Raw genomic sequence first — 72089 nt, 5'->3', positions numbered from 1 at the left:
GAGAGTTGAAGAGGTGGAAGCACCCACACCTCCGAGTAGAGAAGAAGAATTGGAAGATGATGCTACCTCCACAACTCAAGCTACATCAAATGGAGAATCGAGCATCATCCCTACAAGTAAAGGTATAGAAATTTCAATTGAAAATAATAAAAACCATATCATTTGCTTTGAGTGTAGGGATCATGGGCATTACAAGAGTAAATGTCCAAAATTGGCCAAGAAGAAGAGTCAAGTAGTATCCAAGGGCACGGAGAAGCCCAAAGAGACAATTCCCACTACAAAGAAGAGCAAGGAACACATTGTGTGTTTCTTGTGCAATCAAAGAGGACATTATAGAAGTCAATGTCCTAAAGGGAAGAAGACAATCAAAGTGATAAGAGGAAGCACAAATCAAGGGGGAGCTTCTAAAAGCAAACCCAAGGTAACCTTTAATAGTGCAATTCCTTTTAGTCATGATGAAATGCATGTTAGAAATAACACTCATCATTTTAATGCAAATTATCATGAAAGTAGGAAGCATGATAGTGTTAAGGGAAAATATATTCCTCCTCATGCTAGAACTACCACACGTAAGGTTAGGAAGGTAGACAATAATTTAGGCAATAACTCTAAGGATTATAGAAAAATGCCTAAATATAGAAATGCTCATAGGGGTCAAGAAAAATCCAAATCTATGGATTTAATGACGGAGAACCAAGTCTTGAGATCAAGACTTGATAACTTAGAAAGAACCCTAGCAAAAATGGAAAATATGCTTAAGGGTCAAAATGAGCTTAACCTAGGAAAGTCTAGACAAGAGTCATCCAATGGCTATAGAGGTTTGGGATACAAACCTAAAGCCAAGAAGGATGTAACTTCCTTTCATAGAGTTCCATATAGCTATGGGATCAACCCTAGGTTTAGAGGTCAAGTCAAAGATACTAGGGAAGGAATCCCTAAAGGGTCTTTTGGCAAGACCAATGTGACCAAGACTTCTAAGAAGTCTAACAAAGTCACAAATAAGGTCACAAGGGAGGCCATCCCTTAAGTTGATCTAGTAAAGGTGACTAAGGCTCCAAAAAAGCATAATAAAGTCACAAAGAAGGTTACAAGGAAAGCAATCCCTAGAGTTGACCTAGTAGAAGTGACTAAGGCTTATAAGAAGCCTAGAAAGGTCCTTAGGAAGGTATCTAGGGAAGTCATCCCTAGTGAGTACCTAGAGCATCCAAGGAGCATCAATAGGTTTTGGGTTCCTAGGAGCATATTCTCTACACCCTAGATGGGTTTAGAGAGTGTCAACTCCAATTGGAAGGGTACTTAATCCAACCTTATTAAAGTTGACACTTGAGAGCATTTTCAAGGTTATTGTTAACTTTTGATAATGAAAAGGATTGTAGGGTTACTCTTTGAAAGAGTAATATATGTGCCAAAATTTGGAGAATTGAACTTAATCTAACCTGGCACACTTAAGAAAAGTATAAGAAAAGTCAAGTTAGAATTTTGATACTTTCTTAAGGAATTAAGAGAAAACTCATGCTTTAATCAAATGAGATTAAAGCTTTGAAGAGCAAAAATGTGTCAAATTTTGAGGAATTGGACTTAAATTTAAATTGTCACAAATGCAAAAAGAAATACCAAGTTGAAAATTTGGTATTCTATTGAGGGGTTAAGGGACAATTTAAACCTTAATCAAATTAATTACTCGTTGGAAGAATAAGTTGTGCTAAACCTTGAGGAATCACATCAAAGGTAAGTTGGCACACTTGGAGAAAGGATAATAAATGTCCTGTTGACATATTAGTATGTTCTTAAGGAACTAAGAGCAAATCTAAATCTTAAGTCTCAACGTTTAATCCTTAAGAGGAGTAATCTGTGTCAAACAAAAAAAAAATTGAGGATTGAATTTTTAATCTCAATTGGCACAAATAGAAAAGGGTAAAAGAAATGTCAAGTTGGGTTTTGACATTTCTTCAAGAAATGGGCAATTTAGGATTAAATCTTAAGGTTTAGCATAGAATTAAGGATGCTTAGATAGTCTATCTAGATATATTTTATTTATGCTAAAATGACATGTTTAATTGTCTATCATATGTCATGACATCATGCGTTACATTCATTTTTATTATGAAAAATACAAAAATACCATGTCATGTCATACAGACATCATGTAGCTATAGCATACTTTTCTTTTGAAAATTACTTATTTTGATGTATGTCATTAATCATCATGCATTATGTCAATTTCTTTGTAATTAAGGACAAAAGATATTTATTATAAATGGAAGAGTTCCAACAAGTGGGAACATGTCAAGTGATATCCTAGATGGATAATCATGATTTTCACAATGCCTAGATAGAGATGCATGATCCCTTAGTTTAGGGCAAAACCAAATATACATCTCACAAAGAACCATAAGGTGACTTGTATGTGTTTTAGTACACATTAGATACAAGTGAGATGTTAGGATGGCGAACAAAACTCAAGATGTTGATTTAGTACATCTTGTTGAGTTTTAAGTTCATCAAAGCACATAGTTATGTGTCTTCCAATCATTAGAAAAGTTAATGTACAAGTCATGTGCATTGAGCCCAAAGAACATAGTTGGATATTGGTTTTGAAAATCTTTTAAAATATTTTTGGAAAACCTTGGTGAAGACTATCTTTTGATAGTGATCATCATTGAATAGTTAGACCCAAACTTGAAGAAAACACTAAAGTTTTTACAAGTTTTCAAATTTGTGTCAATCTTTGAAAATAAGAAGTATTTTCATAGAAAACTATTTTTCCTTGATAAAGTATATCCTAAATATTGTCTACATAAATTTTCATGATTTTTAGAATTTTATAGAATTTTTAGGGAGTTTCTGAATTTCACTGAAATTGAATTTCAGGAAATCAGAAACTCAATTGATCAGACAATCGATTGGGATGGGTTCGATCGATCAGCAAATTGATTGGAAGTCATTTCCCGCGAATAGAAGGGTATTGAATCGATCAGTCGATCGATTGACCCAAGCTGGATCGATCAGTGGATCGATTCAGAGGGTATGTCTGCGAGCAGTAGTTTGCGGAATCGATTAATGGATCGATTGAAGTGATTTCAATCGATTGAGTCCCAACTTCAATCGATTGGGAAGTCTGATTTTGGCCTGAAAAGCTTGATTTTAGCACTTCAAGTCACTTCGAGTCTCAATAATCATTCCAAACCCCTTGGAATACATTTGTAGATATTTAGGGGGAGTTTTCATGATGAAAACAAATATGGATTGGTTAAACGAAACCAAAGTGAAGTTTAGGATAAGGTTTAGTTTCAATTCTGAATTTTGGAACCTTAAAACTTCAAATTTTGATTTTCAAGGGTCATTAACCATTTCTAACCCTTTAGCATACACTTGTATCTATTTAGGGGGAGTTTTCATGTTGAAAGCAAGTATGGAGTATGGATTGGTTAAGGTAGACTTAGGTGAAGTTTAGGTTGAGGTTTAGCTTCTTTATTAAATTTTGAACCTCAAAACTTCGAGTTTTGGTTTTCCTAATTATTTAGGAACCCCAAGTCATTGTTGGTGCAATGATAGAAATTTGACTATATTTTTAGGGGGAGTTACTCTTTGAAAACATAAAAATCTTTTCAAAGACCTTAGAAGGGGGTTAAACCTTAATGATGAATTAATACTCAGGGTCGAATATTGGGGAGCAATGGAAGATTAGTTATCTTCATTGCTAGGATGATAAATGCTCTCAGGTGAGCATTGTGGAGTAGATTACTGCTCAAGGGGAGCATTGGGTTAATGAAGGGGATCAAACCTTCATTGGTTAAGTGGAACATGCTCTTGGATAAGCATTGAGAAGAAGATTACTGCTCAAGGGGGAGCATTGGATATAATGAATGGGAGGTTCATTGGAAAGTTGATACATGCTCTAGGATGAACAGTGTGAAGTGAAGTAGAGCTCAAGGGGGAGCTTTGGAGACAATGAAGAGTATGAGATCTTCATTGTGGGGTTGTTAACAACATATGAGGTTGTAAATAATGAAGAGTTAACTCTTATGGAGAAAAGTTTATTTTCTGATTTGATGTGTGACAAAGGGAGAGAATGGAAGGTTAAGTTAGGTCTTCATCCCAAGCAGAGGGAGTTTGCTCTCTAGGAAAGGGAGAGAATGAAGGAAACTTTTATTCATGCTTTGTCATGAGAGGATTAAGGCTATGGGATTTAGCCTTGGTATAGAGAAGAGATTTAAGGCTATGGGATTTAGCCTTGGTATAAAGAAAAGGTTAAGTCTATGGGATTTAGCCTTAGTATAAAGAAGAGGTTAAGGCTATGGGATTTATCCTAACTTAGAGGAATTGTCAAACATCAAAAAGGGGGAGATTGTTGGGATAATTTCCCTATGTTATGTTTGACCAGTTTGACTAAGCTTGAGTTGAGTCAAGCTTGGGGAGAATGGAATGTTAAGTTAGGTCTTCATCCCAAGCAGAGGGAGTTTGCTCTCTAGGAAAGGGAGAGAATGAAGGAAACTTTTATTCATGCTTTGTCATGAGAGGATTAAGGCTATGGGATTTAGCCTTGGTATAGAGAAGAGATTTAAGGCTATGGGATTTAGCCTTGGTATAAAGAAGAGGTTAAGTCTATAGGATTTAGCCTTAGTATAAAGAAGAGGTTAAGGCTATGGGATTTAGCCTAACTTAGAGGAATTATCAAACATCAAAAAGGGGGAGATTGTTGGGGCAATTTCCCTATGTCATGTTTGACCAGTTTGACTAAGCTTGAGTTGAGTCAAGTTTTAGTCGGGATTTGAGTTTTGATGTTTGACAATATATGGAGATTGTTAGGGCAATCATCCGTTTGACAATGTATGAAGATTGCTGGAGCAATCATCCTATTGTGGAGATTGTCAAGGGATTGACTAGGTTGATGAAAAGACAAGTCAAGTGGGTCAGTGTTGATCGAAGACTTAACCGGGTAAGTCCTAACTAGAGTTTAGGCAATGGAAAAGTCCTAACTGGAGTTTAGGCATCTGGGAAAGTCTTAACTGGAGGTTAGGCAAGAGAGAAATCTAGTAGGTCAAGGTTGACAGGAGACTTAACTGGGAAAGTCCTAATTGGAGATTAGGCAAAGGTAAGTCCAACAAGAAGGTTGACAAGAGTGAAAATCCAAGTAGGTCAGTGTTGACAAGACTTGGTGGTGAAAGTCCTGATAAGTGAGATCGGCAATTGGAAAGTCTTAGTATAGCTAGGCAAACGGAAAGTCCTGGTGAGGAGCCAGGCAATTGGAAAGTCCAAGTGTGATCTTGGCAAAGGTTGTAAGTCCAAGCATGTGGTCTTGGCAAGGTAAGTCCTAGTGTAACTTGGCGAGGAGAACCCGACAACTAGGATGAGGCCGATGAAAGCTCCAGAAGGCAAGGCGTGAAGGATGGGGAGATATTCGAGGGATGCAAGGCTGATGGAGGAGGCTAGAAGGCTAGTTTGAGGTTGGTCGGGAGTAGCCAAATGCAAGGCGTGTAAACCCAATAGGTCACGGTTGACCGAGAGTTGGGTTTGGAAAGCTGGACTTGAGTTTGAGTCAAGCCCAGGGTGTTCAATCGATCGGGTGATCGATTGAACAGGCTCCAATCGATCAGCTGATCGATTGGAGTGTGCTATGATTGTTGAAATGCTCCAATCGATCGGCCGATCGATTGGGGTTAGGAAGTCACGAGCACAGAAGCTCTCCCAATCGATCGGGCGATCGATTGGGAGCTGCTAATCGATCGGTCGATCGATTGGGCAGCAGAAGCTCTCGCGCGGACGTGAGAGCATAGAAAGGTTCTGAATCGATCGGTCGATCGATTCAGGCAATCTCAATCGATCGATCGATCGATTCAGGCAATCCCAATTGATCAGTCGATCGATTGGGAAGTGACCGTTACGCAGGTTGTAGGCGATGGACGGCTGGGATTACTCGGTGCTGACGTGGCAATCGATTGAGGTTGATTTGGATCGATTGGGAGCACTGTATATAGCTTGGGTGGAGCATTTTCTTCGCTAGTTCTTTGCGAGCTTCATCTGTAATTTTTCGTGCGATCTTCACCGAGCTTCTTCCGATCTTCACCGCCAATTCTTGAAGGCTCTTGGGGTGCATCTCCAAGGTTCAAGAGGCAACCTACATCAGCAAGATCAAGCAAGGAGAGGTTTTATTTTATACCCTTGTGTATTTTCTTCTTGTTTGAGTGATTCTTGTTGTGAGGTGTTTGTGTAAGGCTTCTCCACCTTCGGCTGCGACCGAGAAGGAGTGTTTCATAGTGGAGGTGTATGCTCGGTGTGTGGATCCTTGGATTAGTTACCTCTTCTTGAGGTGGATACCAAGTAAATCCTTGAGTTAGCGTTGGTTGTGTTTGTATTAGTATTCCGCTGTATATTATCAAGACGAAGCAACCAATGAAGTGACGAGACGCTATTCACCCCCCCTCTAGCGGGCACAAAGGTCCCAACATCTAATTCATGTTTAGTTTTATTTTCAGGGTTGGGGAGAATAAATAAATCTAGAGAGTGAACACATTCACCGAGGCGGTGTCAAGAGACATAGCCGTGTCTCTCCGGCCGAAGCCAGCACGGGGTGGACATGTGATTTCACATGGCCGTGTGAGTGCTCTTGAAGCCAGCACAGGGTGGCCATGTGAGTGCTCCTGAGACCAATCCGAGGTGACCGTGTGAAATCACATGGTTGTATGAGCGGTCCCGAGACCAACACGTGGTGGTCGTGTGATTTCACACAACCATGCAACCTAATAACGCACAGCCCAAGCCCATCTCACCCTCGGCTAGGGCACGACCATGTGTAAAAGCACACAGTCGTGTCCGCCGCCACACCCCTCCCCCTCCACATTCTCTTTATACTTCTTATTCCACAAGTCCTCCATTTTCTTTATTCAACTCTTACCATACACACTCCTCTCTCTCTCTCTCTCTCTCTCTCTCTCTCTCTCTAGAGTTCTCACCTCTCGTTGGACTTGGCTTCTTCTTCCTCCATGATGTTGAATCAGCTAGAGAAGGGATGTAGCTCAAAGGAAGATGGCAATCCCACAAGAAAGGGAAAGGAAAATATTGAAACTTTAGAAAAATCAAATGCACACTTCAAGGGTATATCTAACAACTTCGGTATTATCTTTGATAGTGATAATCAAAAACGTCGATATGATTAATTGTTGAAATGTTTCATCTTGTGTACTAAATATATGGACTATGAAACCTTAGATGTTCTAGGTTTCAAAAATGATATTGATTGGTTGTTTGGGAGAATAGGATGGAATAACTTTATGAGTATGAAATATCCAACATACCCTAGAATAATTTTGTAAATCTTAAGCTCCATTAATTGCTACAACTTTTAGAAAGAGGTGGTTTATTGAAACTTTTCCTACCCTTCCAGAGTTCCCTGATTATCCCCCTCCTCTACCATATTGATTTTATCAGGACGATAAAAAATTTAAGTCTGGAGAATGTTATACATATACTTTCCTTGCATTTTAGTTCATTTCTGTTGCATTTTGCTTGATTTCATGTTAGATCTCATTTTGATTGCTTTGCTTGTTTGTGGCATTGGAGAACATCAATCTTCGCCTTACTACTAACTTATCTGATAGTAAAATTATTAGCACGTTCATTTCTTAATTCATGTTATTATAAGAAATAGTACTAGTATGTCTAGTGAACTTCTTTTCTTTATCTCAGGTAGCATGCAGTGAGCATTGCGTTGTATTGAGGAAAATTTGAGTAGTGGCTTGTTTTAATGATCTCATTTTCACTTTGCTTAAATTTAAATAGTGAAAATTCTGAAAAAAATCATGATTCATAAAATTTGTTTAGTACTTAGGTTTCCATGATAATTTCTTAGACTATATCTTGGTTACTAGATGATACTTGAGTCATATAAGCTTGCTTAGAAAAAATAAAATATCCCTATATCGATGTGTGTGTGTGTGTGTGTGAAATTCAAGTGTTGCACAATGCAATTACTTTGAGAAAAAAATAGTTTCGCAAGTAGAAACTAGTAAATTACCCCTTCGAAACTAAGTTAGGTTACTGGAAAAATAAATGATATGTTTCTCTTGATATCGATTATACCTTTGAGACCTTAGGTAGAAGAAAAATGAACCAAGCTTATGACAGGTAATGTCTATCACTGGGAACACAAGGAATTCAAGTAGATGATGATTTAACTATGATTAGGGATTAAAACTTGAAGAGCTTAGGTCACCCATCGTACTGTGCATGAGAACTTACATTTTGGGAACACTTAGTTTACTATATGATAATGCTCACCAATGAAACTAGTTGATAGAGTTAGAATATCTCACTAGAGATTATGATGCACTATATTAACACATTAATCGAGATTACGGAATTTTATTTGAGGATAAGTAAAGGTTCAAGTTCAACGGTGTGATGTACGTAGATTTCATACACTTTTATCCACTTTAACGCATATTCACTTATTTTCTTTGAATATGTTCTATGCTATTACACTCCTCTTTATCATATTTTCAGTATAATTACCCTTTTTGTCATAAGTCTACTCATGCTTGTTTTGTTCTTGACAGGATGTATCTTTAGAATGAAAACGGAGTTAAGGAGTCCTTCGGACCAATCGTAGAAGAAGGATAGAGCTCGATTATGCCCCTGGCATGGCCATGCATCATCACCAGAGAGCAAGTAAACCACGGTCGTGCTCCTTCACCAGAGTTTATCCCAGAGCAAGTCGTGTGGTTTCACATGGTCGTGTCCTCTGAACAGAGCTCAGTAAAGTCTAAGCCATGTGGTTTAACATGGTTGTGTCTCTCGACCATAGACCAATCAAGCTTAGGTCGTGTGAAAGCACACTGTTATGTGCTTCTTCCAGAGTCACTTCAAGCACTAGTCATGCCAAAAGGCATGACCATGACACAACCCATGCCTGGAGTCATGCCCTTCTCTATATAATGGGTGTTCCTACCCCATTTCGAGAGGAGGAAGGTCTTCCCTTTGGGAAGACTAATTTTGGTCTAGATATGCTCATCATTCGCGCCTCTATTGACAATCCGAAGTTGATTTTATCCTCTCCTTCAACTCTGGAAGCATAGGATTGAATCCAAAGACTTCTCGTCATCTCAGCTAAGGTTTTCTCCCTCTTCTTCTTAGATTGGATGTCTAAGCTTACAATTTTTATGCCTTTGGATTTATCTTCTCTTGTTATGGAGTATATTCATTTATTCTATGATTAAAAAAGTAGTTGTGATGTCTACTTGATGCATACTCTTTGAATTTACCAATTTTCTATCCATATGACATGCTTATGCTTTATATCTATTTGGTTAAATGTGTGTGTGAAGTATTTGTGCTTAAATATCATGTTTGATAAATGATTGTATTGATTTGTTCGCCTCATAAAGGGGATGCTCTAGATCGTATGACCGGAGGGCTCTAGTGACAAGGGTATCCCTTTTACTAGACATCTAGAGTATCTCCTTGAAAGGGAGGATGATTATCTATAAGAAAGCATTGAATTAGGCTTAATGGGTTATTTCTAATAATATGTTAATAAGTGTCCTATGTAATCTAGCAATTGTATGATCGGAGGTCCTAGTGACAAGGGTATCCCTTTAACCAAACTTCCTAGGTTACCCCTTTTACTTAGTGGCATCAGATATCATTAGAGATAGCACTCTGACATGACCATCACGGAACCATATCGGTATTAAGTCAAACTTCCTACATGTACATAAAGATAGAGGATGGGTGATGGGAAATTCATAGTGCATTAATTAGTGTCACAACAAAATCGAACTCCTAGAATACTTCACTAGACCAATTTCCTCAACCAACTCTCTTTCCTAGCTCTCTCTTTTCTCTACTTCTCTCTCGACTTTAGTGCATAAATTCACAATATTCAATTGTTTAGCTAATTCACTTTCTAAGTTTCTAGTGCTTAAACCCAATCCTTGTAGGTTCAATATCTTTTATTACTAACGCTGTAACTATGTACTTGCGGTAATGTAATAGAAATCAAGCAGTGGAAAATTCTAGCAGAACTAGGCAGTGGAAGTCTTAGTTGGGAACCAGGAAGTGGAAATCCTAGTGGGGCTAAGCTGTGAAAGACATAGTTGGGAACTAGGTTAAGTCCAAGGTTGGTCAGTTGGGAGTTGAACACTTGACAAAATGAGAACTTTTGGATTAGTGAACTCCAAGAAAATGAATCTAGTATGTTAGGAAAACCAAGTACTAGGTTTTTCTTTTTTTCTTATTTTTCTTGTTGTTTTATAGGAAACAATAGCTCGATGAAGGCTCAGGTGAGATCAATTGGAACTAGTCCAAGTCATCAAACTCAAGATCCGGTCAACCAGAAGGAAGTTCGATTTATCAAAAAGTCTGCTTGACTGAAAGTCGACGTGATCAAGTCCAAACAAGTTGGGTATCAAATAAGTTTTGCTGAGCTCAAGGTGACATGGGAATGTCTGATAGACCATGAGATCAAAACTTATCTTGAAGAGGATCAAGTTTTTACTTAAGTTGATGGTGATCCAGGTCGACCAGAGGGAGGTCCAGCCAACCGGGGAAGTGTTAATCGAGTTGTATAAAAGGGGAGTTGAGGCAACATCTTCCACCAACTATTGCAAATATCCATCATCGTTCTAGTGCTCAAAGAGTATTCCAAACATCACTAGTGTAGTCCGAGAAGAGCCAAGAGGAGTGTCATGACACTTATGGTTTCTAGCAGTTCATATGGGATTTGTTTTCATACTTGTATTTTATTTATGTATCTATCTTTATATTTATGATTGTCCTTGAAAATTCTGTAAGAGATTTCTCTTCCTCTAGAAAAGTCTAGAAAGGAGAAAAACATTAGTGGATTCATGCTGAGAGTATACCTTGGATGTACTAATCTTGGGAATTGAGAACCATGTAAAAATTTTGTGTTTTCATTGTGTTTTATTTTATTGATCTTCTTTATTATTTCCACTACATTTCTTACTTACTCTAATAAAGAAAAAGTTGAAAAGATAGTTATGCTATTTACCCCACCCCACCCCCTCTAGCGTCAAAGTGATCCTACAATTTAGTATCAGAGCAAGAAGATCTTCACTGGACTAACCGCTTGAGGAGCAGACTAGAGGTATATTTTGTTTTAAATTTTCTTTTCTATTATTTATTTAACAAAAAGTGCTAAAAGAATATAAAGTATGAAGGAACTCAATTGGTGCATCCACGAGCCACCACCTTATGAGACGAAATATTTCAAAATCTGGAGGTCAGAAATGGAGAGTTTCATACTAAGTGGTGACTTCGAAGGTTGAGTGGCACTGAAAGAACCATCAACTAACTCAGAAGTGAATCAAAAGATAACCAAGTTAATTGTAAATATTTTACCTTACAATATTTTGTGCAGACTAGGCACTGTCAAAAATGTCCATGATCTTTGGACTCGATTGATCAAGCTGTCAAGATTGGTGTGGCGGGCAAGAGGGGGTTAATTACCTGCACAATAATAACAAGCAAACCTTTCTTGATCTTGTATAAAAAAGAATTGATAAATGCAAAAAATAAATAGGCTATCGATTTTTTACTTGGTTACAACCGGTAAGGTTGTTAATCTAAGACTCTAAAGCACTACTCAAATTCTCCTTTCGTCATAGGCGGAGAAGCCTCTTACAAGCATTGGAAGTACACACAGTCATAGAACACTTAAAGAAACTCGTATATAAGTTATTCTAGACTATTGAGATGAGGGCTATATTTATAGTCCTGTTCAGGGCACCTGGAAGGGTTCCAAGCCCTTAGAGGGGGATAAAATTTTATCTCCGTCACAACGGCTCACACCACATCAAGTTTGGATAAAAGTCCTGGTCCGAGCGCTCGGAGTCCGGCGAGTCCGAGCGCCCGAACTGGGTCCGGGTGCCCAGACCAAGAAAGTCAACATCCTTTTGACTTCTGGTCCCGGGCTTCCACTTCGATTCCGCTCTGGCTACACTCGCTTGGGTGATCTCGGTCATCTGGAATAGGGCTCACCCGAATCCAACTTCCGGCCTTCGAAAAATTTTTCGCTCTGGCTTCTAATCCCTCAGAAATACCGCACGCCTCCTTCTCATCCGGTCTCATACTCTTCCGCAGCACCTCGTCCCTCAGACGCACTGAGCATGTTGTCTCTCTTCCGTGTCATCCTTCTCGCTAGCTACGTCTTTTGCTCGACTTCATGTGCTTCTAAGTTCCTACACACTTAGACACAGGGGTTAAATACCAACAGGACCTAACATGATTTGGTTGATCACATCAAAAATACCTTGGGGTATCAACAATCTCCCCTTTTTGATATGAGCAAACCCAAGTTAAGTTAAAGTAAAAAAAAAGTAAAAAAAAATTGTAAGTAAAAAAATTTTAAAAATATGTACTAACTAACCTTCCCCTAGACTTAATCTTCACTACTTCCCCTTTTGATCACATTAAAAAAATGGAATACTTTTTAAAAAAATGACTTTGGAAAGGTAAATATAGAGTCTAAGGGAAAAATGAAAGGTTAAGCTTCAAAAATTCTAGTTTTACTAACAATTTTTTAAAAAAACTTTAAATGTTTAAAAAGTTTTAACCAGGGTAAAAATTTGAATTTTAGGGGGGAAAAATCACACAATGAAAACTTGCATTTTGATAACTAATTCATAGAAAATTTTCTAATAGAAATTTTGATAAGCAATTTAAAGCATTAGTTAAATGGTTCATAGTAAGTCAATTAAACATTCAATTTAGTAATTGACTTCTAGGCTATGGCGAGACACTAGACCTTCTTGGTTATTGGAGCATCAACCACTTTTAGACAAAGCCTCTTAAAGAATTTAAATATTTAATTTTATTTTTGAAAGCCCTAGATCTAGCAGGTCATGCATCAAAAGATAATTTTAATTTAAGCATGATTTTGGAATCCAAAACAGATTCCTTCCAACCGGATTTATCAAAAACTTTCTAGGAACATACTTCTGTGATATTTTTCTAATTTAGCCCTTATGGTATTTAAGATACCAATTTAGGTTTTTATAATTTTTCCAGGTATTTTTATTATCATATGCAAAGTTTCTTGATTTTTCAATTTGGCCTTTCAATTTTTCATTTTCATCTTTTAATTTATCATACATTTCTAGGGGCATGTTTTTGTTAGGATTGTTCTTAATTCCAAAACTTCCTTTTTCAAATTAATATTTTTTTGTTTTTAGTTTACATAGGGATCTGGTCATGGATTTAATACCTGAATATAACTGGTCAGGGGTAGTAAATATACCTCACTTACCATATTTGTTCTGAAGTTTGTTTCTTCCTCCTCGCTGCTAGTTTCCTCTAAGGATCCTCCCCCTCCATCTATGCTCTCCTCCTAGTGGCTTGTCATCAGTGCAAGTCCGACGTACTCCTCCAGATCTGACTCTGATGACAACTCGTCCCACGTCTCTTTCAAGGTTTTGTGCTTTGTTGTAGTTGGTCCCTTCTTGTTTTCCATCTTCAGCTTTGGGCAATCATCCTTAATGTGTCATTCTTCATTGCAGTTATAACATCTTACCTTCCTTGCTCTTCTTTTCTTTGTCTGCACTTGATTAAACTTAAAAATTTCTTGAATTTCCTTACTATGTATGTTGTTTCATCATCGTCGAAAGAGTTTTCGGCGTCTAATTCATCCTTCTTGGCTTTTAGAGCAATGTTATTTGATTTCTATATTTACTAAGAATCTATACAGCGAGACTTGTGAAGTTTAAAAGCTGAAAATAAGCTTTCAAGAGTACATACCTCAAGGTCCTTAGAGATGTAGTAAGCATCTACTAAGGCTGACCATTATTGAGTTCTCGAAAAGGAGTTAAGTGCGTACCTTACGGAGTCATGATTTGTTACATTTTCTCCGAGATTTGTTAAGTTGGGTGATCAGGTCTTTGATTTTTGCATGGAGTTGGGCTACCTTCTCTCCCTTATTCATTCAGAGGTTCGTCAGTTGGCTTCGGAGGATATCTCGCTTAGCCAGTTTTGATTCCGAGGTACCTTCGTGAAGCTCCAAGAATTTCTTCTAGAGATCTTTGGCGGAGTTGTAGTTTCTGATCCGGCTAACCTCCTGGGCGGAAGAATGCTGAGTAGATGGAACTCTACTTTTTTATTAGCCACGAAATCGGCTTGCTCCTTCTTCATCCATGTGTATTCTTCTTTCTCGGCTCCGTGCTGATCCGTAGGCGCTACAAAACTGTATTTTATACTTAAGAGAATTTTGAAGTCGGTTTTGAAGAATACCTCCATACGCTTCTTCCAGATTGCGAAGTCTCCCTCAAATTTTGGCGGGTAGATGTTAAATCTGGCCATTTCTTTTGCTTCGGATGGTTGTTAATCCTTCTGAAGTGAACTTGGCTCTGATACCAATTGTTAGGATCGATGCGGCTGGCAAGAAGGGGTTAATTAACAGCACAATAATAACAAACAACCCTTTCTCAATCTTTTGAAATAAATGGATACTTATATAAAAAAAATTGATAAATGCAAAAAGAAAGAGGCTATTGATTTTTTACTTGATTACAACCAGGAAGGTTGTTAATCCAAGACTCTGAAGCACTACTCAAATTCTCTTTTCGTCGTAGGCGGAGAAGCCTCTTACAAGCGTTGGAAGCACACACAGTCGTAGAACACTTAAAGAAACTTGTATATAAGTTGTTCTAGACTATGGGATCAGGGCTATATTTATAGCCCTATTCAGGACGCCTGGAAGGGTTCCAGACGGCTGGAGAGGGATAAAATTTTATCCCCATTGTAACAGCTCGTACCACGTCAAGTTTGGATAAAAGTCTTGGTTCGGACGCCCAGAAGAGTTCCGGGCGCCCGGACCCAAGAAAGTCAACATCCTGTTGACTTTTGGTCTCGGTCTTCCACTCTAATTCCGCTCCGGCTCCACTCGCTTGGGTGATCTCGGCCATCTAGAATAGGGCTCACCAAACGTAACTTCTGACCTTCGAGCAATCTTCCACTCCAACTTTTCGTCCCTCGGAAATGTCACGTGCCTCCTTCTCGTCTGCTCGCATATTCTTCCGCAGCACCTCGTCCCTCAGACGCACCGAGCCCGTCGGCTCTCTTCCGTACCGTCTTTCTCACTAGCTACGTCTTTTGCTTGACTTCCTGTGCTCCTAAGTTCCTACACACTTAGACACAGGGGTTAAATACTAGTAGGACTTAACCTGACTTGGTTGATTACATCAAAACTACCTTAAGGTACTAACACAAGCTTCATGAGGATCCGTTGAAACTTGAAGATCAAGTCGAACTCAAGTCCAAGTTATTTAGGGTCAAGGGGGAGAGTCTTGACAAAAATTCTAAAGGTAAAGATTTTAATGCAAAATTTAAATTCCACATAACATGATTTATGTGTAGAGAAAGGAAATTATAAAAATAAGTGTCATACTTGTAAGAATCATGTAGGATCAAACTCGATGCTATATGGTGGTTAAATAGCATTACGAATTTTACGAGCAGAAATTTCAAGAAAATAACTAAAAGAAAAGTAGCATAGTAGAAATAATATAACAGTTAACTTAGCACTAATGAAATTAACACAATGTAAGCATGCAATAACTTATGTAACAGATTATCAATCAGAGCAGAAATTTGACAAGCGGGGCAATAATAAAAATTGATTGTTATTTCTTAAATTCTCTTTTCCAAACCGTCTCTATAAAGGTGAAAAATCCTTACAAAAAAATAATCTAAAAATTAAGCATACAAATAAAATAAATATGGCAAAACAAGAAAAACAAAGAATTACTCTAGGTATTGCCGATCAGAAATGAAGCGGTTGCATTGTATCGCAACATAGAAAGAACTAGCACAAGAATAGAAAGAAATGAGAGAATGAGTTATTTCCAAGCTCTATCTCAAGGTCATTTAGCCCTCTTATATTGTTGATGAGACACCCTTGGACCTGAGGCTCTCTGATCGCCTGTCGAAGTGCTGACAAGGCTACAACATCTATCCGCTAGATAACATTGTCTGCATTCTTCTGACAACCTGAGGCCCTCCGATCTCTTGGAGAAGAGTCAACACTGATCTTGACCCAACTCACATAGATCGTTAGATAACATCATCTCCCAATCGCCTGGAAATAGCTCTGATCGCTCGTACGCTCTGATCGCTCGTACGCTCCGATCGCCCCAACCTAGCTACAGTTGCTTGGACTCTCTGACTTCACTCATCGAGAGTTATCACTAGCAAAGTAGTCCAAACTCTCCAACCTCATTTTTCTTCTTTTCAGAAGAATCACTCCACTTTAGGAACTTACTTACTAAGCATCTGGTCCTCCAGACCTATTTGGGCATCATCTGCTCAACATATGATCAGTCTACCAGTGCTTTCTCCTAATTCGATATCTAATCCTTTCTGAATTATTGAATCTATCTTGCCAGATGTCTGCTCATTGACCCATCTGGACTTCCAACCTAGTATCCTCGATCTGCCAAGATTTTTATTGCTTAGTATTTGGTCCAGCTGACCAACTAGGACTTTTCAAATATAATAACCTGCACTATTGATCAATCTATTAGATCACAACAGAACTTAACTTTGAACCTTTGAAAACATTAAAATAGGTTCTATTATGGTGCTTCCTGCACCAATAGGGGTGAGGTTTCATGGATTTGGATCTGCATTGGAGATAAACCTCCACTTCTTGGATGAACATTTGGATGGCATGATCATAATCAATGATCTAGAAGCTCCTAATCTAGATAAATGATCTAGATGACTCCACATCTCCATCAATGGCCTGAATCGCTTTCCTACAAAACAAAATGCACATTCTTAGATAAAATTCTAGAAAATATAAAAAATGATATCAAAATTCTAAATAGATTTTAACTCTTAAAACATTATATAAAGCAAGATTTATGCATATGAGAGTATAAAAATGCTAAGTAAAAGATCCAAAATAATGTGTCAAAATGCTAGTTATCAATCAAGTTGTGTCAAATGCTAGAATCTCCATTTTCACTCCATTCTTTGATTAACTTTGTCCAAAGAAACACGCTCATGTCTTGGGGCACGGCCAGAGCGTGTTCTTTATTGTAGCTTCTCATTCCAGTGCTTAATTACTTTAGTTTTGCTCAGGGGTATGCGTCCTATCAATAAAAATAAGTAAAGAGCAGTTCTTCAAACTAAAAGAGTAAACAAACAAAAGGAAGATGCAAGAATGTAAAATATGCTCATGAAATGCCATAGAATGTATAAAAAATAATACAAAAAATCACGTAAGAAACACACACATCAATATCCCTAAACTTAAATTTTTACTTGTCCTCAAACAAAACCTGCAATCTAAACTTATGTGTGTGATTGATGCATCATAATCCCTAGCGAAAAAGTCTAATTCTATCATGTAGTTTCACTAATGAACAAGATAGTTGAATTGTCTTAATGTGACCTGATTGAAAGTTCTCCATGCTTAGTACAAAGAGAGGCTCAACTTTTTCTAATTTCAACTTCCATTCATAAGCAAGTCATCATTTATCCATGTTTCTAATTCTTTTGTCCATAGGCACTTACTTGCTGCACAGAAGATTTGTTCCCCAAAAAGTGTTATGAACCGTCTACATAAGATCTTAAAAGATTACTCGATATCAAGAGAAACATAATAAGTATTTCCTCAATAATCTAACTTGATCTCAAATGGGCACCATATTAGTTTCCACATGATAATTAATTTTTATCCCATATTCCTTTTTCTCTCTTATTTTTTTTTTTGCAAGGTGCAATGCTTTGTACAACTGTCTTTTTCTCTATATTTTTTATGGCATTTTAATTTTTCCCAATGAGAACCATAATGTAGGTTTATTCAATAACTTTATGAATCATGACTATTTTCAAATGTATCACTATAAAAATCAAGTATAAGTGTAAAAAGATCCAAAAAACTAAGTCAATACCAAAACTTTTATAGCAAAAATCCTGCTAAGTCATTCTACGACTGATAGAAGAAAGTGATCTCTAACCATACTAACATAAAATCACACGAACATAAAAAATCCATCATGATAGAAATCATGTATAAGAAACATATAAATAATGCATGATGATATGTAAGCATGATATGATAATGCAATGAAATAAAAATTTATGATGCAAAAGAAACATACAAAACTAAGCTAAAGAATTAACAAAATATAGAAGTTGACTAACAAACAATGCCCCCCCCCCCCCCCCGCGCTCCTTCCCAAACTTAGACTTTTCATCATCCCAACAAAAATGAAAATACTAATACGACAGAGAAGGAGAAAATTTTGGAAACTCAGGGAGAGTACCTAAAAACTTGTGGTATCTACAGATGCTATCGATTTCTTGGTTTGTTATCCGCACAAAGCCTCGATGATCCTCCCTTCTTTCCCATTGTTGCTCTTGATCTTTGCAATAGTTAGTGGCTTGGCTGCAAAATTCGTCCACCCTCTAATAGTGTTCTCACACACGGGAATGCTCATCTGTCATGTGCTTTTGTTCCTCCAAGAGATGTCTATGGTCAACATTCTTAGTATAGATCGCATCGAGGGAGGTATGGAAATTAGAGAAATAGAACCCAATATGACCTGCAGAAGAATCATCACAAGCAAAAGAATGCATAGCAGATTTGGGATTAGTGTTCAATGGGGGCGAGGACTAGTAAGGTACTGAACAAGCCCAATTAGCATCATTCAGGATTGTGGTGCATTCGGGATTTGGCAATCTAAGGAGGAGTCTATTCTTTAAAACATAACCGTCCCTATATTTAACAATCAATTCCATTGCCAAATATGCATCAAGATCTATCCTTGAACTACTCGAGCCCATCTAGATTATAACCTAAGGTCACAGCTATGTGTGTAATCAATCCACTGAAAACTATAGTTCTTGATAAAACCTTTCCAATTTTCTCTAGGTGTCGAATGAAATAGGACCCTAAGTCAAATATGCATCGTGATGCTTCCCAATGGAAGAAAATGTAGACAAACTCTTGCTTTGTCCCTCAGAGATTAAGGGAACAGCCACAACCTAATAGGATTTGCAGATGCACCATTATATTTTAGGGTTTCACAAAATTTTAAAAATACCTCTAAATGAATATTCTAAAAAAACCTCTGTTGGTTTCTTCTTGTATGAAAGGTTTTATCAATCTCAGGATCTACATCTAACACAACTCCCGATTTATCAAACCTTAGCATACAAGAAAAACTTGTTCGTCTATAAAAGAGAAGACAAAAAATTACAGTAAAAAGAAAAAATGAAATCTAGATTAATCATATTGCCAATAAAACTAATATCAACTACACACTCCCTGGTAACAACGGCAAAAATTTGATGTGTGTTAATCAAAGGTGCATGGTCATCATTAAGTAGTAAAATTATCGTCCGTAGGGATCGTGGAACTGATTTCCAATTTACGTGCAACAAAAGGCTATCTAGACGAATCAAATTTGAGAGAGTTGTTGTGAAAGTAAGCAAGCTAATGAAACAAAATATAGTTGTGAATCCCTTTCTTACCTCAATATTAAATCATATTTGAAGGTGGTCTATCCTTTGGTACCAAATGCTCCCTTTCGAGAATATACTTGTGTATCTATCCTAACACAACCCATATTTCGTGGTAGTTGAACTAGGATAGACTCATTACGCTCCGTGATAGTCAATGATATCCTCAAGAGAGTTTGGACTATATTCGTGAACAAACCCTCAAGTCAAATTCTTATAGGTCCAATATAGGAGCACAGATCTCCTGGACCACTTTTTTGTGGTACAGGGGATGTGTCACTCGTATTTACGGTCGGATCATGGTTGTGATCCGGTCGCAAATTATTGCGATCCCTTCCTGGGTTCACCGTCCCCACCAGGTTATAGTTTTTGTTCGGAGCGGGCGGCCGGAGGCCACCCCAAGGCCTCCGGTGGTGAATAAGTGGTCAGCTTACTGGGCGCCGAGCGTGGGTTGTCCTCCGGGCGGCCTCCGGTCGCCCGCTCCGAACAAAAACTATAACCTAGTGGGGGCGGTGAACCCAAGAAGAGATTGCAACCATTTGCAGCCGGATCGCGGTCACGATCCGACCGCAAATACGAGTGGCACATCCCCTAGACCACTAAAAGTGGTCCAGGAGATCCTGCCTCCCAATATAAGAGTTTGCCTTTTGATTAGCATGTTAAGTACGCTGAGAATTGAATCAAGGATAAAACAAATCATGAAATAAAAGAGAATATTAACAAACTACAATTGTCAATTCAATGTCAAGTTACACCATAATCCTAGAATTAATGAGGTTACTCCATCACAATGGAGAAACAAGACAAAGACATCATTAAGCATTCTATAACTAAAAAAAAAAGATTAAAATGCAGAAAGAACTTAGTTTGTAGATGTCGATGACATCTTTGGATGATCTTCACGTGCTCCTTGGCTGGCGGAATCTCCAAGCTCCTTGGATCTCTTCGAAGGCACCTCTCTTTTGGGGTCTCCTATCATAAGAATCTTGCAATCCCGTGAACAGGTGCTCTTGATGCTTTTATAACCACCAAAAGTTACCAAAATACAACTTAATTTCCTAAATTTTCGAAGGGTGCAACCATCATGACCTAGCAATCCACAGCCGTGGTAGGCACCATAGGCTGGTCGTGGATCATGTTGGGAAGTCTCTCACCGAAATCTTGAATGGAACACGGTGATGGCAAATGCCAAGGTCTAGTCGTGTTCCTTGCTGAAAGCTCTAAGCGATGCTCCGAATCCAATTAGATGGCACACGATCATGGAAGGTGTCACGGTCAAGTCATGTATCATTCTAAAATGTTGCTTTAATAGCTTTTCGTCTCCAAATAAGCTCCAATGCCAAGAGCTTCACGTTCCTTCATCATAAATCACTAAGAGCAGTAACTTAAAAAAAATAGAAATCAATGCAGAAGTTAGAAATTAACCTAAATAATGCTTATATAACGAAGTAAATGCATGCTAAATAATAACGAAAACATAAGTATAATTTACCTGCATCAATAGGTATATTACCAAACATGTCATAGGTTCAATTTCTTCTATTGGAGCAATGCATAATAACGTTCATATCAAGTGGTCCAATATCGCCGGCCCTCAATTAGAATTGGCATTTTCTCCATCACAATTATTGGGAATAGACATCTATAATAATTAGTTTTGGATAATTTTTTAAAAATATATATATATGTATATTTAAATACAAATCACACATAAGAAACTCTAGGCAAATTATAATGGTTGATGTTGATGCTTTAATTAAAAGATTCGCTAAGCCCTATTTAGTCACTCCTAGAGCAACTATTCATGACCATTATGATAAAATATTTTACGAAGAAGATACATTAATTACATTTATATAGAAATTCACAAGAGGCATTTTTCCCTAGCACAGCGACTCTTTGCATGAAGAAGGTCAAGACACCCAATGGAGCATTTTACATCTATTGAGAATTGGCTCCAAGAACTATTAGAATAACTGCCTATATGATTATCAACTGAGCCCTCGGGGCGTAGCACAGACGATGGGCACATAACATATCTGACGTAATGATCAGGGGTTGATTCTCAGGAATTGACGACCTGAATTTACCCCACCATACACCTGACGCTTATGTACCTGCATGTACCTCCCTCCATATCCATGGAACTAACACTGAGGATTATTAATATAACGGATCTATATTTTATATAATTATCAACTGCATCAACTTATAAGGATGGTTCAATTTCTTCTAAAGCACACTATGAGAGGCTAGAAAATCTAATTATAGAATAAAAATTTAGGACAGAGATGGATGAATTCGAGATTTTTGAACTAGACATAGAGATAGAAACACCGGTATAGAGAAAATAAAATGATTCAAGGTGGTATATATAAATCATCTTATAAGCGATAAAAAAAATTTAATTACTTATGCGATTTAAAATTTTAATTTAGATATTTGTAGTTTGATTGAATGTTAAATTTACTTGGATAATGTGTACGGTAATTTTTTAAATTGAGAAATTATATATTTTAAATATTTTTAATCTATTTAAAATATGTTATTATTTTTGCAAAGTAACAAGTAGATGAAAATATAACATAAATTATAAGATAAATTTAATGATAAATTTAAAAGAAAATTATATATAAATGTATAAATAGATTCATAGACTAAAATTATATTGTATATATTATAAACAACTATATAATCCATCTGTAAAATTACAAATAAAATACTTCCATCTCAAAATCAGTAATGAAACTTTCAATAATAAATTTTTGAAATAGAATTCTCTATCGAGATCAAGTTTTTTCATCTCTGACATGTTTTATTGTAGTAAATTTAGCATTGCTCAACAACTCTTCCAGTTCTCATAACCAAACTATTGTCTCAGGGGGCCTTGTAGCATATTTTATAGTCTACAAAGAAGTCTCAAAAACATATTGTTCTTGCCTGCTTCAAAAGATTTCGTTGCTTCAAAATAACAATGGGATACAAGCCTAGCTTCTAACAACCAAAGAATAGCTGAGCTACCTAGTTATGCATGCTTCTAACAATCAAGAAACTATTGTAGCAAAACTGCAGCTAGCAGCAAGGCAATCTAACTTTCACAAACATTTATAGCCTGGCATGAGTTGAGCTGTCGTGTCGAAACAGAACTTTTCCAAGGCTAACACAGGTCAGGAGCAAACAAAGACAAATCAAATATTATATTAGGACATTAGCACAATGACAAAAGATAGAAATGTACTAATCATGATTCACCCGCCAAATGATAATTCCCAAATCTTGTTTTCTAATGTTACAACGTCACAATGTCACATTACAAAACAGAATGGCAACGGAATGAATGATTCAAATGGATTGGGGTTCCATTCCGGAGGCGGGCATTTTACTTGAACACTTATGTACAAGTCAAGCTTAAGCAGCAAAATCAGGGTGGAAGCTAATCTATCTGGGTGGATGTTTTAAATGTAAAATGTTGTCCCCACAATCACTGTATCTAAACCACAAATCCTTAATTATACCACCACCCTATTTTTTCAGTCAAATCAAATGAAAAGTGGCCTATTCATGGTCAGCTCAGCTGAATATCCTCATCAAGGGCCCCGATATAAGTAAGGTCTGTTCTCTGTACCCTTACAGAACCTTTGAGCCAGCTGCAGGCCTTGAGATTGCTATGATCTCCACTAGCATTACCTGTGTAAGTATTGCTGCTACCAATCAAGACTGAAGCACAACTTGTGCCATCTTCAAGTAAGGTCCAGGGATCAATATCCATTTCCATTTCTTGCAAGGCTGAATTCTTGTTTCTGCTAGAGAAATTATTAGATATGCGAGCTAGAATGCCTCTTTGGTAAAGACCAGAATTTGGCGTGCTGGGACTAAGGGATGTGACTGCAGCTGGAGACAAAATTGGAAGATGGCAAGGAATCGACAAAGGAAGAGATGGTGCTAGTATTGGCATGGCTGATTGAATACGTCGTCGAATTGCTGCTGGCATCTCCAAACGATCTAGCTCATTCTACAACAGTCGGAGTATGTATTATCAGGAATGACAAAATAATACCCCAGAACCAGTAAGACAACTTTCCAATTGTAAATGAACATTTGTACATTTAAATAGAAACTGGCAAAACATTCTGATACAGCACCATACACTATACAAACAAAAGGGATTTTATTTCTATAGGAAGAACAACAGGCCTAGATAACTAAGAAATAATAGCCAATTAAACAAAAGAGTTGCAGTGGCTAGATGAAAACACAAACACGAGAATCCTAAACAGCAACTGAGGTTGTAGCAATTTTCTGCACGGCTATTAGTATGGTACATGAAGCAAAGACAACAAAACACATACACATTCATTCCCATTAACATAAACATGCCTATTCTAACTCTGATATAAAACAAAGATATTGGAAGATCATGGACTAGAAAATCACAAATCTAGAGCTGAAACAGAAACAACTCTTTATTTTCTGGCTTCATAATCGCAAACACTACCTAAGATATCATTACAAATTAGGAATATTAGATATCAAGATTTTTAATTTTCAATATCTACTAATTAAATCTCAAAGGAAATATCATATATTTTTTATATATATCAATTTTCAACTATGTGCTTCATTGCTGAATAGCAGATCCCTAGTCTTTTTCTATTATATCGCTTAATGGCTAAAAAGCCATGCCTCTATATAAAAAATAAATAACTAGAGGAAAATATTGTGTTCCTAACCAGATTAGAGAAGAGTATAACACACCTGCATGAAAGAATCACTGAGGATGTGATTGATTGAGGCAACATCCAGGTGAAGCAAGCAGAAAAGGAGAAAAGGTGTTAGTGGTAAAAAGTTGGAGACAGTGGAGGTCTAGGATGAAGGAAAAGCCAATCACAAAAGTCACCGAGTCCAGCAAGAATAGATGTAGGCGCATGGATGAAAACAGATTGTGATAACAGAATAATGGATCTTGAAAACTAGCAAGACATGCTATAAGCAGGATGAAGGCAGATACTATGAAGAAGGCGGCATGCTGAAATGAGACCCTGTGACATCATAGGATATTGCAAGCCTGTAAACCCGACTACCGACATTGTGGGTATAGCAATGGCAATGGATGTCCAACAAAGGGTTTCATTGTAGGAATGGGCAACCTGAGTGCTAGATGTGTCTCCAAGAAGATGCAGATGGGCAGGATTACAGGACCACAGGAAAAGAAATGAGGAAGTACATAGTCCCGAGGATTACTGAACCGCGTAGATAGGTTGGTAAAAGCAATACTTTTGTTCATGGACTATAAATGCTTTTGCAAGCATTGCCTAAGATATGAGGAAGTGGACAGTGAAGGATGCGACCTCAATAATGTTGTCATCACCATCCAACTGATTATCCAAGGCCCCACCTAGAAAAAATCTTCTTGTTGACATTATTCAATGAGTGCAGAATGATAGTGGAAAGGAAGAGACCTAAGTAATCAAGAGTGACCAAAAAATTGGCCATGACTTCAATGGAAGTAATTATGACGTCTCCATAACATTCCAGAAAACCACAATTCTTCCATACGTTCATGCAACGAAGCATTCATGATCCTCAGTTTTGATTCAAAAATGTTACAACTTAGTTTGGAGAAGTATAGTTGTACAACATGTACAAATATAAGACAAAATGTTATCACTCCACCAGTTGAATCTATCCAACAGGTACTAGTATAAGACACCATGATAAAGACTCGACGAGTTGAATCTATCCAATAGGTTAAAAACAAGAAAAGGGAAATTCATGGTCCACAACATAGCTTCTAAGAATGACTTATTCCAATCAGAATCAAGAATGTTAATTCTATATTTAATTAATTTCTGACTACATTATCTCAGCTATTGTGATAATGCTAGGTTGTTTCCCGAAAAAAACGTATTATAGGGTCTGACTGTAACGTCTCGGTAAGAACCACTACATCTTCCGAACTCGAGTATAGTATTAAATATGTAAGAGTTCACGTTATAGGATAACGTATTGGCAAGGACCACTACATCTCCATAAGAACTTGAGTGTAGTGTTAAATAGTCAAAAGTTCTCACACCATAAGTTGGATAAAATAAATATTACAACAACAACCAAGCCTTATCCCACTAGGTGGGTCAGCTTGGATAAGAACAAATATTATAGAAAAATTAAAAGTCTAAATTTTGAAACATAGAACATACAAACTCTCATTAATAAACCAATAGATATAATAGATACGATAATTAAAAAAAGAATTAATATTTTATGTGTACAAAAGATAAAATGGATAAGCGAGAAGGTAAAGATGACAAAAAAAAAAAACTCGGGCTTTAAGTTATGATATATAGGAAAAAGTAAAATAAAAAATGGAATGTGTATTGTTGTAGATAGTTGGAGTTAGAAAGGGGGATAGAATTATAACTATCAAGATACTAGTGGCAAAAGAATAAATGTAATTAAATGAAAATGTCAAATCAAGATTTCGAGACGACCTAGATAAACTTCTACTTAAATTACCTAAGTTAAGGTAAGAATAGAAACGCTTTGTGCTTGTTCTTCATGGAATAAGTTGTTGGTTGACCACATTATCAACACGACTAACTGATCGATTATTCTCGATCTTGATCAATTTTATGTAATCTCATCAAATTCAATGTAGAACATATGTTGTCTGGTCGAGTATGTGCCAAAGTAGAAAACTTCTACCTAAAACCAAAATATATTTCTCTCGAACTCTCATCTCGCGTCTTTAAGTTGATCGTGCTTCATATCTCGAGACTTCTCAAAACAAACTTAAAGGTTGGAAGCTTGTCGAGGAAGTTTGGAGATATGAAGCGGGATCAACTTAAGGACGTGAGATGAGAGTTCGAGAGAAATATATTTTGGTTTTAGATAGAAGTTTTCTACTTTGGCACAGACTCGACCAGACAGCATGTGTTCTACATTGAAGTTGACGAGATTACATAAAATTGAACAAAATCGAGAATAATCAATTAGTTAGTCGTGTTGATAATGTGGCCTGACAATTTATTTCTTGAAGAAAAGCACAAAGGGTCTCTATTCTTGTCTCAATGAAAGATAAAGCAGTCAACGAGTCATGTGACTTTGTTTGAATTCAACCAGAAATGATTGTTATCTACCAATCGATTAATAACATAGTATATATAATTGACTAATGACACAAACCTAATCGAGATCCGAGATGAAATGGTCCAACAGACCATGTCAAAGTTTGATCAAGAATGGTCGATTGGAATGCAGTTGAGTCAAATAAAGTAGGAACAATGATTAACGACAAAGATTGAGTCAAATGGATAGAGTAAGGATTGAGCAATAGCCGCTACGAGTAGAGTTCCAAGAATAGTGAACCAATCAACTGTTGAGACCAAATCAGTTAACTATGGTGCAAAGTTGTCAAAAGTGAGCAAAGCGCTCGCTTAAGCGCGAAGTGTACCGAGGCGCAAGCCTTGTGCTTCAGACACCGCGGAAGCGCAAGAGGTCTCTGAAGCACGCGCTTCAGAGCACTTTGTGCAAAAGCGTTCGCATTTGCACCTTAAACTTTCCTCCTTTTTTTTAGTTTAAAATCCTAAGTCCTCTTTAAATAATTGATTGGTCTGCCTCTCACCACTAGAATCGTCTGCCTCTCGATCTACTTTTTTGTTATTTTGTTTACTTTTTACATTTTTTCGACGTCCTAGTCTCCTAGATGCGTCAACACCTCCGGCGCCACATGATGCATCCCGCAACGCCTGCAATTACTGTAGCATACGGTTACTATAGCACCTATGATAATCAAAAACATAAAATTTAATTAATTCAATCAACTCTTAACTTAAATGAGATAGTTCGAATAGATTTTTATAAATCCTAATTAATTATTAAGATAAAATATATAAAAATATATTTAAAATTTAAAAAAAATTAATAAATTTTATTAATTCATATAAATCAGATTTATATTCTGATTTATTTTTTTACTATTTTGTATTTTTTTATTTATTAATTGATTAATATTGATTTCATTGGTCTTGAGTCTTAACCATTTCAAATACAACAATTTCATCAACTCGAAAGGATATTGCTTGGAATTATGCAACATGTTCGCATTCTAAAAATTCATTATCAATTATATTTTTTTTGGGTAAAATAACAAATGACGAAATTTTTTTACATGAGCTACATTTAGTTGGGGCAATAGAAATGTAAAAGCTTGTCTAACCCGAGCATGCTAAAGAAGAAATTAGAGAATTCATAAAAAAAAAAAAAGTAATTTGCAGAATCAAATGGTTGATATTCCTCATTCTGATGATATTGATGATTTGGATGAATATAAAAATGATCTTTAAAGTAAAGTGAAAGGAAAAGGTCAATATATGATCCCCTACGTTCAAAGGTTAAAAAGTGTAAACAAAATCTATTAATCTTTATTTTATGAAAGATGTCAATGAAATTGTCAAACAAAGACGTGCAAAAAACAAAGGACAATTTAATAAAAATAAAAGGTGATATTGCAGTTGAAAATTTTGCTAGATAGATGTAGGATACCAGAATTCCTTTCAACGTCGTTAAATATGATTCGAATCTTGTATTAAAGTTATTGGGCAATTTGGGGGATAAAACCTCTATATCATGAAGTGAGAATTAAGAATTTCTCCCACCCCTAGCCACTTGACGATCATTTATAAGTTAATCCTGTGATTTACCTCCCTTCACATAATCTAGAAACGAAGCTATGAGAGGCGCTTGGGGTGAACGTAATCACTTTTTACTACAAAAAGAGTTAAATATTTGAAAGAGTTGCCAAATACGAACGCACTTCTCAAATCCCACGAAAAAGTTAATGCTAAGTTTGGTGCACAATCATGATAGATGGGTAGACAGATGTAGGACTCATAAATATTTTGGTAAATGATCATAAAGGAAGTGTATTTGTTGAATCAGATGATGCTTCAAGCTATTCTCACACCGCTGATAAAATGTTTGAGTTACTTTCTACATTTGTGTATTACATTGGAGAAGAGATAATGCAAGCTGCAATGTCAAATAATATTTTAAATTTATGCTACTTTCAATTAAGAAAATTGGATCGTATTTTCAAATTTTTTTTTACTAAATTTACTTTTTTTCCGGTAGTCTTTTGGAAAATTGATTTCCACACTTGTACTGGACTCCCTTTGCAACTCATTGTTATGATTTGTTGCTTGAGAATATATTCAAAATTCCTCATCTCAAAAAATTGCATGAACGAACATTGATGTTGAATGGTTATATTTACAACAGACCACAAGTATTGAGCATGATAAGAGAGTTTACTAGATAGAGAGACATGGTAAGAACCGCAAAGACACATTTTGCAACCGCTTTTGACTTTAAAGCGGTTCCATGTACAAGCAAATTTGAGAAAGATGTTTACATCTGAAAAGTGGGCAACTAGTCGATTTTCTAAAGAGGCTGCAAGAAACCTTTGTAGCAAAACTGATATTGATGCCTTCTTTTTGGAAAAATATGATTTTTGCATTAAAATTCGCAACTCATTGGGAAAGTATTGCGGCTAGTAGACGGTGAAAAAAAGTCTCCTATGGATTATATTTATGAGTCAATAGATAGAACCAAAGAAGTTATCGCTATGTCATTTAACAATAATGAAAAGAAATATCGTAACCTTTTTGAAGTCATTAACAAAAGATGGAATGTTCAACTCCATCGACCTTTACACGCAGCCAGATATGTCTTAAATCTAGAGTGTTTTTACTCAAACCCTAATATAGAAAATATCCAAAAGTGGAGGCAAGTGCATATCTAGATTGGTAAGAGGTGAGAATTTATAAGATAAGATCACAAATCAATTGGAAAAATACAAGCAGGACTTTTTATTTTGCCAATGGCTATCAAACAAAGAACTTCAAAATCACCAAGTAAATTCACAAATAATATAATGAGCAATATCAATATTGGATGGTAATAAAATTAATATTATATGTTTTTGTGTTTAAAGATGATTGGTGATCTTCTTATGGCACATCAACACCCTGAATTAAAACATTTGTAATGAAGATTTTGAACCTCACATGCTCTTCTTCACGCTATGAAGGTTGTGAACGTAAATACGTAATTGAAGTGTTTTGTGAACATGTAAGTTGGAGTTTTTTTAATACATATTAAAATTTATATTATGAATTTAACTTTTTTATTTTTTTGTAGATACATTCTAAAAAAAAATATATGTTGTCTCAACAACGATTGAATGATTTGGTATTATATCAAGTATAATAGAGCTTTAAGGCGAAGATATGACATGCAAAATAAGATTGATCCTATTACTTTGTCAAAGATAGATGTCAGTAATGAATGGTTATTGGAAAAATTAAATGACACGAATAAAGAATGATAATAATTTTGTCTATGAAAGTGAAGATTTGCGTTGGAGTGATATAGCACATGCATCTGGGGTTGGTGAAAGTGCATATGGCTTTCGATCTCAAAATGTGTCTTCTTCAACATGAGCATCATCGTCTGCTTCAGTAAAAAGAAAGTATCATCAGCTCAAACTAGCATTGTAGATGAAGAAGAGATTAACTTTGATGATGAAACTGAAGAAGATACCAATGGATACAAATCAAACAATGGAATTGATGACGTAGATTTGGACAATGAAGATGATTATTATGATATTAGATATTTCATCTATCACATTTTCAAAGACTTTTGATTTATTTTTAGTTTTTTAAATAATCTACAACTTCATCGAGAAGCATATTTATTTATAGTCATTTGAATTTTCAAAGATTTTTAATAGATATAATAATCCTTTTGTTTATTACTCATTTTTTCTAAAGGGTGTGCTTCGCTTTGTGCTTTAAGCCCCAAGTGTTATGGTGATCATTCTCACCCTTTAAATATCAAGCAAAGGTACAAGCAGACAACCCAACTTCTCATGTACACTACATTAAAGTTATAGGTTATTTATTCTTCATTTTCTCTTGTATTATAAGGTTTCTCCACCTTTGGAGAGAGTTTTCCCTTTGGTGAATATGAGTGAGTTGCTTAATAAGTCGAAGTCGTAGAGTCGGGGTTTGGGGGCTAGTGAACCACAAAAAATCCTCTTGTTATCATTATTTTACCTTTCTGTTGCCTATATATTTAATCAACAAACATTGTGATTAAGACTTAGCATTTGCAAGAGCAATTTTGAAAAAAAAAAAAAAAAATTTATTTTAGGAATCGTCTATTCAACCACCCTTCTAGACATTACAAAATCTCAACACTCTATCAACTTTAATATCGTTTTCAAAAGACAATTAAAGAAAATCTGCCCTTGTATGGTCGTACATGGGGAACTAATCAAAACTTGTGTATTGCATCTAAGAATTAAAAGCTCTTCTAAGGATCTTATTGTTAAGGTTGGTTTCCCCTTAGAGGGGGTGGATAGGAACGGAAAATTATTAATTAAGATGAGTTAGAACACTAGAACACCATATTATTTGTCGCATTATCCGGCACTACTTGAACAACAGATTGATGGTCATTTTCATTGATGATTTTTTCCACAAACTTGAAGATGTAAGCCCTGGAGTGTGCCTCCATAGATTCTTCAATAAAACTACATAATAAAGTGTCAAGTTTGCAATTAATATATAAATTCATAATGCTTCTTCTCTTGTGATCTGTTTATGCATCGGTTAAATTAAACATCCATTTTTAATCCACTCTTCATATTTTTTAGAGATAATTTCGTCGTAACTTCTTACTTTAAAAGAGGCTCTTTTAGAAGATATTAATTTGGAGGTTTGTACCTAGGCTGAATTGGTCAACCACCTTTACAAATTGTTTAAAACTTTAATTGTCATTTGCATAAAAAGGAATCCCCCGCCTTATAAATCCATCTTGCAAGGTACTCATGCACATTATTTAAAAACTTTAACTTTAATATATCATTTATGTTTTGTTGTCTTGCCTTTATTGGAACAATTGCAGATGCCAATGATCCCCTACGTTCAAAGGTTAAAAAGTGTAAACAAAATCTATTAATCTTTATTTTATGAAAGATGTCAATGAAATTGTCAAACAAAGACGTGCAAAAAACAAAGGACAATTTAATAAAAATAAAAGGTGATATTGCAGTTGAAAATTTTGCTAGATAGATGTAGGATACCAGAATTCCTTTCAACGTCGTTAAATATGATTCGAATCTTGTATTAAAGTTATTGGGCAATTTGGGGGATAAAACCTCTATATCATGAAGTGAGAATTAAGAATTTCTCCCACCCCTAGCCACTTGACGATCATTTATAAGTTAATCCTGTGATTTACCTCCCTTCACATAATCTAGAAACGAAGCTATGAGAGGCGCTTGGGGTGAACGTAATCACTTTTTACTACAAAAAGAGTTAAATATTTGAAAGAGTTGCCAAATACGAACGCACTTCTCAAATCCCACGAAAAAGTTAATGCTAAGTTTGGTGCACAATCATGATAGATGGGTAGACAGATGTAGGACTCATAAATATTTTGGTAAATGATCATAAAGGAAGTGTATTTGTTGAATCAGATGATGCTTCAAGCTATTCTCACACCGCTGATAAAATGTTTGAGTTACTTTCTACATTTGTGTATTACATTGGAGAAGAGATAATGCAAGCTGCAATGTCAAATAATATTTTAAATTTATGCTACTTTCAATTAAGAAAATTGGATCGTATTTTCAAATTTTTTTTTACTAAATTTACTTTTTTTCCGGTAGTCTTTTGGAAAATTGATTTCCACACTTGTACTGGACTCCCTTTGCAACTCATTGTTATGATTTGTTGCTTGAGAATATATTCAAAATTCCTCATCTCAAAAAATTGCATGAACGAACATTGATGTTGAATGGTTATATTTACAACAGACCACAAGTATTGAGCATGATAAGAGAGTTTACTAGATAGAGAGACATGGTAAGAACCGCAAAGACACATTTTGCAACCGCTTTTGACTTTAAAGCGGTTCCATGTACAAGCAAATTTGAGAAAGATGTTTACATCTGAAAAGTGGGCAACTAGTCGATTTTCTAAAGAGGCTGCAAGAAACCTTTGTAGCAAAACTGATATTGATGCCTTCTTTTTGGAAAAATATGATTTTTGCATTAAAATTCGCAACTCATTGGGAAAGTATTGCGGCTAGTAGACGGTGAAAAAAAGTCTCCTATGGATTATATTTATGAGTCAATAGATAGAACCAAAGAAGTTATCGCTATGTCATTTAACAATAATGAAAAGAAATATCGTAACCTTTTTGAAGTCATTAACAAAAGATGGAATGTTCAACTCCATCGACCTTTACACGCAGCCAGATATGTCTTAAATCTAGAGTGTTTTTACTCAAACCCTAATATAGAAAATATCCAAAAGTGGAGGCAAGTGCATATCTAGATTGGTAAGAGGTGAGAATTTATAAGATAAGATCACAAATCAATTGGAAAAATACAAGCAGGACTTTTTATTTTGCCAATGGCTATCAAACAAAGAACTTCAAAATCACCAAGTAAATTCACAAATAATATAATGAGCAATATCAATATTGGATGGTAATAAAATTAATATTATATGTTTTTGTGTTTAAAGATGATTGGTGATCTTCTTATGGCACATCAACACCCTGAATTAAAACATTTGTAATGAAGATTTTGAACCTCACATGCTCTTCTTCACGCTATGAAGGTTGTGAACGTAAATACGTAATTGAAGTGTTTTGTGAACATGTAAGTTGGAGTTTTTTTAATACATATTAAAATTTATATTATGAATTTAACTTTTTTATTTTTTTGTAGATACATTCTAAAAAAAAATATATGTTGTCTCAACAACGATTGAATGATTTGGTATTATATCAAGTATAATAGAGCTTTAAGGCGAAGATATGACATGCAAAATAAGATTGATCCTATTACTTTGTCAAAGATAGATGTCAGTAATGAATGGTTATTGGAAAAATTAAATGACACGAATAAAGAATGATAATAATTTTGTCTATGAAAGTGAAGATTTGCGTTGGAGTGATATAGCACATGCATCTGGGGTTGGTGAAAGTGCATATGGCTTTCGATCTCAAAATGTGTCTTCTTCAACATGAGCATCATCGTCTGCTTCAGTAAAAAGAAAGTATCATCAGCTCAAACTAGCATTGTAGATGAAGAAGAGATTAACTTTGATGATGAAACTGAAGAAGATACCAATGGATACAAATCAAACAATGGAATTGATGACGTAGATTTGGACAATGAAGATGATTATTATGATATTAGATATTTCATCTATCACATTTTCAAAGACTTTTGATTTATTTTTAGTTTTTTAAATAATCTACAACTTCATCGAGAAGCATATTTATTTATAGTCATTTGAATTTTCAAAGATTTTTAATAGATATAATAATCCTTTTGTTTATTACTCATTTTTTCTAAAGGGTGTGCTTCGCTTTGTGCTTTAAGCCCCAAGTGTTATGGTGATCATTCTCACCCTTTAAATATCAAGCAAAGGTACAAGCAGACAACCCAACTTCTCATGTACACTACATTAAAGTTATAGGTTATTTATTCTTCATTTTCTCTTGTATTATAAGGTTTCTCCACCTTTGGAGAGAGTTTTCCCTTTGGTGAATATGAGTGAGTTGCTTAATAAGTCGAAGTCGTAGAGTCGGGGTTTGGGGGCTAGTGAACCACAAAAAATCCTCTTGTTATCATTATTTTACCTTTCTGTTGCCTATATATTTAATCAACAAACATTGTGATTAAGACTTAGCATTTGCAAGAGCAATTTTGAAAAAAAAAAAAAAAAATTTATTTTAGGAATCGTCTATTCAACCACCCTTCTAGACATTACAAAATCTCAACACTCTATCAACTTTAATATCGTTTTCAAAAGACAATTAAAGAAAATCTGCCCTTGTATGGTCGTACATGGGGAACTAATCAAAACTTGTGTATTGCATCTAAGAATTAAAAGCTCTTCTAAGGATCTTATTGTTAAGGTTGGTTTCCCCTTAGAGGGGGTGGATAGGAACGGAAAATTATTAATTAAGATGAGTTAGAACACTAGAACACCATATTATTTGTCGCATTATCCGGCACTACTTGAACAACAGATTGATGGTCATTTTCATTGATGATTTTTTCCACAAACTTGAAGATGTAAGCCCTGGAGTGTGCCTCCATAGATTCTTCAATAAAACTACATAATAAAGTGTCAAGTTTGCAATTAATATATAAATTCATAATGCTTCTTCTCTTGTGATCTGTTTATGCATCGGTTAAATTAAACATCCATTTTTAATCCACTCTTCATATTTTTTAGAGATAATTTCGTCGTAACTTCTTACTTTAAAAGAGGCTCTTTTAGAAGATATTAATTTGGAGGTTTGTACCTAGGCTGAATTGGTCAACCACCTTTACAAATTGTTTAAAACTTTAATTGTCATTTGCATAAAAAGGAATCCCCCGCCTTATAAATCCATCTTGCAAGGTACTCATGCACATTATTTAAAAACTTTAACTTTAATATATCATTTATGTTTTGTTGTCTTGCCTTTATTGGAACAATTGCAGATGCCAATGATCCCCTACGTTCAAAGGTTAAAAAGTGTAAACAAAATCTATTAATCTTTATTTTATGAAAGATGTCAATGAAATTGTCAAACAAAGACGTGCAAAAAACAAAGGACAATTTAATAAAAATAAAAGGTGATATTGCAGTTGAAAATTTTGCTAGATAGATGTAGGATACCAGAATTCCTTTCAACGTCGTTAAATATGATTCGAATCTTGTATTAAAGTTATTGGGCAATTTGGGGGATAAAACCTCTATATCATGAAGTGAGAATTAAGAATTTCTCCCACCCCTAGCCACTTGACGATCATTTATAAGTTAATCCTGTGATTTACCTCCCTTCACATAATCTAGAAACGAAGCTATGAGAGGCGCTTGGGGTGAACGTAATCACTTTTTACTACAAAAAGAGTTAAATATTTGAAAGAGTTGCCAAATACGAACGCACTTCTCAAATCCCACGAAAAAGTTAATGCTAAGTTTGGTGCACAATCATGATAGATGGGTAGACAGATGTAGGACTCATAAATATTTTGGTAAATGATCATAAAGGAAGTGTATTTGTTGAATCAGATGATGCTTCAAGCTATTCTCACACCGCTGATAAAATGTTTGAGTTACTTTCTACATTTGTGTATTACATTGGAGAAGAGATAATGCAAGCTGCAATGTCAAATAATATTTTAAATTTATGCTACTTTCAATTAAGAAAATTGGATCGTATTTTCAAATTTTTTTTTACTAAATTTACTTTTTTCCGGTAGTCTTTTGGAAAATTGATTTCCACACTTGTACTGGACTCCCTTTGCAACTCATTGTTATGATTTGTTGCTTGAGAATATATTCAAAATTCCTCATCTCAAAAAATTGCATGAACGAACATTGATGTTGAATGGTTATATTTACAACAGACCACAAGTATTGAGCATGATAAGAGAGTTTACTAGATAGAGAGACATGGTAAGAACCGCAAAGACACATTTTGCAACCGCTTTTGACTTTAAAGCGGTTCCATGTACAAGCAAATTTGAGAAAGATGTTTACATCTGAAAAGTGGGCAACTAGTCGATTTTCTAAAGAGGCTGCAAGAAACCTTTGTAGCAAAACTGATATTGATGCCTTCTTTTTGGAAAAATATGATTTTTGCATTAAAATTCGCAACTCATTGGGAAAGTATTGCGGCTAGTAGACGGTGAAAAAAAGTCTCCTATGGATTATATTTATGAGTCAATAGATAGAACCAAAGAAGTTATCGCTATGTCATTTAACAATAATGAAAAGAAATATCGTAACCTTTTTGAAGTCATTAACAAAAGATGGAATGTTCAACTCCATCGACCTTTACACGCAGCCAGATATGTCTTAAATCTAGAGTGTTTTTACTCAAACCCTAATATAGAAAATATCCAAAAGTGGAGGCAAGTGCATATCTAGATTGGTAAGAGGTGAGAATTTATAAGATAAGATCACAAATCAATTGGAAAAATACAAGCAGGACTTTTTATTTTGCCAATGGCTATCAAACAAAGAACTTCAAAATCACCAAGTAAATTCACAAATAATATAATGAGCAATATCAATATTGGATGGTAATAAAATTAATATTATATGTTTTTGTGTTTAAAGATGATTGGTGATCTTCTTATGGCACATCAACACCCTGAATTAAAACATTTGTAATGAAGATTTTGAACCTCACATGCTCTTCTTCACGCTATGAAGGTTGTGAACGTAAATACGTAATTGAAGTGTTTTGTGAACATGTAAGTTGGAGTTTTTTTAATACATATTAAAATTTATATTATGAATTTAACTTTTTTATTTTTTTGTAGATACATTCTAAAAAAAAATATATGTTGTCTCAACAACGATTGAATGATTTGGTATTATATCAAGTATAATAGAGCTTTAAGGCGAAGATATGACATGCAAAATAAGATTGATCCTATTACTTTGTCAAAGATAGATGTCAGTAATGAATGGTTATTGGAAAAATTAAATGACACGAATAAAGAATGATAATAATTTTGTCTATGAAAGTGAAGATTTGCGTTGGAGTGATATAGCACATGCATCTGGGGTTGGTGAAAGTGCATATGGCTTTCGATCTCAAAATGTGTCTTCTTCAACATGAGCATCATCGTCTGCTTCAGTAAAAAGAAAGTATCATCAGCTCAAACTAGCATTGTAGATGAAGAAGAGATTAACTTTGATGATGAAACTGAAGAAGATACCAATGGATACAAATCAAACAATGGAATTGATGACGTAGATTTGGACAATGAAGATGATTATTATGATATTAGATATTTCATCTATCACATTTTCAAAGACTTTTGATTTATTTTTAGTTTTTTAAATAATCTACAACTTCATCGAGAAGCATATTTATTTATAGTCATTTGAATTTTCAAAGATTTTTAATAGATATAATAATCCTTTTGTTTATTACTCATTTTTTCTAAAGGGTGTGCTTCGCTTTGTGCTTTAAGCCCCAAGTGTTATGGTGATCATTCTCACCCTTTAAATATCAAGCAAAGGTACAAGCAGACAACCCAACTTCTCATGTACACTACATTAAAGTTATAGGTTATTTATTCTTCATTTTCTCTTGTATTATAAGGTTTCTCCACCTTTGGAGAGAGTTTTCCCTTTGGTGAATATGAGTGAGTTGCTTAATAAGTCGAAGTCGTAGAGTCGGGGTTTGGGGGCTAGTGAACCACAAAAAATCCTCTTGTTATCATTATTTTACCTTTCTGTTGCCTATATATTTAATCAACAAACATTGTGATTAAGACTTAGCATTTGCAAGAGCAATTTTGAAAAAAAAAAAAAAAAAATTTATTTTAGGAATCGTCTATTCAACCACCCTTCTAGACATTACAAAATCTCAACACTCTATCAACTTTAATATCGTTTTCAAAAGACAATTAAAGAAAATCTGCCCTTGTATGGTCGTACATGGGGAACTAATCAAAACTTGTGTATTGCATCTAAGAATTAAAAGCTCTTCTAAGGATCTTATTGTTAAGGTTGGTTTCCCCTTAGAGGGGGTGGATAGGAACGGAAAATTATTAATTAAGATGAGTTAGAACACTAGAACACCATATTATTTGTCGCATTATCCGGCACTACTTGAACAACAGATTGATGGTCATTTTCATTGATGATTTTTTCCACAAACTTGAAGATGTAAGCCCTGGAGTGTGCCTCCATAGATTCTTCAATAAAACTACATAATAAAGTGTCAAGTTTGCAATTAATATATAAATTCATAATGCTTCTTCTCTTGTGATCTGTTTATGCATCGGTTAAATTAAACATCCATTTTTAATCCACTCTTCATATTTTTTAGAGATAATTTCGTCGTAACTTCTTACTTTAAAAGAGGCTCTTTTAGAAGATATTAATTTGGAGGTTTGTACCTAGGCTGAATTGGTCAACCACCTTTACAAATTGTTTAAAACTTTAATTGTCATTTGCATAAAAAGGAATCCCCCGCCTTATAAATCCATCTTGCAAGGTACTCATGCACATTATTTAAAAACTTTAACTTTAATATATCATTTATGTTTTGTTGTCTTGCCTTTATTGGAACAATTGCAGATGCCAATGATCCCCTACGTTCAAAGGTTAAAAAGTGTAAACAAAATCTATTAATCTTTATTTTATGAAAGATGTCAATGAAATTGTCAAACAAAGACGTGCAAAAAACAAAGGACAATTTAATAAAAATAAAAGGTGATATTGCAGTTGAAAATTTTGCTAGATAGATGTAGGATACCAGAATTCCTTTCAACGTCGTTAAATATGATTCGAATCTTGTATTAAAGTTATTGGGCAATTTGGGGGATAAAACCTCTATATCATGAAGTGAGAATTAAGAATTTCTCCCACCCCTAGCCACTTGACGATCATTTATAAGTTAATCCTGTGATTTACCTCCCTTCACATAATCTAGAAACGAAGCTATGAGAGGCGCTTGGGGTGAACGTAATCACTTTTTACTACAAAAAGAGTTAAATATTTGAAAGAGTTTCCAAATACGAACGCACTTCTCAAATCCCACGAAAAAGTTAATGCTAAGTTTGGTGCACAATCATGATAGATGGGTAGACAGATGTAGGACTCATAAATATTTTGGTAAATGATCATAAAGGAAGTGTATTTGTTGAATCAGATGATGCTTCAAGCTATTCTCACACCGCTGATAAAATGTTTGAGTTACTTTCTACATTTGTGTATTACATTGGAGAAGAGATAATGCAAGCTGCAATGTCAAATAATATTTTAAATTTATGCTACTTTCAATTAAGAAAATTGGATCGTATTTTCAAATTTTTTTTTACTAAATTTACTTTTTTTCCGGTAGTCTTTTGGAAAATTGATTTCCACACTTGTACTGGACTCCCTTTGCAACTCATTGTTATGATTTGTTGCTTGAGAATATATTCAAAATTCCTCATCTCAAAAAATTGCATGAACGAACATTGATGTTGAATGGTTATATTTACAACAGACCACAAGTATTGAGCATGATAAGAGAGTTTACTAGATAGAGAGACATGGTAAGAACCGCAAAGACACATTTTGCAACCGCTTTTGACTTTAAAGCGGTTCCATGTACAAGCAAATTTGAGAAAGATGTTTACATCTGAAAAGTGGGCAACTAGTCGATTTTCTAAAGAGGCTGCAAGAAACCTTTGTAGCAAAACTGATATTGATGCCTTCTTTTTGGAAAAATATGATTTTTGCATTAAAATTCGCAACTCATTGGGAAAGTATTGCGGCTAGTAGACGGTGAAAAAAAGTCTCCTATGGATTATATTTATGAGTCAATAGATAGAACCAAAGAAGTTATCGCTATGTCATTTAACAATAATGAAAAGAAATATCGTAACCTTTTTGAAGTCATTAACAAAAGATGGAATGTTCAACTCCATCGACCTTTACACGCAGCCAGATATGTCTTAAATCTAGAGTGTTTTTACTCAAACCCTAATATAGAAAATATCCAAAAGTGGAGGCAAGTGCATATCTAGATTGGTAAGAGGTGAGAATTTATAAGATAAGATCACAAATCAATTGGAAAAATACAAGCAGGACTTTTTATTTTGCCAATGGCTATCAAACAAAGAACTTCAAAATCACCAAGTAAATTCACAAATAATATAATGAGCAATATCAATATTGGATGGTAATAAAATTAATATTATATGTTTTTGTGTTTAAAGATGATTGGTGATCTTCTTATGGCACATCAACACCCTGAATTAAAACATTTGTAATGAAGATTTTGAACCTCACATGCTCTTCTTCACGCTATGAAGGTTGTGAACGTAAATACGTAATTGAAGTGTTTTGTGAACATGTAAGTTGGAGTTTTTTTAATACATATTAAAATTTATATTATGAATTTAACTTTTTTATTTTTTTGTAGATACATTCTAAAAAAAAATATATGTTGTCTCAACAACGATTGAATGATTTGGTATTATATCAAGTATAATAGAGCTTTAAGGCGAAGATATGACATGCAAAATAAGATTGATCCTATTACTTTGTCAAAGATAGATGTCAGTAATGAATGGTTATTGGAAAAATTAAATGACACGAATAAAGAATGATAATAATTTTGTCTATGAAAGTGAAGATTTGCGTTGGAGTGATATAGCACATGCATCTGGGGTTGGTGAAAGTGCATATGGCTTTCGATCTCAAAATGTGTCTTCTTCAACATGAGCATCATCGTCTGCTTCAGTAAAAAGAAAGTATCATCAGCTCAAACTAGCATTGTAGATGAAGAAGAGATTAACTTTGATGATGAAACTGAAGAAGATACCAATGGATACAAATCAAACAATGGAATTGATGACGTAGATTTGGACAATGAAGATGATTATTATGATATTAGATATTTCATCTATCACATTTTCAAAGACTTTTGATTTATTTTTAGTTTTTTAAATAATCTACAACTTCATCGAGAAGCATATTTATTTATAGTCATTTGAATTTTCAAAGATTTTTAATAGATATAATAATCCTTTTGTTTATTACTCATTTTTTCTAAAGGGTGTGCTTCGCTTTGTGCTTTAAGCCCCAAGTGTTATGGTGATCATTCTCACCCTTTAAATATCAAGCAAAGGTACAAGCAGACAACCCAACTTCTCATGTACACTACATTAAAGTTATAGGTTATTTATTCTTCATTTTCTCTTGTATTATAAGGTTTCTCCACCTTTGGAGAGAGTTTTCCCTTTGGTGAATATGAGTGAGTTGCTTAATAAGTCGAAGTCGTAGAGTCGGGGTTTGGGGGCTAGTGAACCACAAAAAATCCTCTTGTTATCATTATTTTACCTTTCTGTTGCCTATATATTTAATCAACAAACATTGTGATTAAGACTTAGCATTTGCAAGAGCAATTTTGAAAAAAAAAAAAAAAAAAATTTATTTTAGGAATCGTCTATTCAACCACCCTTCTAGACATTACAAAATCTCAACACTCTATCAACTTTAATATCGTTTTCAAAAGACAATTAAAGAAAATCTGCCCTTGTATGGTCGTACATGGGGAACTAATCAAAACTTGTGTATTGCATCTAAGAATTAAAAGCTCTTCTAAGGATCTTATTGTTAAGGTTGGTTTCCCCTTAGAGGGGGTGGATAGGAACGGAAAATTATTAATTAAGATGAGTTAGAACACTAGAACACCATATTATTTGTCGCATTATCCGGCACTACTTGAACAACAGATTGATGGTCATTTTCATTGATGATTTTTTCCACAAACTTGAAGATGTAAGCCCTGGAGTGTGCCTCCATAGATTCTTCAATAAAACTACATAATAAAGTGTCAAGTTTGCAATTAATATATAAATTCATAATGCTTCTTCTCTTGTGATCTGTTTATGCATCGGTTAAATTAAACATCCATTTTTAATCCACTCTTCATATTTTTTAGAGATAATTTCGTCGTAACTTCTTACTTTAAAAGAGGCTCTTTTAGAAGATATTAATTTGGAGGTTTGTACCTAGGCTGAATTGGTCAACCACCTTTACAAATTGTTTAAAACTTTAATTGTCATTTGCATAAAAAGGAATCCCCCGCCTTATAAATCCATCTTGCAAGGTACTCATGCACATTATTTAAAAACTTTAACTTTAATATATCATTTATGTTTTGTTGTCTTGCCTTTATTGGAACAATTGCAGATGCCACTTATCAATAAGCCCGAAGTGCTTTAACATTTTTTTAGAAGATCCCCCCCCCCCCAACCCACCATACTTATCATCATCATCCTCTACATCACCAGCTATATTTACTTCCACCTTCATCTTTTAGTTCTTTCACCCTTTCTAGCTTCTTATTCTTTCTATTTTCAAGGTAAGCTCTTTTTTTTGTCTTCAACGGATGCTTTAGGAGATGCTTTAACTTGTCCTACAATACCCGCTGTTTCATTCGGTAAACTCCTCCCTTAAATAAGTCTCTTACACAATTTGCATATAATCCAATCTCTTTTTTCTTTGCAATACAACACCTCATAATCCTAAACAATATCACTAGACTTTCGCTTCAATTCCATCTCCGATTGTTTCTCATTTTTCACCATTAATTTTTAATAATTAAATAAAAGATCAAAAACTAGAACAAGAACCTACTAGAAATTTATAAAAACTAACCTAGTATGCTAGTGACCACACTGATGGGGGTGGTTCCAAGCAGAAGGTGGGTTGAGTGACTTGATGGTTTGGTGGAGTTATTTATCGTTTGGAAATGAGAGGTGTATTAATATATCTAGGAATTTTTAAATTTGGTTGAGTTTGACTACCTCACCTACTACCTTGATTGCCTCACCCATTGTCCCCTCGTGACGGTCTAGTAGTTAGTGCATGCGGTGTTGCCGACTTGAGATCTGGAGTTTGAATCTCGATGAAGCCAAGGTAAATACCTCCCTCATGTGTTAGTCACTATTCCAAGGACGAGTAGTCACCCGTGATTTTCCTCCCCCGTGTTGGCCCTGTGACAGATTGGCGGGGGCACTGGGAGCGAACGCAATCACTTTTTGCCAACTTGATTGCTTCACCCATTGCCTCGCCCACATCGCCGGCCTCACGCACGCCCCGCCTACCTCACCAGCCTCGCCTCATCTTTGACCGCCTAAGACAAAAGGCAATGCAGTTGATGGTCACCTCCCACCTAGGTGGCCACTATTTAGAATACTAATTTTTACACCTACGCACTTGACAAAACTCATCAACAAGCATAACATTGACTTAAATGTTTTGTTAAACACATCAAACCCACTTGGAGCATGATTGCACCATCAATCTTCCCTTTTTGATTGTTTAATAACCCATTTAAATTTGAGTAATAAAATATACATGTTCCCAAGTTATTAGAGTAACAGTTGACAAACCTTATTAGCAAACACAACATTAACCTAACTAAAACATTTTGTAAAACAGATTAAAACCACTTGGTCAAATTCAACCACTTGAGGTATGACTGCACCATCAATGTTCCCGTTTGATTGTTTAGTAGCCCATTTATGTTTAAGTTAGGATGATAAAACATATATGTTCCCAAGTCATTAAGGTAATATGAGAGGTTTTAACTTAAACCAAACTCAAAAAAAGCCAATGATTAAAATATGAAAAAATTTACCATGGGGGTCGCGCGACCCTTCTGTGGTGACCGAGGGAGTCACACGATGCGCAAAATGTTTCGCCCATTTCGATTGGCTCAGTGGTTCTCTTCACATAAACAAGACACAACAATAACATTCAAGCCTTATCTTACTAGGTGGGGTCGTCTATATGAATTCTTCCTGTATCATCTTAAACGTGTCTCCCAAAGTTTTTTCCTCAATAGATGCAACCCCGACTTTCTCTCTAACATTTTCATTTCTTATCTTGTTCATTCTTGCATGTCCACACATCCACCTTAACATTTTTATCTCTGCAACTTCAATCTTCTGCTCATGTGCTCAAGTCATAGCCGAGCATTGAACTTCATATAACATAACATGTCTAACCGTCGTTTTGTAAAACTTTCTTTTAAGTTTTAAAGGTACTTTACGATCACAAAGAACATCTGACGCTTTTCTCCATTTTAACCAACCTACTTGTATTTAATGTAAAACATCTCTCTCAATTCGTCGTCTCTTATCTTAATAATTGTCTCATTACGCCTAATATTACTAACCTTAAATTCATAATTCGAGTTTAGCATTTACTCTTTCACATGTCTCATCTATCAAAATAATATTATCTACAAATAACATGCACCACGGTACCACATCTTGGACGTGTCTCATCTCCTTCACATGACTCTTCAAGAGACACTTGCAAATATGTTGTATGGCCCTAAGACAACATATAGGTAAAATCAAGCACGAACAAAAGGCAACATGCAATTTATAAGATGGCAAGTATTGATGGCATCCCAAAACTACAATAGAATTCTAACAAGGTAATATTTCATGCACTATTAACAAATATGTTTGCAATGTTTCTCTTCAAGCAGACAAAACTCCTAAGAGATGGTTTTGAAAATATGTTGTCTAGCCCTGAACCAGCATATGGAAAAACAAATAAAACAAATGGAAAGTATTAATGGCATCCCAAAACTACAACAGAACTCTGACACACAAATATTTCATGCACCCTTAACTAAATAAGTGTCACTTTGCTAATAATTTGTTAAGGTAAACAAGAACAATATAACTGATGAAAAATCCTATGAATGGTGATAAAAGACTAGGCCTCAATTTAAAATATCAACAGAAATATGCCAAAGGTGCACCTAAGTTTCCTGAATATCCAAGGAGTACACCTCTTTCCCAAAATGCCCCCCGTCCAACCTACTTCACTTGACTTGTTATCCCACTAGTATCAACCATATGAGATTCTAGTTAACTGCTAGCCATCAAGGTCTTTAGCCAAAGGTGTTTAGCAATCTGATTGGGCTTAAAATTAGGAATAATAACATGAACAGTTGTAGGGGTGCAACAATACCTATTTGGCATGAATCTGAAGTCTCTAGTTTAGCTAAAAGTGTTTGATAACCCTAAAGGACTCAAAAATAGAAGAAAAAAAATATGGGTAGATTCAGAGGAACACTAAGAGTGCAATGGTGCCCATTTGGAACCAATCAAAAGCCTCCAAGATCATCAAGCACATTTAGCCAAAAATTATTAACGGCCAACAATGGACTGTATTGGATGTTGCTACTGATAAAAAAATAAATTAATCATTTAATTATTAATTACTCTAAATAATTAAATTTATATAATTTAACAAACTTCTCGCAATGCTCATATTGTATTTAATGCATGCTTCAATTAAGCCATTAAATTAGTAAATTAGTACCCTTAATAATTAATTAATTACATTAAATAATTAAATTTATATAATTAAACAATGATCTCATAACACTAGTGTAATTAATTTATTTATTCAATTAAATCATAAAATTGATAATTTAATTTGTTTAAAAATTAATCAATTATCTTAAATAGGTTCTCAAAAGATAGCATAGCTTTAAAATTAATCAAATAATTAATTTATTCAACATCAAATAATTAGTAGTTAAATTAATATATCAAATAATTAGCTTTTTTGGTTGCTAACATTAAAATAATTAGTTATTATATAATTAACAATTAGATTATTTAATTGATAATTAAATAATTATTTTATTTGATAATTAGCAATTAGAAATAACATCTAGTCAGCTACAAGCCACTAAACACTTTTGGTCAAAAGTGTTCAACAGCCTTAAATGTCTAGGCTTTGTGTAAAATGGGCATTATCACACTCATAGTGTTCCTCTGAGTCTATTTATGTTTATTGCTAGATAATGAACCTATATGGCTTTCAAGCACTTTTAACCAAAAATATTTAGGCCAAAAGTGTTTAGCAACCCTGAAGGTCTTGAACTTGTATAAAATAGGTAGTATGACACTCCTAGTGTTCCTCGGAGCCCATTCATGTTAACTTTTCTATATTTTGAATTTATAAGGCTATCAAGGACAATTGACCAAAAATATTTAACAGGCTTAGAGGCTTTAGATTCATGTTATATGGGCATTGTATTCCTAGTTTTCCTTTAAGTATTTCATATTTGTTTTCCTATATTTTGAACCCTATAAGGCCATCTTGAACTTGGCCCAACGTATTTAAGGGTCCTAGAAGCTTCAAATTTGTGCCTAATGAAGAACGTTATACTCCTAGTATTCCATTGAATTTGTCCATACTCCATATTTATTTTTTCTAATTTCAAACTTTATATGATTGTTAAGCACTTTTAACAAAATGTTTAACGGCTAGTAGTCAATTGCTAGCCGTCAAAAACTTTTACATAAATGCACGATGGCCATCAATCAGTTGGAATCTCAACCAGCTAATTGCTAGTTAGGTGCTAACGGGTCAAGTGAAATGGGTTGAGTGGAGAGCTATTTTGGGAAATAAATGCATCATTTGATAAATTGTCGAATTATCAATGAAGAGAACCACCACTTTTAAAATGTCACTAGGCCCCACTGGGATACTACAAAATATGACCATGTACATTTATATTGTTATAATATGTGTGCACGCCACATGTGACAATAAGGTTATTTACAAGCTATGACATGTTAATTTATATTGTTATAATTACATCTGCAACTTAAACTCCCTCAATCTCCTCAAATCAACTGAATTATAAGCAATTGCTTTCCGTTCTTTTTTTTAAAATGTGTAGTTTCATTAACCACAATCCAGAATACCAAATGAGAACGAATTTTGATACAACCCTTTAGAAACATATTACCACATTGTAATAACAGCTCTCTGCTAACACAACCAAAAGTTGTATCATCACAAGTCCTTATCCCAACATTTAGGAGAGTTAACTATGCAACCAAACAGCTGTGTCATGATGAATGGTTACTAAAAGATCAACTTGAGATGGAAATAAATTCTTTCATTCATCTAGAAGTGTTTTTCATCAATCTAGATGTTGATGGTATCAATGGAACAAACCTGGGTTTCATTTGTTATGATTTAGTAACAAAGATAATCACACTATATGGCAGAATGTTGTAGCTTTATGAGCACTTCATATAATGTAGTAGAAATGCATACATAAAATCAGAAAATACCCACAAAAAGACTCTGGAATCTAAGAAATGCTTGTAAAATGAGAAAACAGAGAAAATCGTATAAGAGATGTTGATCCCATGGAAATAAGAACATTAACTATGGTGAGAATGCAAATAAAGGAGGAAGACATGTTTGGAAAGATGCACGATTAACCACACAAGAGAGGTAAGTAGAGCCAACAAAAACAAATTGTATCAACAGCAAACAAAGAAATGTTTGTAAAATATTCAGCAACCAAGTAATGCATAGAAGAGAGTACCTCTGCAGGGATGAGAATAGAATGGTTTCCCCAATCTGGCAAACTTGACCTTCTCTATTTTTTGGTAACATGGAGTTCCTTGCACCATGCATGACAGTACTTGATCTAGATATTACTTTAGGTAACAACAATATCAAAAACCTTACTGCTGAAACTAAATCACAAGAAATATCGAATATATAAATAATGAACAAAAATTCATCTTCGCCTAGTTTCCATCTTGAAGAACCTCGGTCATCAGGTGATACAGAGAAAACATCAGAACAATTGCTCACTTTAGAAGGAGCTTTTTCATTTTCTTCAATAAGTTGCCTAATTGACTTCAATAACCAAATTGAGATAGATCTTCTCTCAAGCAATCTTAATTGCTTCAGTGCCTTACAAATATCACTTTGGATTCCTGATATTATCCTACTGGCATCTTTTGGAGCTTCTGCATCAGGACCAGAATGATGGTGGGGACAACCAATTTTGTTGTCACATACATGGCTAGTAGATGCTCCCTGACTACTTTCAATTCGCGTAGATGCTAACTGTGCCAAAGACTGTGTTTTACGCACAATCTTTTGCCTACCTCTTGAGGTATTTTTAATTAGCTTAGGTGGATGTTCAACCTTGAAAGATTCTTGGGATTTAGGTCCCTTCTTTACCCACCAATTACCTTCATCGTCTGAGTGATGTGATGAAAACCCTTGCAGGATAGAGGTTCTATCATCAGTAAGCTTTTGCCGTTTCTCTTTCCTGCATTCATCACAGCCAATTTTCTCTTCAGCGGTATCAACTTTGCTTTCCAAAGAACCAGATATCCTTTTTGAAATTCCATTTGATTCATCAGGAGATACCATTGGCATGGTATAAGGAAGAGGAAACCGCAGAAAATTTGAAATTAAAATTTTCAGCTGTGTAACTCGGTCTATCTTAGCATGATGACTCTCTGGAGCACCAGTTGAATAATCTGTATCATTTTGCAATGAAAAAGTTGAACCAACATCATCTCTAATGGTTAGCTCATTGGATTTACTGCACAGACGTCCTTGAAGAACTAGTCGACGTTCATTTGAGTAGGCATGAGAAATTTCACTTAAGAATGGGATATTAACAATTCTTGCTTCTTCTAAAATATTAAACAAACAATATCCAGGAAGTTGCTGCAGAATTCTTCGGTGTCTTTGTTGTCTTTCCAAGTCCAACAAATTATCATCCTTGTCCATTATCCCACTCACAATTAACTGCCTTACATAAGCATGAGGATAGAATATCCCATTCCGAATAAGTTCCAAAAGAAAAAGTTCAACATCCTTGAAGCTTCCTGCCTTCCCTATTTCATGTTGATCCAGCCAGCAAACAAGAATGTCATGCAATGGGCCAGGACTTTCAAATATGCCTTTTTTATTCTTCCTATCAGGTAATGCCTTTGAATTATTTCTAGCAACACAGACATTTTCCACCACTGTCCCGCCTAACAAAGTATCTTGCTCAGAGCTGTTTTTCCCACATAGGCCAACTGAAAATTTTCTCTCCCGGCATTGATTTGAGTTGAGCAAGTCTTCCATCTTAAGCTTCAAAATTGATACTGCAAAATATATCTGTGAAAAATCTTTTCTTCCAGAAAATTTGACATGGCGAGGCATGGAAGTACGACAATCGCGATAATTACATGTGGCCCATTCACATAAAAAGAATACAGAACAAATAAAAGACCAAGTAATGGTCCCAATCCATTTTAAGGAAGATCGCAATGGAGGACTTATTTCTGCAATCCATCTTTCTTCAACAACTGTATCTAACAAATCTTCAAATAGAGAAGTATAAGCAATCATTATATTTCCAGTTATCAAAGCTCTATCCAGAACCTGTAAAACCTTGGCAGCTCCATGAGCTTGAAGGCTTGGGTTTACAATCTTTGAAAGATTTGAAGCACGTTTGTGGACAGAGGAGATAATGTAACCACATGACAAATAACGAAGATATGCATCCCGAGTATCAAACTGCTTATTATATAAAGAATCTGGTGACTTCAGGTATGCATTTTTACAATGTAAATCAGGAACAACACAGGCTGGCAAGGGAAAGCAATCCAAGGCAACAAAGGTATCAGGTACAGAAACCATCAGGTACCGCACTATCTCAACAATTGAATCTATAAATGATAACTTTTCTGATGTATTTATTGAACTTGAGAAATTGGATGAAAGATCATGTATTTTTTGGGCAAGTAGGTCTACAACCGTGCGTACGTATGTCTGTGAGAGTGCAACACTATCAATCACATCAAATATAAATGGCAAAAGCAACTCAAAAGCCTCCAGTGATTCCTTTTCCTGAACAAATAAATTAAACAAAAAATATTCCTGTGAAGATCCATTTAATCCGAAAACTTTTTGCCAACAAAACAAGAGATAACCTGAAGCTGATTGAGAATGAACTCAATAATAGGAGCAGGATGCATTAGACCTTCTGCAAGATGCCACAGTACCAGGCGACACATATACTGCCATTTGAAATGTAGAGAAGGTTCGTCGGCATCAGGAGTAGAACAAGAGTCAACTTTTTGTGATGTTTCATAATGGACACCAATATAATTTTGTGATGATTGATTCTTATTGGGAAAAGGCACATTAGAACCATCTTTAGGAAAAAATTCATCCAGGAGCTGCAGCATGTACTCAACCACATCTTTAGACCACAAATCAGATCGAGCTATATGTGCTTTATCAAGAGCCGCTGATGACACATTAATTGAGGAAGGTCGCACCTGCAAATAATATTTCAATGATGTGGAATAACATTTCTATTGAAACTAGGAAAACAAATAAACATTGATTATTTCCCACATGTTTATCAACCTGATTGAGATAGTTAACTTTTATAAACCAAGATGCCCTCAAAAATGGAACATTGTGCCGGATAAGAACTTCAAAAAGAGCTTTGCGTCGATAACCATGAGGAACATGGTCGGACAAGGAATGCAATTGCTTATGTGGTTGTGATAAGGCCTGTGCACATAAAACACAAACAGTTAAAATTATCACAAAAGAGTAGAATACCATAAACCAGGAGAGAATAGAAACCATAATTCACAAAAAAAAAAAAAAACTAAAATAACTGCCAAAAATTGCACAGGCAGTAAAATAAAAACTATGTCAATAACCAAACATACCAACACAAAATAGCAACAACAGAATGTTCATCTAAATTTAGCTAGATAAAGTATCTGCAAATATCAACCTGAATATCAGGAAGAATATAAATGTGATGGGAACTACTCATCCAGGATACTAACGAAAATTGAAAGAAACTACACATTTTTATGCATTTATCATTTCAAATTGTGTCAGTCTAAGTTGGAGTGGTTAAATGAGAAGTCATACAATTCTAGACGTCGATGGAGCATTATGTAATTGGAGTCAGAAAATTATGGGATAGATCTCACATGGATGACATAATAATGAGAACTTTCATCCAATTCATGGCGGGAATTAGTGAGGTATAATCACTAGTCAAGTTGAAATGTTCCTTATGTTTTTGTTAGTTGCTCCAAAATTTTAATGAAATTGACTTTATAATTAATAGACTTACATTTGGAGAAACATGTTAAGTTAAAAGAATTATAGGATTAATACTTATTTGACTTGATCTGGGCAGCCTTCAAAATGTAACAAGTCCTGATACAACACAATATGAAGACCACATCATTTCGACTGCAGACTGAAACTTCAACACAAAATGATACCTTTTTAAACATTAGTTATATCACCGAGAGAAAACTACACATTTATATCAAGAAAAGAAGAGAAAATTACATTGAACAATGAAGTTTCAAGACCTTTGATATCCAATCACCCACTCCTCTAAAAAAAATAATGACACCCACAAAGGAATTTTTTCAAAAAATAAGCTATCAAACACCATCATGTGTTAGATACTGATGCCTAAGTTTAGGTAACAAAGTATAATATCATATGCTATCATGATAAATGAATGAATAGATATATTATATTGGTTGAACAAAATTAATCTAGATGCAGTAAAATTTATGGAATATATAATGATAAATTTATGCGAAATGGATATACAGGATAAATTATGTCTTTCTTGCTTGAAACCAAACCATAAAAGCAATGATAAAAGCCTAATTTAAGAGAATATAAATTTAAAGGCCTGTCGTTTAAAAAAAAAGTGTCTCTATGGGTACAAAAGACACTGATTATAAACCTCAATCCATTTTCTGCGACCATCTTCATTACACGGCTTTTGCTCAGGAAAGACACCAGATTTTGTTAATAGCTGACCAGAAAGAGGAACTCCATAAACCTGGCCAGCCTGTTAAATCATTGGGAGAAGGAATTGATCACTCAACAATGGAACCGAGAATATGTATATTTGAGCAGACACATTAAATAACAACCACTAACCAGTATGTGTATAATAAAACATTAGCAATTACCTTACGTTTTTGAGAACGAGATTCGTTGATAGCTCTAAGGCGCTTCCGTAATTGCTTCAAAAACAAAATCAACAAAAAATGTTCACGTGAGAAATGAGTGCAACCTTATTCAATATGCTATTGTTTTAAATGACTACCTGGGGGAAAATATACAAGTAGATTACTACTGAAACTTCTTAGGATCAAAACAGGTCAGGGAACATCTACTGGTACTGACATTATATTATGCTTATAATTAAGCATATAAATACAAGATAAGTGCATCTTCTACATTAAAGATAAGGCAGAAAAAATACTAGGTAAAGACAACGAATTTCTAATATCCTGCACCAAAAGTAAATCCAGGTTAATGATGATCATACTGACCAAAAAGAAAGAGAGGGAGAGAAAAGAAATTAGCCTTTTTAGGTGAAGGTTTAAAATTTTATCCTAAGCTAAGATATCAATCCTCAACCAAACTGAAATTTCTTCACCGTCAGTTTCAGGATACCAACTATGGTGATAATCAGCACTTAAGAAGAACCTGTTTGCAGCAGCCCATCACTACAGAACATTAACAGCATAAAGAGTAGGAAAAGGAAAGAGTGATACAAAAAGAAATCAATCTGTATTTTGAATTTTGAATTGTAACTGACTTGGGGAATTATTCTGATTTTAGTGTTGAGAAGTTGGTATGTTTTGATTTAGTAGTTGCTTAGTTGGATTATTGCATTTTTTCAATTTATGATATTTGTTTTCCAGTTTAGTTAGGGCATCGTTTCAATGTATTGATGATGTTTCAAGTAATAAAAATCTCCCTTTGTTAATTTTTCTGTGAGATCCTTCCATACTCTGAGATAGTTATCCCCTTCTGCATCAAATTCGTTCCAGTTCTCAATGCAGGTTTAGTTTATGGTTCAATTTTGATGTTAAGTCAATTTGGTATTAGAGCAAAATTTTCAATTTAGTGTTTGGCACTTTCTGTTCCTATACCATTACATCCTACTTCCACTTTTGCATCCCTAACATCACAAACATCTTTGTATTCCACCTAAGCACTCATATTCCACCCCATAGTCCGCACATCCACTCAGTCAACCATCCTACTGCCACCTTGAATCTTATTCCTACTCCGTGCTTAGAAGATTCTCTGGTTGACTTTTTTAGAGAACATACTAACTAGAGCTCAAGATAACAAATTATAACTCATTCATGTTACGACCTAAAAAATAAATTAAAAAAAAAACAGAAATTAAACAAATTAATCTTCATTGCATCGAAAGGTGAAGTTGTTACTTTAGTGGCCCTTCCAAACAACCCCACACACTCTGAAAGGAGGTAAATCACGAGGACATTTGTCTTAGCATAGCGGCCCTTTGCATGGGGAGGTCAGGCACCCAAGAAGACATTTTCGCACTAGCTGAGAATTGATTTCAAGACCTACTGCATCAAGCACTCATGCAGATATCAACTGCACCAACCCGTGGGAGCAACAAAATAATCTTCATGGACTACGAATGCAAGACATCCATTTCAAATACACTAAAGCAATTAAGTCTTTATTTTGTATGTGTCATATGGTAATTTATCTAACCCTAGTTAGCATTAAGAGTTAGTTTGTTGAACTTATGTCCACCAAATAAACAATTTTATAGTGTACAATAAAGAGATATATATAGATACAAGGAAATTGATTGTAATAAATGATGATTATTAAAAAATACAAAGTCATATGACAAACTAAAATTCAATCTCATATATCATCTACTTAGTCATGTAGAATTTATTTGTTCATATTGTGAGAAAATAATTTTAATGCTAATTTATTTAATTATGAATTCATTTGAGTACTATTATAATTTTTTAATTAAAAGATATGCTAATTTACTACGAGAAATTTAAGTCTTAATCATTGTATATTAACATTGTTGCATCCTTGTATATCAACTTTTTCACAAGTTGAGCTTTTGTGGGATATGGTTTGCATTATCACTTTCATGCCTCATGATTGCTATAAAAACAAGTAAATCATCCTCACCTACAATCAAACAATTTCTTATTAATAAAAAGGGCTCAAAAGGAGGAACAAGAGGAATTAATTTCCCAATAATGAAACAATTATGATACTTGAAGGATACAATTTAGGAGATGTTATTGCTATTTCTTGCACATTGGAAATGACAACTCAATTGAAGATGTTGGCACCTCACCTAGGGTCAAGTTCTGCTCAATCTGGTAGAATGATGCAAAAGAAATCATTTTGAATTTTGAATTGTAATTCAATTTAAAAACAATTCTATTTTAGTAGTTGTTCTACTTTAGGTATTTAGAAGTTTAGTATGTTTTGACTTGCTGAGTTAAATTAAAATATTATATTTCACGAGTTGTGATATTTACTTGGGTCAAGTATATAAAAAGGGCATTGTTTCAATGTATTAATAAACCTTCTTAATAAAAAAAATCCAATTTTAATAACCAATGCAGAATAGGGTCTCTAGAAGTCTCATAGTAGCCAGTTTTTGAGAATTTAGTAACCCAAGAATCTAGAAGATTGAAAATCTTTGGAAACATTTAATTTCATCATTAAAATTAAAAATATTGAAAGGGAGCCTTGGCGCAACGGTAAAGTTGTTGCTGTGTGACCAAAAGGTCACAGGTTCGAATTCTGGAAACAACCTCTTGCAAAAAGCTGGATAAGGCTGCGTACAATGGATTCTTCCCCGGGACCCCACATAGCGGAAGCTTCGTGCACACCGAGCTGCCCTTTTTTTTATTATTAAAATTAAAAACATTCCAGAAAAATGGAAAATCTAACCACTCACAACTCAAGGACCACAAATCTGACCACACCTAAATACTGAAAGCATTGAGAAAATTGGCAAAAAAATTAAAATTAGAATTCAAGTTTCACCTCTTTCAACTTTAAGATGGACTCGGGTTTTGAGAAGCTGAAACCTTGAGATAATGCAATTTCTCGAGCTTCCTGGCACATTAAGAGAGACAAAATATTAGCTCAGTAAAAAATAGAAGGCAAAATGAAAAGAGGAAAATCAAAAAAACTTGAGAGAGATAGGGATAAGGCGCAAAAGTAATTACAAAAGAGCAAGTGGGAATAGATTTTGAGCATGTAGTTCTGGATAACTCAGCATTCATTTAATGTAGAAAGGATAAATCAACACTAACTGCCAAGATGTTCTTGTAGAAGCTTGTTATTAAAGCAAAATCTTTTTAGTATTTTTAACCAATAAAGGTGTATTCCTATAATGATATTAATGAATAGTATGGGTGCAGATTTCTTGATACATACAATAAACATCAAGGGTATGACATACACAGCACATTACAGTATTCTAAAAGGAAAAAGTAGGTTACCACAGAATTTGAAATGGTATACCAATTGGATTAGTTATTACATATAACCTACTGAATGAGTATAAAAATAAAACTAAAACTGATTGTTTTTAGAGCCTCAAAATAAGTTAGTAAGATGCCTAAGATAGGTTGTTCAAATTCTAAACATAGCAGATAGCTAAAGCAGGATGTTTAAAGCCACCAAGAACTATTATTAATTGATTGAATTTTTTCTCATTTTGAAGGCATTTTCTTAGCCATTCAAAGTGTATAAACTACATAGTTCAATAAATTTCATCAATACCCAACCAATTCAGTCAAGGTTCAACAGAAGGCCCTACAAATACAAAGGCAGCTCAACCTTCTATCTGATTCATTTTTCAAAGCTTCACTATACTTAAAATAAAGAGGATGAGGACAATATCACAAATCATATCAATAATACTAATACTGGTCATCCGTACAACAGCTTGGAGAGACAAACAACTGTTGTTACTCTTATATTCATTTTGATCTCAATGATTGAGGTATATGCTTTTTGATTACATTCTTGTTTTAATTGGATAGATAATTTAAGAAGTTGTGACTTTGTGATTTAGCTTCCGTGTAAGTTCTGTAACCAAAGATAGAAGGTGTTTTAAGGTGGCAAATGGTTTACCCACAGCATATGCTCTGAGGGCATAATGTAGTATGCTATAGCATACACAATTGGTGCTAAAAACATACCAAACAAATTATATTAATCAATCTGTTCAATTGATGATTTCATATTAAAATATATATATATATATGATAATCAGACAATGTGAAACACGATATAATAATACAGAATTAATGATATTAGCAACGTGCATATAATTAATATGAAAGTCAATCGCTTGTGAAAGAAATAGTTAAGTCTGCACATACAAGTTACATGCTAATACGTTAAAATCTCAGTTTTAGTAGTTAGCACTACGGTTTGCAGAATTGGTATCAGTAATACTGGTAATCTACAAAACAGCTTGGAGAGACAAACCACAATTGTTACCCTTATAATCAATTTGACCACAATGATTGATCATTAAGGAATATGCCTTTTGATTATATTCTTGTTTTAGTTGGATATATAATTTAAGAGGTTGTGACTTTGTGATTTAGGTTCCATGTAAGTTGTGTAACTAAAGCAAAAAGGTGTTTCTAGGTGGCAAATGGTTTACCTATAACATAGCGCATATGCTCTGATGCATAATATAGTGTGTTATATATAGCATATGCAATTGGTGTTAAAAAACATAATTAAAATATTTATATTGATAAAAAATGAGTAGCTTATTTCTAACAAATTATATCAATGAACGCATCCAATTGATAATTTCTCATAAAAAAAAGACATGTGCTAATGATGCAATGTGACACAATATAATAATAAAGTAATATTTGTTAGCAACATGCATATAATTAATATTGAAAGAGTTTATCACTTGCAAAAGAAATATTCGTCTACACATACCAGTTATATGTTAACACATCAAAAACTTAGTCTTGTTTACACTATGGTTGGCAGTATTGGCATCCATGAAAAAAATGTATGAAATATTAAAATAATTAACATTTATTGAATAACACAATAAAACATATACAAATATTTAAAAATTATACATTTATATCTAATAGGCATACATGAATACTACAAAATAAAAAAATCTAAATTTTGTTTTGTAAGAAAAATAACTTATACTATCAATAAATCAAATACAACTTTATAACATTTCTCTCTTTTATATAGGATTCAAGGATTTACACTTTCCAAGCCGCCAAAAACCATTGTGCAAATTGTATAGTTGTAGCAGAATGACAGCATTGCACTCAAAATTTTCATCAAAAAGGAATTAAATATACCCTCCAACACTCCATTTTTCACAAAATCAAAATTGTACAAGTGTCCGAGTAATAGCAAAGATGATATAGGCATATAAATTAATGATAGTACAAGTCAACTTAGACCATCTAACACAAATAATATAAAAATCAGGATATGTATGTCATTTGTTTTACTAAACCTTATTCTTGAACAAAGCAAACATCAATAGTGTTTCCCATGGTTTTAAATCTCATGTCATGCCAGTTGGTATGGGCGGAATTTACTATTCCGCCCGCCGACATGCACCATAATGGCACCGCGACGGCCTTGCGGTCATAGTGGGTACCATGGCCCCACAGGGGCGTGAATGATTACACAACCCCACAGCAGCCTCCGTAGGGGCGCGGAGAGTGCCGCAACCTCGCGACAGCCTTCGTAGGGTTGCAACACTCGCAACAGCATACACAATTTGTTTTTTTCTGATTTTTATTTAATTATTTTTATTTTTAGAGGTTGAATTTTTTTTATTTTTTAAACTGCTATTTCTTTTTCCCCATTAAATTTTTCCGTCTTAATTTTTTTCTCTTTTATCCTTTAATTTTTTTCTTCCTTATTAAATTTTTTTCCTCCATTAAAATAGAGAAACATACCTCTTAAAGGTAAATAGAGTAAAAAACAAAACCTCTTATTACAACTAATAAGAGATTTAAACATTTAATAAAATAAATCATTTTACATATAAATTAGATTTAACTTCAAACTAATCAAAATGTATCTAAATTAAATATAACTTAAACCATCTTAATCGATTTAGTTAATCTAAATCAACTTTTACTAAATAAGAATCAAATATTTCATGAGATAATATCAAAACTTAAACTTATCATACAACATCTCAAATTTGACTTAATAATAAGCATCTATAATAATCAAATGTTAATAAAAATATTTAATCAAATGTAAAAATATTTTTTATATTTTAAAATGTACCAAAACCATATTGATACAGCACCAGTCATATACTGAAACACCAACACGACTAGAAATTTTAAACCTTGGTGTTTCCAAGAAAGGAAACAAATGCAAACAAAAACAAGATCACAAAATAATTTCCCAATAGCACTTTCCCTCTATTTCCTTTGGTGGAAAATGAGAAAAGAAAAAGAGAAAAAAAAATATTCTCCCAAAATTTCTTTGGACGAAAAAGAGGAAAGAAAAAAGCATAAGAATTTCCTCGACTTTTTGCTATACTACTTCTATCAAATTTGGGCAAAAAACACTTTCCCATATCACACGTAATGAAACTCAAATACATCCTTAATAAATTTCAAATTATTTTATATTTTCAACAAATAAAATGTTGAAACTTGAGTTTTCCTTTCTTCCCAAATCAACGAATTTAGTTAGATGGAAAACAAAAAAAAAACTAATTGTTTCTCCCCCACAGTAAGTGCATAAAGTAATAGCAAAACAAGAATAAAGGGGACGAAACGATTTCCTTTGATCACACACTTGACAGTAGCACTAAGATAGAAGTCAATCAGCAAAATGGTATCTAATATAACAGCATGAGTTCAGAAAAAAAATAAAGAAATTGCATATGTTGGGAAAGAGCAATAATCTCCATAAAATAAAGTTTAAAACAAAAGAAGAAATTATTATTAAAACAGTAGCAAGGATATTAACAGAAACACACCTCAATTCCTTCAACTGTCTCTTTGTATCCAGACTGCAGATACTCTCTAGTTAGTGTTTCTTCAGGACAGTTTGTGGTTTGAGGATAGAAGTCAGGGGGACCAAGTCTAAAGAGCATGATAAAATGTAAGGATGTGACATGAGTGCTATATGAACTATAAGAAAATATAAACACAGCTAAGAACTCAGATGACAATTTGCCTAAAATGTGAACACGGAGAAGGTCTAAGATAACAAATTGCCTAGGGTAGCCATCGAATGTTGTTTAACCGTTCTCTTAGTTTGCAGAGCAACTTGAGCGACAAAACAATTAAAACTTACTATTAAGCAGAGAGAAATATGTAATGATAAAATGGTAATAAAGAATGTGAAAAAGTTGAAATTTTATTAGCTTCAACAGTTTCAACAAAACCAAAACCAAAAATTGGACCACATCATCATAGAAGATATTTTAACTTGATTGGAGAATAAAGCTTACCGGCCATTAAGAGATTCTCTATCACATTTTAGCTTATATGGCGCAAGTTGGGACTGTCGCCTGGAGAAGCAATCACAAGACAGAACATTAAACATGGCTGAGAGCGGATAATATGCAGCTGAAAAGTAAAGCTCAGCTTCTATAATTAAATGAATGACTACCGATCAGAATGAACTAGTAAATATGACAACAAAAATTGAGTGGATGAGACAATAGATATTGCCATGTCAATGAATGTATCTTGTATAATCTCATGCATCAGATTCAACAAGTTCAAGCACAATGTATACATACATATATAGTTTTAAAAAGCAGCTTAAGAGGCCTAAGTAGTTTCATCAAGGGGCAACTCGCCTAGTGGCTAGCAGCCCTTGTTAGGAGGCCCTTTTAAAAAATGATGAAGGCAATCCACTAGGCAGTTCAAGTGAGTGTGTGTAAGAAAATCCCTATTTCTTTTGTTGGTACTTCATCTAATATTAGTTATATATACTTTGATATAGTAGCATGACACTAATCATAAACTATATATAAGTTTTCTTATAATTTGAATTGATTGTCATCAATATTAAATTTTAAGTCGTGTTGTTTTTTTTTACTTGGTTGCAACATAAAATAAAAGTCAACCCCACCTAGTAGGATAAGGCTTGGTTGACGTTGTTGTTGCAACGTAAAATATGATAAGTTGGTCTTTGTCCAACAAGGAAACATCCATTATAAGTAGCACTACAATGTGATTGTAGGTACAAAATTCTAATTAGGAGATGAAAGTAAAAGATTGAATAAAGCATCATCACAAATAAAGTTCTCAAGAAAATGATGTTTGTTTCATGTTCAGCAAATGCTTGGAGGACTTGCCACATTTTCTAAATAAAGCGTGTTGATTTACTACTACCTCTCTTTTTCCCATTTTTGTGTTGTTTATCAGATAACTCGAGTATGGTAGTTTTAGAATAGGTGTATGCAAATGTTGGTCAACAAGATAATTGCCTACTGACAACTACAAAATCATGATGTATAAGTCACTTCCTTAGGAATCCAACTTATAAGCTAAAAAGAAAAACAAAACAAAAGTCCCACATACGTAGCCTATCAACAAGGATGAAGAGTAGCTTGTTTATTTAAAAGAGAAGGCCAAACTGAGGAACATAAAAGGTAGGTGTATCACCTTGAGTTAGAGAAGCTGGATGCTGAATAAGAAGATTCTATCCTGGTATTATCTCTTGATGATGCCCCGCCAATGCCATTGCTACCAACTCCGCTGCCACCACCAGTACCAGTGTACCGCTGCATTCCTCCTCACTAATGTTGGCAAGCTGCATTCATGACTATTTCTGATATGCGAAATGCACGACAGAACCACTTCTGAGTGCTGTCACAATTTGATCCGTCAATGAGTAATCTAGTTGAACCTAGACACATAGTAGCAAAACATATGACAAGGTGAGCTCAGTGTATTCAACTGATCAAATATTTACTTGAATAGCAGCCAGTGGAGTCAATTTCCTATTTTACAGAATCAATCAACGTGAAGGAAGATGGTAGCACTCACTCATTGAATAAATAGGACAAACCCACTCTCAATAATCTTATTATCAATCTGCTTTGTTGCCAAGAGATCAACATAAAAAAAGTGAGCTTATCAGGTGGCAAAACACAGCCAAACAAAATAGCCGCTGGAAGTTGTTGCTATATCACACCCAACGACGCCTGATACATTCATTAACTTCAGCAAGTATGAAAATTCCTTTCTTCAGGAAAGGTGACAACTATACTGAAATATAAACAAATTAAGCAGTTACATGATTATTGTGGCAGGAAGACATCCAAAAGCTTACAAGTAAAAGATGTATGTTTAATAGAAATCAAAAATGGTTTCAGTTTAAAGTAAAAGAGTAATGTTCAGTAGAAACTATATATTTTAAATAAGAAGGCAAATAGAAAACAACCAAATATGAATAATCTTACTGTGTGTTTCCTACAAGAGAAGTGTGTTTCCAAAGAGAGAATGAAACAAGGAAAGAAATAAGGTGGCATAAAAATTTCCACAATGACATTTTTCGTCGATTTCCTTTGACTTAAAACGTTTGAGGGAAGGAAATAACTAAAAAAATCTTCTCAGTTTTTCACTATATTGCATCTATCTGATTTAAGAGGAAATCTCATTTCAGCTTGAAAAATATTTTTTTTAAATTCTTTTCAAACCTATATTTGATTTATGTTTTCTTTTTTTACCTTTGACAAATAGAGTTCTATTTTTTTCCCCTCTTTCCTTTCGTTAAAGGAAAGAATTGGATGAAAAATATTTTTTCAATTTTTCCTGTATTATTTCCTTGCCTCTCTTTCTTCCTGTAATTGTTTCCTTCATTTGTAGGAATGACAAAGTAAATGTTTGTCATCCCTAAACTTTAAAGCAAACAAGAAAAAAAATTGGTGAGCTAGCTGATGGCAAGCAAAGAAGAATCTGTATTGTGTTATGCACCTCTTTCCTACCTAGAACCCCTTTTGTGAAATAAAACTCCAAAAACAAGAATAAAAATCTGTCATTTGATGGCAGTATAGAGAGAGGTCTAAAAAAGAAAGATGTGTCCGTGGGCAAACAAGAAATGCAGAGCAAGGGAAAATTCAGGTTTAAGCCTCATGACCATGAGAACGCATGAGCTCAGAGCCCGTTCCAACTTCCAAGAGGTAGAGTAAGAGTAAGAGCAAGAGCATGATGAAGAAGAAATAGGAGAAGGTGCTAGGGTTTGTTCTACCAGATTCCCAAACCAAACTAGCAAGAGGCAAAGTAAAATCACTACGAAGAAAAAAAAACAAAGAGGAAGAGGAGGAGAAGAACCTGGTAATATCATAAAACCAGATAAAGTGCAATCTGTGAGACCAAGAAGGGAGAGCCGAAGGTACGAATATAGGGAATGGGCAAGGGAACTTTTCTAGTTTAACTCTTTTTCCTTTATGATACCTTTCTAATTTCCCTTTGGTTTTGGGATGATGACATTGAATATTTATTATATGATGAATGAATGTAATTCAAGGGAGATCATGGGGATGTGATGGGATGGGATGGGATGGCATGGCATGAAAGTGAATACTTTAATGTTTTATTATATTATATTTATATTAAACTATAATTATAAAATCTAAATAATGTTAATAAGAGATACATGCCATGACTTGATGGCAAAGGAGGAAGAAATGAAAATAAGACTATAACAACAACCAATCATTTATCCCACTAAGTGGAATCGACTAGATGAATTCTCCTACGTGCTCCATCTCCTACTATATCATCATCTATATTTAAATAAATTTTATCCACTTTTATCATTGCTAACCAAATCTTCTTTGTTCTCCCTCTTCCTCGATTAATGAATATATTTGTCATAGTCTCACTAATTGGATCATTGATTGGTCACTTAAATACTTATTCATACCATCTTAAATGTGTCTTTCAAAACCTTTCACAACCCCGACTTTCTCTTTAATCTTATCATGTTCATTGTCATATGTCCGCACATGCCCTTAACATCCTCATCTCTATTACTAATGAAAAATTTTAAAAATAACCAAAAGAAAAATACAATGCAACTTTTATTTATTATATTATATAGCATTATTAACAAATTAATTGATCTCTCTTCCCACACTATCTAATTCGAGCCATTAAATTTGGATGATTATTTTAGTTTCAAGCTAGTTCAAGTTCAAACAATAAACTAATCCAGTTTGGTTTTGTCTTATTCAATTTCATGAGATAGATGATAGATTCATGATTTATCACAAAATAGAAAGACTAATTAATGATGATTCCAACACAAAAATAATTTGTACTTTTCTCAAATAAAACATCAAATGGTAAAAGAAAGAAAAAAAAAATCATAGAATTTATCTAATGAACATATGCTAAAGATCTCTTTTATGCTTGCAATAATTCGCATCTTGAATATGGGCAAACATTTAGTAAAAGACAGTCTATTCTATCCAAAAGAAGCAAGTGTAAGAATGATCCAACATGTATTTGCTTTAAGGAACTAATCGCACCACATAGACATGGATCAGAGTTAGTCATCTTCATATCACATTAACGAACCTCTTTGTTTTATGTTTATTTGAAAACAGTGAAGCTATCAAGCAAATAGAAGATAGTAGATGCACAGAAGAAAATAATGGTGTAGAAGAAAATATTCAACAAACAAGAAAGAAAATGAACTATGCTAGTAATTATTTTATTCTACTTATATTATAAAATTAAGTTATTATTAGAACTGAATGATTGGATTAACTTGATGCTAGAGAAGGGATGGGCATTTTTCTCATGATTGAGAGAGGCTAAAGTTAAAAATCATAACTTTGGTGTTAGAATGTTGGTTCCTCTATTGTGATTGGATCTAATTGCGTGTTTTTTATTTGATAATAAGTTTAAGTGAGTTGGTTTGAACTAAAGACCTCATCTTTGACTTCTCGTTCTAATATTTACTATAGATCATTGCATAAAGCAAAGTTTGATGAAAGCACCCAAAGGATAAGCATGAAGCATTTTGCAGTGAAAGTATGAAGCTTGAAGAATATACTTGTGTGAAATGTATTTTTAGGTGTAAAACTTTATATGAATAGAATAAGCATCTAATTTAGATAGCATTTTTAGATGTCTCTTATTAAATATTTTTGTTTTCTAAATATTTTAAGATATCAAAAAAATAGTATATAATGTTGCGAATCCACTTGAGTACTCTATTTTATCAACCAGCTCAATGTAAAGATAAGAATTTCACATTGTCTTTTCTTTGTGCAAGTCATTCCTATCTCTGCATGGATCATACAAAAACACTTGGGCAATCGTTGGTCGTGCTAAAGCTTGAAGGTCATATCTAACTTCACTTATACTTGCATATGACACTATTGAACTCCAAACTTCCTTTCTCTATTATACCTATAGTCAAGTGTGTCATGTCTCCACTACTTCTCCTACCAAGGTAAAATTTGTGCTCCCCATACACCGCTTGCTTCGTCAAAGGCATCCATAGTTTAGAAATCCTACATTTGCTAGGGACATAGCATGACCACCTCAAAGTCAATTCTCCCTTCGTTCATGTCACTATCTACAAAAATAGAGTTATGTTTCCTTCCCCTTCATTCTGACACCTTCTACCCTCTCCATGAAGAACAACCTCCCTATGGTCAATCTCATTCTTTGATTTCCTCTTTGAGTAGAAACCTAATATGCTTTTGACTTATGCTTAATAACGTAACACTTGTGGTGGTGGGAGAGAGTGATTTGCTCCTTGTCAAACTTGCACCATAGCCTCCAATAAACTCATGGGTGATAGCATGAGGATCATCTACGCTAAAGAACTGTCTTTGGAGGCCTAGAAAATGGCAAAGTATTACATATAATTTAAATTGCAATTGGAGATCCACTGCATAAGCAAAATAGCACTTTAGCTCTGACTCGCTCTCTCTCTCCCTCTATTTCTCTCTATCTCTAGTTTGTGTATTTAGTCGCAAGGCATGAATGTTGATCTCCCTTGCTAGCCACCTCCCATTAGAAATTGGCTTCCCCTCTCACTTTTTCTCTACAAATTTTTATTACTAAACTACTATACTTTATCAACTACGTTATGGTTGATTAGCCTTCCAATATATCCATCTATTTTTTTATATTCTCTTTACCAAATAATTTTTTCCTAATAAAAAAGAGATTCAAATATGTCTTCATCAATGTCAAAAGGTACTCAATTCCAAACTCATTAAAGGTAGATGGACCCCAAAGATCTAATTCTATATTTATGTTTGAATTTGTTAAAGCTTTAGAAATTTAATGTTTCAAGAGACTTTTTTTCTTTCTTGTATTTTCAGGAAGATGAGAAGATCAGGCTTAGAACCAAACATCCTGCCTCTGACCTATTGCTTGTTCATAACTAAACTAGCAAATCATTAAGTTACACAATGAATTCTTGACTAGTTTGCATTATAGTAAATAATACTCTACCATTTTATCACAATTTGTAACCATGCAATCTATGTCACTACCTTAAACACTGTAATATGTACTAAGAGTTAGATGGACTGGAACTTGGCAAGTAACAAAGTTACTTAACAGTTGTATCTCATATTCATTGTAGGTATTGGCTGAGTTGAACAAGCAGCTGGCATACAGGTTTGTTCTTCTAGAGCTAACTCAAATTTTTATTAAAAAAAAAACTTACCAGCTTATTATAATATGTATCATTATATCATAAGAGAACCAATTTTATTCTTCTCTGTTTTGATCTACAGACTTTAGCAATGATTCCTACACCTCATGATTTTCTACAATTTGGATCAGTTAAGATGGTAATATTTCCAACATGTGCAATGTTTTCATCTTAATGGATACATGCTGCAGATTGATGTTGGTGTGTGTGATTAGTAGTAATTCACTCTTGAAGTGTATAATTCCTTACTATGTAACCAGATATTGATACTACATGGAATGAGTGAACAGATACTAATAAGTCACATTTCATGATCATCTTGCAGGTCATTGTGAAGTTTCCTGTGGTAAACTTCACAAGGGACTTATTTACACAGAATGGGCATACTCCTGTAGCTGTTTTATCTGATATATCTAGTAATTGCCTGAATGAGAAGGCCAAGCAACATAGAATCTGGATGTGTCCCTATATATGAGTTTCCTGCTGCCATACTGACCAATCTGGATTTGTTAAATGAAATAAGTTCCATTACCAAAATTGTTGTTCTTCTGCCTGGGAATCACTTATTCAGCATAGATATTGATTCTGTTCGGACCAAACAACAAAGCTCAAGAATGGGGATGTTTTTGTGACATCTGTGAAAAAGCAAATACTCCATTTTCCCATCAATATTGAAATGTCGACCTTCTAAAATGAGTCTGGTAGTTGTCGGGATGTTGATGAATTTGAATGATGTAATTTCTTGTAGTGAGACACCTCAAGAATCAATCCACCAGTAGTCATTTCTAAAGTTGCTTGGTTGTTTGGTGATCTAAGTGGTGCTTCATGAAATCCAAAAGAGGCTGTTGTAGTCATTTTCCAAGTTCCCGTTAGTTTTGATATGTTTGTATATAATTGTTTATCCTTTAGCACTCTCTAGCTATAGCATGTTTCGTATCAACTATGAAACTTAAGGAGCAACCCTGAAGAACAGAAAATGAATGGATTCAAATGAAAAGTAAACCCAACACTAGCTCCCTACCAAATAGTTGTTCCTATGAAACTTAAACACCCCTCTTTCAATACTTCCCTACTAAACTAGTTTTTCCTAACAGAAGAGGATAAAACAAACCCAGACCCCTAATTATGTTGGTCAGTAAGTGATATGTTTGCAGATTGGATCTGGAAGTGAATGTCACTGCAGTACCTAACTAATAAAAAATGACAGAAATGAAATCGCGAAAACAAAGAAAGAAGAGAATAGCATCCATGCAACCGTTTGTCATCGATAAATCAATCTCTATGACAGAATTTCACCAGAAAAGAAATATGATCACTATCATCCACAAGCTGCTTTGGATGAAAATATGGATTTGAGATGACATAGATTAGATCAGAATTTTACCAGATCTTGATATATCCGAATGCTTTAAGATGGATCTGAGATAAGATCAACGACGAACTATTTCGACGAGGGTCAAACTGTACAGGCGTGGGCCCGGCGACAAACTACTTGAACACGGCCCCGCTACGACGAGGGTTGGATGCGGGTTGAAGAGCAACGGCGGTGTCCGACGAGGGTTCGAGCAGGTTGGAGAAAGCTGCATGCAAAGCGAGGGATCGGAGGAAACCGAGAACGCTAGGGTTGGAAGGGGGGTCGGATCGTGAGGGTTGGGAGTTGAGAGAGGATTTGGGTTGTAGGGTTTGGGTTGGCGATGTTGAACGGGTTTCGATGAAAGTTCAGCCTTGTCTTCAACTTGAAAATTTTTAATTCATAAAATTATAACTTTTAGAAAATATTATTATAAATAAACAAAAATACTACATTATTTATTTTTAACAAATTTAAATATTTATTTTTAAAATATAAAATAAAAAACTTTATTTTTAAAAATAGAATAAAAAATTAGAAGATTTTAACTTTATTATTTGGACTTGTATTCAACGATAATTTGTGACAATATGATTGTTTTGCCGCTTTTGAGTCATTCAATGATAATATCAAAAATATATTTTAGAAATGAATTTCATATATAAGTTGTGTTCCGAATATCTGTCATTAAAAATAATAATAACATAAAAATATATTATCACTAAATTCATTATTATAAAATTTTAAAATATATATTCATATTTAATCATTTATTTAGAACTATTTTATAGGATCTTAATTAAATATTAAAATTAAATTATGGGTTAAATTTATGAGTGAAAATATCATTTAAATATTAAATTATAAGGATCATTTCTCTTGTGTTTAAGCGAGTGAAAATGTTTGGAATATAAAATTAGATTAGTGATTAATTAAGATTTTAGAATTTAACTATTTGATTTAGCTATGTAAATATATTGAATTCCCGATGCCTATCATTTTAATAATTTTGATAGGCGTGTCATTGTAGTAATTTTATTTACTACTAATGACTTTCTAATATCACAGGCAGAAATATCAATTAAAAATGATGAATAAAGAAAACAGAGTAGTAAAAATGTTTGTTGACATCAAATTAATTTTGATAAGAATGGACTCTTTACTATCTAACTCTCAATTAATTTAATAGAATTTAAAATTAAATTAAGTTAATTTTTTTTCTTGTCACGCTAAAAATAATTTAAACGTTTATAAGTCGTGACAAAAATAATTTAAATGTTTATAAGTCATTTTTACAGACATATTAATCATATTAATCAGGGATCTATAATTCAAAACTCAACTACGATGTATTATTGAGAATTTTTCTCATCAATAATTTTTTTTTGTTCTTTTTAATCCCACGTTTTAATAGCAACACTACGAGCGAAAAATCTTCTATAAATACTTTGGGTTGTCGATGTTAAAAAACACATTTTTTCAATTTTTTTGCTAAGACCAAATCTGATATTAAATTATTTTTTTATAAGGAAGAGTCTATTATAAAGTTACCCTAGGGGTAACAAGTTGATCTTCCTCAAGAGTTCGCATCAACAGGAAGGTTTGACACCTCGATGTCGGCTCTTCACCACCTAAGGTTATAGTATGTTTCCAAGGATTGAATTGTTCACCCATTAAAGTGTTAGTGAGAGCCCTAGAGCCAATCATGTGATGGTTACTTTTTGGACTCTTTGTATCATATTCTTGTACATATATTTCTGATATATAAATAAAGGCATTGTGATTATTATACTTGTGTGTATTTGTGCTATATAAATAAGTATAATAATGTCCTAGGGTAGTAGGTTCATATCTATATCAATCGATTAGTTGAATCGATAGTGAGATGATATAGAGAACACTACACTTAATTATTCCTAGTCAAGTATTAACATAGAAGGACAATGTTAATGCATTGAGACTAGCATGTAGGTCAACATGATGACTTGATCTCACAAGTCATGGATATGAGATATCAAGTTAACACATGGGTATATATTGGAGAATGTATACTGAATGACCCGCCATGAGAAAGTATCATGGATCGTTATATGAGTGTCATATACTTTCTCAAGTGACTATTAGTATGACTTTAGTCCTTAGACCTGAAGTCACCATGGTTCCTACATAAGGAGTTATGTACTTTGGTTTCGTCAAACGTCACCGTAACTGGGTGGACTATAAAGGCGATTCTGGGTATGTAACAAATTATGCGGAGGGATGTGAGTGATGTAGATGGGATCTATCCCTCCTATATTACAGGAGTGATATCATAGTCTTGATAGAGTGAGATCACTAAGTGCATGGCCATGCCCAAATAAGGCAATATGTGATATTGCGCTTATTTGATTATAGTGAGTCTACTTGGAGTTCAAGACACTTAGATTGATTGGAGGATGACACGGTCTATGCCTCATATAAGATCAATCTAGATATCAAGGATAGAAGGACAATGTCACATATTGTGAGAGTCACAATTATTAGTCATATTGGTGATGTTGGATCTCAATATTCTTGTAACTTGGGTAGCAATGATGTGTTGCTAGATACCTCTCATTGCTTATGTCCCTAATTGGATTTAGGGACATTGCCAACGTTGACAAGAACCTATAGGGTCACACACATAGAGCAATAGATGGAGACTAGTTCATATGATGAACCAAGAGGAAAGATGAAGTCAAGTTTGACTTGGCTAAATATGGAAAGTCTATAAAAGGCAAGTTTGACTTGACCTAAATCCACATGGGTATACATTGGAGAATGTATACTGAATGACCCGCCATGAGAAAGTATCATGGATCGTTATATGAGTGTCATATACTTTCTCAAGTGACTATTAGTATGACTTTAGTCCTTAGACCTGAAGTCACCATGGTTCCCTACATAAGGAGTTATGTACTTTGGTTTCGTCAAACGTCACCCGTAACTGGGTGGACTATAAAGGCGATTACTGGGTATGTAACAAATTATGCGGAGGGATGTGAGTGATGTAGATGGGATCTATCCCTCCTATATTACAGGAGTGATATCATAGTCTTGATAGAGTGAGATCACTAAGTGCATGGCCATGCCCAAATAAGGCAATATGTGATATTGCGCTTATTTGATTATAGTGAGTCTACTTGGAGTTCAAGACACTTAGATTGATTGGAGGATGACACGGTCTATGCCTCATATAAGATCAATCTAGATATCAAGGATAGAAGGACAATGTCACATATTGTGAGAGTCACAATTATTAGTCATATTGGTGATGTTGGATCTCAACATTCTTGTAACTTGGGTAGTAATGATGTGTTGCTAGATACCTCTCATTGCTTATGTCCCTAATTGGATTTAGGGACATTGCCAACGTTGACAAGAACCTATAGAGTCACACACATAGAGCAATAGATGGAGACTAGTTCATATGATGAACCAAGAGGAAAGATGAAGTCAAGTTTGACTTGGCTAAATATGGAAAGTCTATAAAAGGCAAGTTTGACTTGACCTAAATCCACAAGTTTGACTTGACTATGAGTTAGACTCAAGTATGATCCAAATGTTGGATAAATCAATTAAGGGAGTTAATTTGGTCATGTTTGACTTTGGCCAAATTAGGAAGGTTGAAAGTCAATATTGACTTGACTTGGATGCCACCACATTTGATGAGGTGGCATGGGAGAACCAATGGGGATGCTACACATCACCATGCCACCTCATGCTTGCCACCTCATGGGAGGTTACCCATGAGTGGCCGGCCACATTAAGGGGGCAATTAAGAGCATTAATTGCCCACTTAATGACATTTATGTGGCCGGCCACATGATATGGTGGATTGATTGAATTTTTGAATTCAATTTTTGATTCTTCTTCTTCCTTGGTGCTCTCGGCAACTTCTCCCTCTCTTCCTCCTCTTCTTGGCCGAAAACCACATAGGTGCTAGCACACCTTGTTTCGGTCATCTTCTCCACCTAATTGCTTGTGTGGACACATATAGAGGGGCTCTACTTTGTGCCCTCTAGATCCAACTTCAACCTTGGTTGAGCGGGATAAGCGAAGGGCACGCATCAAAGGTAGTTTTTCTTTAAACTATAGATCTAGGAGTAGATCTAACATATTCGGGTATTAAGCATGATATAAATACGTGGAATTTTTCGAATCGGATTTTTCTTTGCACGAGATCCTTGGCTAGGGTGTTTCGGGGTTTCCGCGACGCTTTTCGTGGCCGAAAAACCTAACAGTGGTATCAGAGCCATCGTGCGAAGCACGTATTTATTTTGTATTAGATACAAAATTTAGATGCTTTTAAGTTTCTGTGATTTTCTAAATTTAGGAATTTTGGGTATTTTTCTCGTGAAGGCGAAGCAACAAACACTTTTGTCACCGAGAAAAATTTCTCCAAACGGCAAGTTTCACCCAAATAGATTTTGGGACAGCGGTAAGGGCTGTATAATCGCAGAGGACACTCATGAAGGTTATTTGTGAATAGGGGCTGCCCCTAACCCATAAGGGCCTTGTCCATGATTACGCGAGAAACCCGCTTAGCGGGACAGCAAGTGGAGAAGGGACTCAAAATTCAGAAAAATCAGTAGAAAAATTTTAAATAAAAAAATACACAATTCTGAATTATGTACAGTATGTGTTGGTCATGGCCCAAGTCCCAGAATTTTTATGAAAAATTATGCGTGTAATTCATAATACGGCCTGCGTGCCGTCATGTGTTGTGTGTGCTGTATTGTGGATGCGACCTGCGTGTTGCCTTTTTCCATTATTTTATTTCTGTAAAAATTAGTTTTAAGACTCGAATGTAACTCGAGTATAAATTTTGTAATGTACAAAATTTGAAGATGACGAAATTCCGGAGAAGACGGACTCGAGGGAGCATGCCGGCAACACATGGGGATCGGAAGGAGGAGCTTGGAGAAGCTGCCACCTAGACCCTAGGATGACCATTGGATCTTCTCTTTGGCTAGAGAGGATCCTAGTAGGGCCATGACCAATCACATAATTTAAATGTATATATTTTATTTTTGCTTATGTGTATGTGATGCATGTTTGTGTAGAATAGAATATGCATGAGTGTATGTGATGCACATGTGATGTGGGAACCACATCTTGATGTGCACAATACACATTTAGGATTTAAATTAGATTTAATTTACGCCTAAATATGATGCACATCGTCGATTAGATTAGATCTAAATCGAAATCAACTCGTAAACCATCACTTCCTCGATCATATGCGATTGTCGTATCTGCCAAAG

General features: G+C 34.5%; 2 protein-coding genes across 2 annotated transcripts; both read right to left on the bottom strand.

The window, feature by feature from the left end:
- Positions 1 to 22742: 22742 nt before the first annotated feature.
- LOC121981461 (mediator of RNA polymerase II transcription subunit 12-like) lies at positions 22743 to 23526 on the bottom strand. Its single transcript, XM_042533991.1, has one exon. It carries the CDS (start codon positions 23471 to 23473, stop codon positions 23048 to 23050), a length of 426 nt encoding a protein of 141 aa, XP_042389925.1. The 5' UTR covers positions 23474 to 23526; the 3' UTR covers positions 22743 to 23047.
- Positions 23527 to 41765: 18239 nt separating this feature from the next.
- On the bottom strand, positions 41766 to 67165 carry LOC121979922 (mediator of RNA polymerase II transcription subunit 12-like). Its single transcript, XM_042531898.1, has 12 exons — positions 66838 to 67165; positions 60812 to 61033; positions 60428 to 60631; positions 59263 to 59322; positions 58786 to 58891; positions 54807 to 54878; positions 51917 to 51970; positions 51685 to 51792; positions 50316 to 50465; positions 49874 to 50224; positions 47470 to 49790; positions 41766 to 41901 (listed from the first exon to the last, which is right to left on the bottom strand). Exons 3-12 carry the CDS (start codon positions 60550 to 60552, stop codon positions 41766 to 41768), a joined length of 3483 nt encoding a protein of 1160 aa, XP_042387832.1. The 5' UTR covers positions 60553 to 60631; positions 60812 to 61033; positions 66838 to 67165.
- Positions 67166 to 72089: the final 4924 nt, after the last annotated feature.

This window comes from Zingiber officinale, chromosome 5A (assembly GCF_018446385.1).
Source record: "Zingiber officinale cultivar Zhangliang chromosome 5A, Zo_v1.1, whole genome shotgun sequence".
Taxonomy (NCBI): domain Eukaryota; kingdom Viridiplantae; phylum Streptophyta; class Magnoliopsida; order Zingiberales; family Zingiberaceae; genus Zingiber; species Zingiber officinale.
Note: the sequence above shows the minus strand (reverse complement) of the source record. Positions and strands in the feature narration are given on the sequence as shown.

Excerpts from the sequence above, each read along its gene's own strand:
- LOC121981461 (XM_042533991.1), bottom strand. The coding sequence starts at position 23,473 with ATGCCAGCAGCAATTCGACGACGTATTCAATCAGCCATGCCAATACTA.
- LOC121979922 (XM_042531898.1), bottom strand. The coding sequence starts at position 60,552 with ATGCAGCGGTACACTGGTACTGGTGGTGGCAGCGGAGTTGGTAGCAAT. Across the intron at positions 50,225-50,315 it reads AAGTTAACTATCTCAATCAG|GTGCGACCTTCCTCAATTAA; the intron begins GTTGATAAACAT and ends TATTATTTGCAG. Across the intron at positions 49,791-49,873 it reads TCATTCTCAATCAGCTTCAG|GAAAAGGAATCACTGGAGGC; the intron begins GTTATCTCTTGT and ends TTATTTGTTCAG.